The sequence below is a fragment of the Fundulus heteroclitus genome, chromosome 3 (assembly GCF_011125445.2).
Source record: "Fundulus heteroclitus isolate FHET01 chromosome 3, MU-UCD_Fhet_4.1, whole genome shotgun sequence".
Taxonomy (NCBI): Eukaryota; Metazoa; Chordata; class Actinopteri; order Cyprinodontiformes; family Fundulidae; genus Fundulus; species Fundulus heteroclitus.
The window spans coordinates 5,053,218-5,125,306 of NC_046363.1; the positions used below are offsets into that span (position 1 = coordinate 5,053,218).

Sequence of the window (72,089 nt, forward strand, 5' to 3'; positions counted from 1 at the left end):
GGCGTCGTGGCCCTCGCCCAGACGACAAGCGGCGTCGCGGCCCTCATCCAAACGACAAGCGGCGCCGTGGCCCTCGCCCAGACGACAAGCGGCGCCGTGGCCCTCGCCCAGACGACAAGCGGCGCCGTGGCCCTCGCCCAGACGACAAGCGGCGTCGTGGCCCTCGCCCAGACGACAAGAGGCGTCGCGGCCCTCATCCAAACGACAAGCTCCGTCGGGGGTCTCGCCGAGAAGACAAGCACCCAGAGCCCCATGGAGACTTAGAGGTCCCTGGACCTCTTCTGAAGCTCTTACCCCCTCACCTTTGGCTTGACAGCCAATTTCCCAAGTGGCTGACCAGGCTCTCGTCGGATGTTCTGGAGGGGTTACTGCTGAGGTTCTGGGTGTTAAAGGGTCTGGGAGCATCTGAAGTCTGTAGCCCGGGGCCTCCTGAACCTGAAGTCTGTAGTTCGGGGCCTCCTGAACCGGAAGCCTGTAGCCAGGCCCCGTCTGAACCTGAACTCTATAGCCAGGCTCCTCCTGAACTCTGTAGCCAGGCTCCTCCTGAACTCTGTAGCCAGGCGCCTCCTGAACTCTGTAGCCAGGCGCCTCCTGAACTCTGTAGCCAGACGCCTCCTGAACTCTTTAGCCAGGCCTCTCTTCTAGCTCTTAGTCCGGCGCTGTCTCCAGCCTTTAGTCCGGCGGCAGGTTCTGTTCTCTCTCTCTCCAGACGTCGGTTCCTGAGGGTCCTGTTCTACCGACGGTCCCCGAGGTTGCTGCTCTGCCGCTGGTCTCCGAGAGACCTGCTCCGCCGCCGGCCTATGAGAGACCTGCTCCGCCGCCGGCCTATGAGAGACCTGCTCCGCCACCGGCCGCCGGACATCTTTGCTAACCGGGGCCGTCCTACAGGACACCCGCCGGATTACCTGTCTCACAGGGGTCGTCCGCCGGGACGTCCGCCGGAGAACCTGACACGCCTAGGACGTCCGCCGGAGAACCTGACACGCCGAGGACGTCCGCCGGAGAACCTGACACGCCGAGGACGTCCGCCGGAGAACCTGACACGCCGAGGACGTCCGCCGGAGAACCTGACAAGCCGGGGTCGTCCTCCTGGACACCCGCCTGAGAACCTGACACGCCGGGGTCGTCCTACTGGACGCCCGCCTGAGAACCTGACACGCCGGGGTCGTCCTACTGGACGCCCGCCTGAGAACCTGACACGCCGGGGTCGTCCTACTGGACGCCCGCCTGAGAACCTGACTCGCCGGGGTCGTCCTCCTGGACGCCCGCCTGAGAACCTGACTCGCCGGGGTCGTCCTCCTGGACGCCCGCCTGAGAACCTGACTCGTCGGGGACGTCCTCCTGGACGCCCGCCTGAGAACTTGACTCATCTTGCTTTGTTTTAGTTTGTATTTGGACATTTATTTGATTCTAGCCCTCCGTCCTGCACCTCCCTCCACCCGCCCGGTCTAGTCTGTTTTTGTTTATCATTTGTCTTGTTTAAGGACGTCTGGTATCCGTCCTTAAGGGAGGGGCTCTGTCAGGATTTGGGTTTTGTTTCAGCTGTTTGTTAATTTTGATGTATTAGTTAACTCTCCGGTCTTTAAAATCAGTTTTGGTTTTGGGCTCTTTCTTGTTTGGTTTCTATTATAGCTTGTGTGTGTTGTGCTTAGTCTTAGGTTTAGGTTCTGCATTAGTTTTGGTTTATGGAATAGGTTAGATTTTACTGTAGTTTGATTTTATTTATGTTTCCAGTTCAGTTCTGTCTCTTCCCAGCAATCTGCCAGCTCACTCTATCTGTTTATCTGTCACTCCCCAAACACCAGTTACCAGCCAATCAGATCTGTTCACCTGTCAACCTCCAATCAGTTCAGTTCAGTTTCCACCTGTCACTTGTAATTAGTTTTCACTCCATTTCACCTGTGTACTCCACTATATAGTTCTGCCTCAGTCTTCAGTTCTCTGCCAGATCATTAACGAGCCACGGTGAGTTTTGTTCCAGCGTTCCTTTATTGATTGACCTGTTGATGCTAACCCGAGAGCCTTTTTGATTCTGAGCCAGCCTGTTCCCTGATCTGTTTTTCCTGCCCTGTCTGACTGATTTACCGGTTTACCGACTAGTTTCTGTCCCATGGTTATCCGAGCTTGCTTTGCCCTGTTTGTACCTCTGCCTATTTTGGACTGCCTTTTGTGTACCGGATTTTGGACTGCCATTTTGACCATTGAGCCTTGCCTGTCCCAGTTTTATTATTAAATACTGTTTTTTGCCTTCACCTCACTTGTTTGGCTTGAATACTGGGTTGCCTGATTCACGTTCGTAACACTGTCATGATTTTGGTACTGTTACCTGGTCTGTTCACCCATTTAACACCTGTTGTTACTCCGCCCTGTTCTCATTAATGCTCACCTGTTCCACCTGTGTTCTACAGTATATATTCACCCTTCAGACAAGACAGCAGTGCCAGTTTATTTTGTCCTAGTGATTGATCTATTCCAGCGTTTTCTAATCTGATTACCTGTTGCTGACCTGTTCTGTTCCTTGACCTCAGAGTTTGCCTGTTCCTTCCTGATCCGTTTGCCTGTTTCTAGACGCCCGCCCGACTTGATATCCTGCTTGATCTCTGTTTACCCGTGTACCGATCTCTGGACTGTGACCCGACTTCGCTCTGGATTATCCCTTGGTACCTCATCGGCTTTCTGACCTCCTGTTACCGACCATTGACCACATTCTGGACATCGGCTCCTGCTCGACCCCTTTGGATTTTCCTGCCCTCGATTGTCTACGCGGTTTTGACCTTAGCCCGTCCCCGGACCACCGCTTCACCAGAACTAAACATAAGACCAGAGGTTCCCGCTGAGCTCACCGGCGCCATCCGCTCAGTTATATTCACAATAAACTGTTTGTTCGTCTTGAATACTGGGTCCTTCTGTTCTGAGTTCTGACACAAGCATTTATAAGCAAGTTGATCAGATTATCTATCAGTATAAACCACCTTTCTCATTCAGATTACAAGTTCATTCCTGTTGAGCTGAATCCAATCATCATATTCCGATTGGTTTATTTACATGACACCTTTTTATTCTGATCGGCCCTATTATTCCAATTATTTTGTCCAAGTAAAAGTAGCTAATTATGACAACACAGGTTCAATTAAAAAGATTAAAATCCAGCAGGAAGGTAGACGAACTGTTGGCACTGTTTCTAGTTCCAACATCAGGGTCTATTCTTCTCACTCTCCTGAGTCCTCCTACTGCTCTCCAATTTGCATTGCTCGTTGTTATTTTATCTTTTACGTTTTTGTTCATCCACTATTACCATATAACATAAAAATGATTCCTGGATCAATGCTTGCTTCTGTGCTTTTTGAGTCTCTGCTCTGTCTTCTCTAACCCCAGTGGGTCGAGGCAGATGAGCGTTCACACTGAGCCTGGTTCTGGTGGAGGTTTTCCTCCCTGTTAAAGGGGAGTTTTTCTTTCCACTGTCACTTGATGCATGCTCAGTATGTGGGATTGCTGCAAAGCCATGGACAATGCAGACGACTCTCCCTGTGGCTCTACACTCTTTCAGAAGGAGTGAATGCTGCTTGTCAAGACTTGATGCAATCTGCTGGGTTTCCTTAGATTGGCCTTTTTTTTTTTTTACCAATCTGTATAATGTGATTGAATTTGACTTTGTAAAGTGCCTTGACATGCATCATGAATTGGCGCTATATAAATCAAATTGAATTGAATTTATTAGTGACTGTGTGCTGTTCTATTTTGCACAAACAACCCCATTAGGAGTTAGTTTGCTACTTAAATCACCCTTGTGATATCTGATATTGTGTCTGAAAACACAGCTTCACTCATGTCATCAACATGTCTGGAGCAATGCTGTAAAACCTTTTATGGTCAGAAATATTCAAAGAAGGCTAATAACTAAATTAAAATGAGTCAGATGTGCAGTGCACTAACCAACTAATCAAACTCTAATCTTGGACACAGTAGAACGGACTTTTTTTCTCATTTAGGTAAAGGTTAATTATGCATTAACAAACAAGCCACCTCACCATACAAACAAATGCTCACACCGAGATGGTCTTTTGTGGCTGGATTTACAGTGGCGATAAAGGCTGTGTTAGAGCCCAGTGAAAGCAGCAAATCTAAGCTTAAAGCATAATGCTAAATAATAATGCTCATTAAAGTGCTTTTAATAAAGTGCAAAGGCGCCATAAAAGTTACCACAGTAAAGAAGGCATAAAAAACATCTCTTGTTCTGTTCCTGCTGTACTCCTGCTCTGCTGATAAGGTCTAAAAAAAAATCTGAGAAGCCCAGGTTCTGAAAGGACATAAATATGCACCAAGGAATGCAGACAGACAAAGACAGAAGGTGATGTACAGTGTCAACTATAGTGCCTGAGGCAGTAGGCAGGCATCTATTGTGGAAAACAAGATCAGTCAGAGAGTAAGCCTTGATGAGTTACCACCATCCTCATTCATGAGATGCACCCTAAGTGACCTAAGCCCCATATCTCCCTCAGCTTCACTGCCTGCATGGCCAGAGTTCTACAGCCTTCTTAATGACCCACGAATTTCAGCATACACACTAGTGCACACATTACCACGGATAGACGCTGCAAACCAACTGCTTTCTGGGGCGACAGCGTACTGCCTGTTTAAACAGATTCAGTGGGAGACCTTAACGAGAAGTTGGTTGGAGTAGAACAAAAGCTAGGTTCCGTAATAGGAGTCCCCCATGGCTCATTTCAGGCTAGGTAAAATTTCCTCAGCTCTGGGTGCGCTTTATTTACATAAATTGGTTAAAGTGACAATCAGATGAGTTTTCATTTCTTACAGCTAGGGTATCCCTCCTTCATACAGACTTGTTTTGCAGTCTTTAAAAGTCTGGAAGTGTATTGAATTTGATGTAATTTTCCAGGTCTGGATAAGCGTAAGATAAGTATAAGCATACAAAAGTATAATAATAATAATAATAATAATAATAATAATAATAATAATAATAATAATAATAATAATAATAAAATAGAGTTTAGAGAATGTTTTAACATTGTCAAATTTGTTCCTTATTCCATTATTTCAATGTTTAAGTCTGAAATTATAAAAAATAAAGGGAGGGGCATTGCAATGATTTCAACATTTTCAGATCACATTTCTTCCCACTGATTCTATAGATCAGGGGTTCTCAAAATTTTGGGGGACAAGGGACCCCTTACAATGAGTAAAGGTTTTCCTAGGACCTCTTTATTATAATCCTCATGCTTACAATATTTTTTTAAACTGTATTTTGTACCTGTGAATTTCGTAGGAATTATTTATATTTTATTTAAAAACTCTCAATCTGTTCCATAGAAATATAAACTATATAGAGTTACATTTATTCAAGTTAGACTTAACCTAGCAGTATTTTTGTTTTTAAAGTATCAAATGTTAGAGCTTCTAAAAATGTAACAGTGAAAAGAGAGGAACAATTCCAGTAAAACCACTTGTTTTACTTAGCAGCTGAATGATTATTTATTATACTCATGTGAGAGGGAGGGCCAAAGTTTGCATGACCTGTCTGTTGGAATCTGGCCTTGAAGGGTAACTCACCACCAAAACAACCTTTTTTGATAATAAACTGTTTACATGGTTTTCTTATAGTGCTGTTGACACAGCCTGATGACAATTTACTGCATATTTGTTTAAAATCCTGTTTTTGTGTCTAAAACTGTCAGTGTGGCACCCTCCTAGGCAGTGGTGTCTCTGGCATAATGAGTTAAGTGGGGGAGAAAAACTCAACACCTATCAGCAGCAACAACTTTTTTTTTTTATGATGCAAACAACCTGACATTGATCAATTTTAAATCAAACATAAATTAGCATAAACCAACATACTAGAAAAATTGTATGTAAGTTAAATGTGATTTAATTTTTAGACATAAAATTATAAATAAAGGCTCACTCATATTGGTTATTTATTGAACAGAAAAGATTCACATCAACTTTTCAACGAGCTAGCAAGGACAACCAACACTAGATTAATATTTGCTTTTAAGTTTCCATTTTCCTGTTCTGTTTAAATGTCCTCACACTTTAGTCCAACTGTTTTTTACTTGTTTCTATTCTGTTTTTATTTTCCAATGTTTTAATCATGTAAAGCATTTGCATTGACTTGTACTGAAATGTGCTATACAAATAAATTCGCCTTGCCGCACACTATCCAGCAGAACGTAAATGTAACATATGCAATTAAGTATTTTGATTGGTCGATCCGAGCTTGGGGCCAGAGGATTTGTGCCCCACTGCTGTCTACTGAGAGCGTGTTGAGCATGCACACTGCAATTTCAGATGACCATTATTTAAACAAACCTTGGTGGGCCGGCCCCAATATTAAGGCACCTCAAGAGGATTTACCTTAGTGAGCTTGTCAGTTTTCTGGCAGACCTGGATATATAGACACAAATGTTTATAACAGAATTTTATTGGTAAGGGAATCTGTCTTTTTTTACAATATTGCTCTATAAAGAACGATAATGTCCAACTGATTATTGTGAAGACAGAACTCCACAGTGACATCTGGCAGGGTCAACCCCCACTGGCCCCAGATGCTGAGATGTCACAGCTCCTAGGGTTAAACAGTGGTCTTGCATTGAATTTCGGATCAATATTGTTATTGGTTTAAAGGTTTTTGTGACGTCATTTCGAGAAACAAATGTGTCAACAGCTCTGCCACTGTGGAGTATAAAAGCAGCTCTATCTTGTGCATCCATAGCGAGTTTTCATAGTCGATCTTCAGTTAGTTTATTTAGCACTTATTTAACTTTTACTAGTAGCCCAGATCTCTAATAGGAGAAATGGATTACACACCCAGTCCTCAGTTTTCAGGAAAGTATGAGCTGAAGTGGTCACACAGTGACGAGAGGTGGGAAGTTACAACGTTCCTCGCAATAGCAACTGACAAGTTCTCTTTGCTGATAAACTTGTTCAGTTTGGGGAATATGTCTGTTACTTCATCTTGTACCCTTCTTCTCCATAGTTCAAAAATCAGTTTCAAATAATTCCTTTGAGACATCCACAAAATCTCCAAGTTTTAAAGCAGTGTGTCATATACAGCATCCAGATCACGGCCAATTTGACCAAACAAACATGATTGCAAAGCTCTCGATTTTACAGTTACCTGCAGTAATATCCATCCATTTTCACATCTATCTCTTGTGGGGTCGCAGGGCTGCTGGACTGTGGGAGGAAGCCGAAGTACCCGGAGAGAACCCACGTATGCACAGGGAGAACATGCAAACTCCATGCAGAAAGACCCAGGGCAAGGGTAGGACTTGAACTCAGGACCTTCTTACTGCATGGCAACAGCACTACCCACTGTGCCACTGTGCAACCCTACCTGAAAGTAATAACTGTGTTCAAAACAGCCACCGATGGTTTCAATAAAACCGCTGATAGGTTGAGGCCAACACTACGAGCCGGGTGAGCTTCTTGTGGAGGTTGTCTCAGCTGATGGTGCTGAAGGCACTGGTGTACGTTCCTGGTCAGGGTTAATCTACAAACAATTTACTTCAGGGAAGATTTTTTCCGATGAGAAATGAAAATTCAAATATCTAAAATGATTAAAATTTAGAATTTATCAGGAGTTGTCAGTCTCTCAGAACCTGAAGGAATCATAGGTATCATAGGGTTGTATGTTGTAAGATCTACCTTTAACCTAAGAGAAAGGAAAACAGGGAGATGAATCAAAGACTCAGAACCATACTTGATCATCACCTCTGTTTGTATGGGGGTGGAGTAAATTTTGCAAGATGTTAGACATATAATGAAGCACAGTAGTGGGGACTGAGTAACTCCTGTACATGGATAAAAACAAAAACAACGTTTTTTAATGTGTTTAATGTGTGTCGACTGATCTGATGTAGAATGCTAATGTGTTTCTCAGAGATTTCAGAAAAATTGGCCTCAGTCAAATCCCTTGCGGTTTTTATTTGTCCAAAACATGGAGTATGGTCATTAGAATTACTTTCAAAGTTTTCTAACTGCCTAAGGGACATTTTTCATATGCTTCCCCAAAGGAGTACACCCACGCAGACACCAAGGATGCTGCATAAAACTGCTCTAACAAACATCAGCCACAGCTGGATTTATAGAAATGAGCAAAGCAATATTCTCCACATATGCTGTATTCATTAGAAAATTGCTCCTATTTGATTGAATCCTTAATAGTTGACCATGTTTGCTCATTTTCTCTATATTTCTTTATCGCAAAAGGACAGATTTGTGTACTTAGTTCAAAATCTAAAATTCTACCAATTGGAACTTAATTGTCTTACACTGAAGGAAGACTTTTTAAACACACAATTTTACATCTGTAAAACCTTTACTCTATGCCTGAAAGAAAGCATTTGAAAGCATATTGAAGACCAGCCTGGAATCTCTATGTAGGGACCTGTTAAACTATGAATAAATTGATTATATTGTCATTTTGCATACCTAATATATGATCTTAAACATTGTGATCGTCTACCCAGGGGTCAGTATAGGGGGCTGAGACAATCAAGCAGATTGTTCTCAAGCTACTGGTATCTGGTGGGAAATAGATAATGATTGTTGACTGAACTCTTCAATTACAATTATCGCTGTTTCACTGAGAGTGGATGTCATCTAGTGTCAGATACTGCAGCAACACCTCTCCTGTCATGGTTTTCTTCTTTAAAATTGGATAGACTCTGATCTACAGCATACTGGGTTATTTGTACATACTCACAAGACCAAATGCATACTAGGTAAACATCCCGAAAAGATTTATTTTCTCCCTTTTGGATAAACACTTGTCTTGCGACGGGAGACTCTGCAACATCACCTTATTATGTACAGGTTTTTATCATCTGCTGCATGCTGAGAATATGCAGTCTACTAGGGCAGTAGATGAAGTCATTACAAATCATAAAATGGTCATGCATTGAACTTATGTAGCTGAACTATTACAACACGCCAGGGTAGTGCTAACTGATTCCATCAAATTGTCTTTTTTCATCACAATAAGAAAGTTGATTTCTTTGTGAACATCACGCCTTTTTCACAGAGACCTTTGTTTGCTGGTAAAGGTAAAGAATATTTGTCAACTAACAGTTCTGGAAGAATTTTTAGGTATACTTACATAATGTACAACACTTGTAAATAGATAAAAGACATACTAAACATAATTTTCAAGTCAAGTCTTGTATTCTGAGAGCAAAAAGCCACTTTTCACATCTGGGAATTCAGAACCATCCTCAAAACAAATCTTAATATTTCATATTATGTCCTCAGGGCATGCTCAGCCTCAGATCATCGTCTGATTTATTGCTTTCATTCTTTTCCAGTATCTTTCACTTTTGTTGGCTGCCAGTTTTAGAGAATGTCAGTTCATGAAATACTTTTCCTTAACAATTTCTTTCCATTCAGTAATAGTTGGGGATTTGTTATATATATATATATATATATATATATATATATATATATATATATATATATATATATATATATATATATATATATATATATATATATATATATATGTATATGTATATATCCTATATTTTGGAACATTCCCAAAATATATCAAAATGACCTAACAGTATGAAAGTGAAAGGGGAAACAGTTCTGAGTGAATATTGACTAGATAATGGGGCTGAGGACACACCCATGTGGTGTCCCTGTATTGAGAATGCAGATTGATGGTTTCTGTTTACCCATCCAGTCGGTCTGTGGTCTGTTCCTGAGGAAATCCAGATTCCACCTGCACAGTGAACTGCCCAGGCCTACGTTGCTCAGTTTATTAGCCGGTTTAGGGGAAATAACATTGTTAAAAGGGAACTGAAGTCCACAAACAGCATCCTGACATAGGCGTTGTCCTTCTCCAGATGGGTCAGAGCTGTGTGGAGAGTTGTTATTACTGCATCATCTGTTACCTCTTTGTGTTGTATGTAAATTGATGCTTGTCATAGTCAGCAGTAACAGCAGTTTCAGTATTTTCAAAACATTTGGTGGTGGTTGGGGTGAGATTCAAAAGGTTAACTGTGATCTTTTTCGATACTGGAATTATTGTGCCAGACTTCAGCAACTGTACTTCCTGCGGAGGATGAGGAGAGCCGGTAACATCATCAGTGACCCCTAACACCCCCACCATGGACTGTTCTCCCTGCTGCCCTCCGGGAAGAGGTTCCGCAGCATCCGCTGCAGGTCCACCAGGTTCTGGAACAGCTTTTTCCCTGTTGCCATCAGACTGTTGAACTGTTGAACTCTAAACTGGACTCTGTACAACATTCGCATATTTACACATTTGCATCATTGCATCCTTAGAATGCATTCTTGCACAAATCATTTCTGCACATACAAATGGTTTTTAAAAATACTCACCTGTACACTGTGATCGCACACTGTCTCTTTCTCCTGCATTGTTTACATTTGAATTGTTTACTATTAAATCACTGCTGCACTTTATCCTGTCATTTACTGTAATTTTCAAGCTGTATTCAAATGAAATTTCGTTCTGTACCCACTCTGTGCATACAAAATGACAAAGAAAGTTGTCTAAGTCTAAGTCTAAGTCTGCTTCAGTGAGTGATTATCCACCTGTAGTGGGGGTCCAGCAGCTGGAGAGGTGCCACTGCAAGGTGGTAGCTGCCAACAATTCGTCAGCAGAGGCAAAGCGGGTGAGGAATCGTCTTAAAGGATTCTTCATGGTAGAGGCAGCAGTTCCATGGCAGCCCATGGCAGCATGATTAATCAGTCATTTTCAGGACTAAATTAAAACGTTTTTTTTAAAAAGCCACTCACAAACCTCTTACGTAAGAACAAAGCTGCCTCTATCCTATATGAACATTAATGTTTCTGTATTTTGTAGATATGTTGAGGTAAGGTCATTGCAGTTATTTTCCCTTCTGTGTTTTCAGGGGCAGCACTGGTACTCAATGTACATTCCTAGAAGTAGAGGTCCTCTGATTTGTCCTCTTGGGGCTACTCTGTGCTATGGGACTTGCACATTGTAGACGCTCCCTCCAGAACAAGGGTCCCAAACTGAAGTCCTTCAGGGCTACCACCCAGAAACTACAGCATGCATCCTCTTTCCAGCAGACCTTAATGGCTCATTAGCAGGCCTCTGCAGAACTGAATACTATAGCCCCATTTACACTACCCTTTTTTAATCATGCAGAGAACGGTCCGAGCTCGGTAACTGAGATAACTATCGAGTGTAAGTGGAACGCAACTGAACTGCACCGTGGCAGACACAACCAAACCGCACTAAATCTAGTAGCAGTTCGATAGTAGTGGCTCAGTTCTCTGATAACAAAGAGAGCATCAGTAGACCACGTCAACTTCCTTACAGTCAGAAATTTCAGACATTCATAAAAATACTAGCTTTCCTACCGTGCCACATGATTTCCAGTGATGATTCTGCTTAGCAGTGTAATGGACCTCAGTGTCTGTCATTGTTTCCTGCGTCTGTAAATCCTTATTAGACTATCGTTTGTCTTATCCACTTACCAAAAGCCGACTCTGTCAAGTAAATTTACCAAAGGTTGCCTTCTTCGCCTGATTTTCCGCAAACAACGAAATATCACAATTACAACGAAACATAACTTTCTAAATGTTACGGGCGCCGCCGTTTTTATTTGCTTGATTCCCTCCTCCAATCCTAGAGAGCAGTAGTACCGTAGATCGTCATTAGGAGGCGAGGAACCGTGTAAATGGTTGTAACAACCAAGCTCGGCACGGTAAACTGATCCAAGCTCGGTCTGAACTCGGCATGGATCAGTTGAAAAAGGGTAGTGTAAATGGGGCTTATGTATCTGTGCAGTTAAATTGTAGATGCATCCCTTTATCTACAACTCAGCTGAATCAAATGATCATTTCCAGAAGAACAGGCGTTAATGTGGAGAGGTAAATCAAAGTCAGATGCATTGCTGACAGAGGTTTTAAGTAACTGAGTAAAAATACTTAGTTACTGTCCTTCAGTATGTTTTTTTGTTGAAACCAGGACTTTACTTAGTGATGTATTTTTCTGTGAGCTTTTAGCTTTTAAACAGGATTTGAACACAAATATCTGTGCTTTCTGCTCCTTGCTTTCTCTAAAGTTACTCCGTTACTTCGCTATATATTGATAATGAAAACACACAAGAGAAAACCAGGGAAAACCAGGAGCGTGAGGAATCCAGTTGGAGCCCAGTTTAATTGAAACAGGTGAGATTCTCTATGTTCTCCTTACCAATACAGTAAATTCTGACTTAAAAAAAAGTCATAATTCAGAATTCTGAGAAAAAAGTCAGAATTCTGACTTTAATCTCAGAATTCTGAGAAAAATGTCAGAATTGAATAGACTTTTTTTAATGGCCCTAATCCTCTTCCATAAGAGTGAGCTAAAGAGGAAAATGAACCTATTTTCTGTGAATAGAACTGGCTGTTAAGTTATTTTGGATCATGTGAAGTAAAAACTTCAATTTACTTTTGAGTGGAACATGTATTTTTTTCTTACTTTTGCTAAAGTAAAGCAGTTCATCAGTACTTTTCTCCGTGTATTTTTATTTATTTATTTTTACACAGCTATTTGTCATTTCTCTTAAGTAAAGAATGAGTATTTTGACGCCTCCCATCCCTGTATCTGAAATTTAGGTACATTTTACATATAACACTGTGTTGAGTACAAGGTTTTTCTAGCACAATGAATAGTGTTAAAAATAAGACTGCCACCATCCGTCAGATAAAGCCCACTTTACTGGAGTGCTGGTCAATCTGGCAAGTTAATCAGTTAAAACTGAGAGCTTTGAAAGTTATCACTTGCACTGAACTTTTTTGTCTATTGTCCTTTCCTTATTTGATATTCCAGTGTCTTTTTGTCTAGCTGACTCACTTTTCCTGTCGATTCACTTCAGTGCTTGCTGTCTTACTATTTAATTTCCCCTTGTTTGACTAAATGAAGTCACATTGAACAGACTTCTTTCGTGTATAAGAACAAGACAAAAATACAACAATCAGTTTGGATAACTTCCAGGAATCAGATAACAGAGACTAAACTACTAATGTATTATAATAGTATTGGTTCTCTGATAAACAGAATGAACACTGGGATAATTGAGTTTGACCGTCTAAAGCAGATCCTTTAAGAACTTCACTTTGGGAACTTCAGGAAAAGTACAAAGAGTCACATAGCTGTGTTGTAAATGATTGACTCACCAGATACCAGCAGCACCACTGGTCAGAGGAGAGCTGGATAAACATTGGCCCAGACTACTGCTTCTTTGCAGCTTGTTCACATCATCAGACTAGATGAGGAGGAATATTTCTCTAAAATGACCTCATCAGTGTGGGTATAATATGCAAACATATTGAGTTTGCTGTGAATATCCCAAACATATACAGCTGTGTTTCCTCTTCAACCTACAAGTGTTGTTTTCCTCTGAGAGCAGAGACTGTCTGGGAATGTTAATAAGCCTTTACCTTTGATCAGACCAGCTCCCCAGAACCCAGCAGTGCAATACAATGTTCATTAAAAGTTTCCATCCCCTTTGGATTTTCACCCTTTAATCTGCTTCATTATAGATAAAATCCTGTTCAATAAAATTTGGCTAGTTGAATAATAATTTGCATAAAGCCTCTTTAATATGAAAGTTAGAACATATTTTTACAAAATGTAAAATTATTAAATTATAAAGGGTAATTTAACTAACTGCAAATGTATTGTAATTAACAATCAATTTGTACATTTCCTTACAGTATCTGGCCTTGCTGCCAGGTGTAAATAATCCATTTAGCTGGATTACTTACACCTGGCTTGACATAGTCGTGTTTCCTGGGCCTGGATTGGGCTTTGTGAAATGGATAAAGCCAGAATGCGCTGATCACGTTATGTCAAGTCTGGCTTTAGTGCTTATCCTGAATTTCCAAATTTGGCTCAGGTCTGATTTGTGGTTTATCTGTGTGTTGCACTGATGGAGTCCGTCTTATGTCTTCTGTTTGGCAACTTTATTCTCCCCCACACTGCATTTATATATTTTTTGGGAAAATTGTTCTCTCTGAAACAGCTGGGCTTGAATGCACAGACACAGCCGCGTTGCTACATTTCACCATACAACTCTCCTTCTTAAGCTGGGCATACACTGTACGAGTTTTTGCACTTTTTGGGCCGAGTCTTCAGTCGTGCGAGAATTTTTTGGATCGGCCCGAGTTTCAGCTTGATAATGGGTCCTGTGTCGTGTAGTATACAGGGGGTAACGAGGGGCAATTCGCCTCTCACGACCACCTCCCAATCAGGAATCGGACGGTCGAATGAAGATCAAATGTTTGAATTCAGTCAGCCCTCCTGAGTGATCGTGAGCGCCTCCTGCTGTTGAAGCAGCGCTACGAGCATCTATGAGCCGATTTCCCCCAACCTCGCGCATTGCGCATGTGTGAGCAAGGGAATTCTTCTTGTTCTCAGACGAAAGCATATGAGAGAAGCATGACAGCGGTACGTGTGACATGGAGTCAAACTACAGAGAAGCAACTCATAGAACTGCCAAGTGAGCCTCATATTTAACAATGAGCATCAACACTTCCCTCTTTTTACATTTGGCTTCCGGATAGACGAGTCTGACAAGCGCCATCTCTCTACGAAGCTGAGTCCAACGTGTTGTTTTTGGATGTACAGTGTGAGCAGTCAGATCACATCAGAGCATCGGGCCGTACAGTGTAACAACAGATATGGTAAGCAGTGAACTTTTAAACCCTGCGGTTTTGTTGTACAGTTTAAGCTGTATCTGAGTACAATGATTGAAAATATTGTACAGTGTATGCCCGACTGTACGTTCTACAGATGATGTAACGTTTAACTTTAGTCTCCAGGTGTAACTGGTATTTCCAGTGTGTAACACTCTCTCCCATAAAAACATGTTGTTTAACATTTACTTCAAAGGGCTGATGACAACGTTAAACTTCATGCACTTCTGCAACACAATAACACAACAGGTCAAAATATGGGATTCTGTGCAGTTATAAGTCAAAATGGCTCATTGTCAGGCAAATATCCAATTAACGCAGCCCCCACCGCCACAACACCACCTGCCATGTTGTGATGTCATGGACAGAAGAATGAGCAGGAGATCAACGGTGGAAAGGCAAGCATGGCCGCCGCAGCAGCAGTGAAACACACAGCAGGTCAACAGATATTAGTATGCTTTACACATATTACAACAAATCTAATTTAACTCCATTTTCCAATAAACCTATAGCACTGTATTTATACCACAATTATAGTAGCTCCCCAGTAGATCTTGTAGCACTCCTTGACTGCCAACAAGAGTGCACATTTGATTAACATTTAGGTTGTTAATGAGAATAATAATAAAAAAATAATACAATTTTATGGATGCTTTAAGCATGTCTATTTTACTAATAGATTGATATAGCTGATATGAGGGTGCTAAAAAAAATTCCACTCACTCTCTAAGGACGAGAGAATCACGGACAAGTTCACATCACTGATAACCTCACCTGGTCTGTGAACACCACGTCACTGGTCAAGAGGGCACAGAAGCACGTGTACTTCCTGCAGAGGATGAGGAGAGCCCGCCTACCCCCGCCCATCCTCACGACCTTCTACAGAAGCACCATAGAGAGCATTCTGACCATCTCTGTGTGTGTGGTGTGGAGGCTGCAGCGCCTCCGACTGGAAGAACGTGAGGAGAGTGGTGAGAGAGGATCATCGGGAGGATCATCGGGGCTCCTCTTCCCTCCATTAAGGACATTTCATTCCAGCGCTGCATGTCCCGAGCCCGTAACATCATCAGTGACCCCTCACACCCCCACCATGGACTGTTCTCCCTGCTGCCCTCTGGAAAGAGGTTCCGCAGCATCCGCTGCAGGTCCACCAGGTTCTGCAAAAGCTTTTTCCCTGTTGCCATCAGACTGTTGAACTGTTGAACTCTAACGTATAAAGCCCTTAATAATCAAGCTCCATCATATATCAGAGCTCTGATTACCCCGTATGTTCCTAACAGAGCACTTCGCTCTCAGACTGCAGGTCTGCTGGTGGTTCCTAGAGTCTCTAAAAGTAGAATGGGAGGCAGATCCTTTAGCTATCAGGCTCCTCTCCTGTGGAACCAACGCCCAGTTTTGGTCTGTGAGGCAGACACCTTGTCTACTTTTAAGACTAATCTTAAAACTTTCCTTTTTGACAAAGCTTATAGTTAGAGTAGCTCATGTTACCCTGAGCTATGCTGCTATAGGCCTAGGCTACTGGAGGACATCGGGGCCTTTTTTTCTCACTCTACTGATTTCTACTGTTCTTCAGTCTTCTGTTCTCCAGATTTGCATTGCATTACATTGAAATGACTGTTGTCATTTCAGCTTTTAACTTTTTGCTCTCTCTCTTTTTTTTCATAGTAGGTACACCTGGTCTGGCGTTCTGTTAACTGGGACATCATCCAGGGAAGACAGATCACCCGCTATTACCATCTAATGTAGAACAGATTACTAGATCAATGTGTGCTTCTGTGCTTTTTTGTCTCTCTTGTTGTGTCTCTGTTCTGTCTTCTGTAACCCCAGTCGGTCGAGGCAGATGACCGTTCATACTGAGCCCGGTTCTTCTGGAGATTTTTCCTTCCCGTTAATGGGGAGTTTTTCTTCCCACTGTCGCTTCATGCTTGCTCAGTATGAGGGATTGCTGAAAAGCCATGGACAATGCAGACGACTCTCCCTGTAGCTCTACGGTTCTCCAGGAGTGAATGCTGCTTGTCGGGACTTTGAAGCAATCTACTGGTTCCCTTATATAGGACATTTTTGACCAATCTGTAAAATATGATTGAATTTGACTTTGTAAAGTGCCTTGAGATGACATGTTTCATGAATTGGCACTATATAAATAAAATTTAATTTAATTGAATTATACTTGAGTGATATTCATTCTTGTTATTGCTGTTGTTGTTATTATGGTCATCATTTCTATATTAAAATTAAACAAATCAATATCCTGTATGCAGGAACACAAGTTAGAACAAATTCTGATAGAGGCTACGGTGCTAATGGTAATATCTAAAAAATAATGATAAATACATGGAAAAGAAAAGAATATATACAGACTACATCTGTTTTGTTCCCCCACATATCACATCATAACCAGACCAGGGCTGGCAAGTGGAGCCTAATTGGTTAATTTCTTTCCTTTTATTACTAGGAGTGGAATTGTGTGTCTTTTTCTTGTTGTACCATCAACCAATAACAGCTCTTAAAAGACAGCATCACACCTCCTCACTAAGGTAAAGATTTCTGTCATTTCCTTCCTCAGAGTCACTCTCAGAAATTATCTGAATCGCTCTGAAGCTATCACTCCTAGGTAGGAATGTTTAGGCTAAGATAGGAGCTCTCTGAGAGGACTCTGAGAATCTTGGTGAATATGTGCACTGGAGTTTATCATTTCATTTGACAAAGATGCACAAATGAAACACTTCCAGAATTTCACACATGCTTCCAATATTAGTGGATCGATTGTTTGCAAAGAAAATTCAGCTCTGCCCCGAATAACTGCGGCCGTATTTACAAAGATTTCTAAAACTAAAAGTAGCACTTAGTGACATCATTATAGGAAAAAACTTAGATTCTTCTTAGAATTTTACACCGTTAAGATACAGCTATTCACAAAGCATCTTTGGCCTTCAGAGAGCTCCTAAAGTGACAAAATGTTAGTAGTAGTGAGTTAAATGCTGACAGGTGAGTGTGCATTAACATCAAACAGATGAAATTGTAAAATGACTGGTGAATAAACAACAATAAGCAAATCAAAATACTGATGAGGATGTGACTAAGGTGTGTTCAAACATTGTTATGTGTGACAATCAATTAATTTAGCTAATGTTCGTTTTAATTTAGTCTAATTGGTTGATTTCTATCCTTTAACAGGAGTGCATTTGTTTGTTTTTTCGTGTACTTGTTATGATTTGAGGGTGAACCCAAACACAACCACAATTATTGGATGATGATGAATTGTGGAAGCAGGAGACCAGAGAGGCAGAACCGGACTGGAGCCAGAGGATGTAGATGACAGGACCAGCAGCACGGCAGAGTGAATACTTGCAGGCGGGCAGGCAGGCGGAGACGAAGGGAACTCGAGCTGGACAAGGAAAAGGTGAGGTGAGCAGTAATGAGCAGACGAACCGACAGGGAAGAGCTGAGTGAAGGGAGCTTAAATAGGAAGAATGACAGGTGTGCTGAGTTCTGGCTTGATTAAGGCTGACAGGTGTTTGTGATTACTGCGGTCTGGAACCGGAGCTAGTATAGAAGGTGGAGACTGCCAAGAATGTCCATCAGTGACGTGCGGTAGAGTTCATAGCTGGTGAGGCACTGATGTCATCAGAGTCAGATTTACAAATATATACACTCTACAGAGTAGACTCATTGCAAATCAATTCACCAAGAGATATGTAAAAAGTATTGATTCTTTAATGAAAAAAATAAAACTAAATTATTTGTCATTTGATTGGTGACAGTTTATGAGTTATGATGGATTTCTGCATTTGTAACACATTCTAAAAATATAACACACATTACGCACATTTCATTACAAAAACAAAACATGAGTAATTATCGCTGTCTTACCTCTACTTATAAATGAAGTTCATGCGGCGCTCTTTCTGAATAAAAATATCATAATTTTCCGGTAAAAGTTCTCTTTATCTTCTTCAGTTTTAAAAGTCTCTCAGTCTCAGTGGAGCTCACAGCCAGGGAGGAAAGCCTTCCTTGATCAGTCCTGTTCCAGCTGTATGTTAAGAGTCTTTTTAGTGCTGTACTTGTTCAGCATAACTCGCTAATAACATATCCATAACTTGCTGTGTCTCTACAGCAGTGATCATCAACTCGCGGCCCGCAGGCTGAATGCGGCCCGCCAAGCCGTTAGATCCGGCCCGCGACTGGATTCCAAAATTGTGAGGATCAAAGAGAAAATATGTAGGCCTAGCGTGAAGACTTCCTTCAACTTGGTTTTTTGTTACAGTCAGCCAATAGACTTTCCGTCAGCTTTGTTTTGTTCCAGTCTCAGCTTAGATCCAGCTCAGCTCTGTTCCCACTCCTGTTCTCATCTCCTGGTGAGCTGTTCCGGTCTCCAGTCCTTGGCTCAGAAGTTCTGGTCTCAAGTCCATGGCTTAGATGTTCTGCTCTCAAGTCCACGGCTCAGATGTTCTGCTCTCAAGTCCACGGCTCAGATGTTCTGGTCTCCAAGTTTTCGGCTTGGACGCCCCGAGCGGGTCGTTGGTCTTCGGCTCCAGAGTTCCTCCCGGTCAGTCTCTCCACACGCCGCCTGCCGGCCAGCTTCTGCACCCTACACCTCCGTCTGTTAAAAGATCATCCATCTTCCACACCACTCAATAAAACTCACTCCTAAGAACTAGCTCTGTGTGTGCGTGCTGTGTCCGGGTTCATCCTAGACAAATATCATAACAATTCTACACTATTAAAGCAGCAACAACTGAGTCTCTTCTCAGTAATCACCACCATTTATGACTCTATTTAGGCTACACCCCAAAATAAGGACAGACTCATTACAATGTTTTGTATTTATTGTTTCACACAGTTTTTTTTTAAAACATAACTTTTCCTCATGCCCTTACTTAACATTTGTTTTTTATTTCAAAGTCTCAACAACATGCTCGGAACTAGCAAACTCCTCAGGACTAAAAAAGGAGGAAAAAACGATCTGGCACAATTTAAAATAGCATGGTAAATAAATAGCCTGGAACCAGAACAAAACAGGTCACAAATATTGTTCGCACAGCAAATAAAACGTTAAGTGGGCTATAGCGAAATCAAATCACAAGGCTGAAATGGACTACTATAACACTAATTAATCAATGGCTGAAGTTACATTTCCCCTCTGACACTGACATTTTCACATCAGGCTTGGCCGCTGTCAGACTTATGCGCAAACAGTCCTCCAAAGACTGGGTTGATAGACGGTTTCTCTCGTGCGTTTTAATCGAGTTCATCTTGGAGAACGCAGCCTCACAGGTGTAGGTTGAACCGAACATAGTGAGCACATACATAGCCAGCGTCTTCAATGTGACATAGACCTCGGGACAAAATATCCAAAACGCTCTCAGGCTTTCAGCACCACTGAGAGCAGTCTTCATGTCGCCTGCAGCCTGAATTTCAGCCAGCTCGCTCTGAATGGCTGCCTCGTCCAGCTGCAGCATTTTCACTGCGTTTGAAGAGAATTCTGCGCTTGGGGTGATGGTGAATGGGTCACGCACAAATCCAATGACATCCCTGGAAATAAAAAAAGTCATCAAATCTAGCAGAGAAGTTGTCTTTTAATTGTGTGATAAATATCTTCATCTTGTCTGTTACGGTGCCTTCTCCCACCGTCTTCAGTGTGTTGAAGTGCAGCAGCCTCCCTGACAACAAATCTGCGTGGAACAGATCAAGTTTGTTCCCAAAGGCTTCAAGTTTTTCCACCAAATCCACCACTGATTTTTCTTTTCCTCGCAGCTGTAGATTAAGTGTGTTTAAATGGGAGAAAATGTCTGTTAAAAATGCAACGTTGCACATGTATCCCATGTCTTGCAAGATGCGGAGATGGTCAGCTGCCGCTTTGAACTTACATTGTTTTAAAAAATCCACTACTTGGGCAGGGAGTTCAGCGAAGCACTCCAGTGCTTTGCCCTTATTCAGCCAGCGCACGTCATTGTGGAGTAACAGGTCATTATGAGAAGCCTGGGATTCCAGCACGAATTTACGGATCAGCCGGTGCTGCGTGCTTGAAGTTCCTCTGATGTGGTTAATAATTGTCATTGTTTTTTCCATCACCTCTTTGAGCTCCCCTCTTAGCTTTGCGCACAGCACACTTTGATGGATGATACAATAGAGTGCGTTAGTTTTAGGAGCGACAATCTTTATTCTGCTCACCAGACCCTTATTTTTTTCCAATCATGGCAGGTGCACCATCTGTCACTGTCAGGTTGATTTTATCCAGGGACAATCCATGGCTTTTAAAAAAAATCTTCCAGTTTTCCAAAGATGATGTCAGCAGTGGTGTTGTCCTCGAGTGGAAGCAATGCCAGCAGCTCTTCTCGGAAATCTTTGCCATCATAGTATCTGACAAAAACGCACAACTGTGAGATATCCGTGTTGTCAGTGGACTCATCAATAGCGAAACATATTTGGCTTCCTTGACCCCGTCAATGACAGCTCGCTGAACAAAACGTGTACAAGACGTGCATTAGTTGAGGCAGATAGAGGTACTTGTTTGACAGATGCAATAACTCTGTCCATTGATTTGTCGGGGGCAAGTTCCTCCAGAACGGTGATCATGCACTCCTTTAAAACCTGACTTTCAGTGAAAGGCTGGTTATGTCTGCAAAGCACCCAAGCAGCCTGCAGGGATGCACACGTTATTCTCTCTTGATCAGTTAAAGTTCATTAATAATGCCACTTGCGTGGGAGTAGGCAGATATCAGTGCGGCGATTTTTCTCTGACGCGCCTCTGACTGCTCAGGATATGAAATCTTAAAATTTGAATCCTTAGTGGGGTGGTGACGGCGCAGATTGTATTCTTTTGCAACAGCAACAGTTTTGTTGCAAATTAGGCATACTGGTGAGGCATTCCGGAAGGTTGGCATGATAAATGCGTACTTTTCAGTCCAGTCATCATTGAAGGACCTGTTTTCAATATCAACTTTGCATTTCATAGCCTTGAGAGTGTCATTTTACCTCTGTTGAGAGACCCTTTCCAGTCATTTCCTCTGTGTTTGTTTTTCAAGTGCTCTATAAATAAAATTGACTTAATTGAGTTGAGGCAAAATATCTATCACCCCTGGTGGTTGTCTGTGGCATAGGTGATAGGAACCTGACTCATAAAGGCCTTCAGTTTTGTAATGAAATGGAAAAAGTGTAATGAACTGGGGTGGAGATGAACCTGGTATTTAACCAAACACAGCAATGCTTTTAACTGAGGAGTGGGAGTCAGGCAGGCAAACAGAACAGATTCCAACAAATGGTAAGGCGGACATCCAGGCAAACTTGACAGGTAACAGACGAACAAACTGGGCAGAACAGAGAGAAACAGGTGATCAAAAACTGAATCAAGGTGCTGGGAGCTCTTACCAAAACAAGGAATGCACGCGTGGATGAAGGGGAGATAAGATGTGACGAACCGACAGGTAGCTGAGGACTGAGTGAGGTTTAAATAAACGGACAAACAGGTGAGCGGAGAGAAACTAATTAGTCTTAGGCAGGTGGAAGCAATTACAGAGCTGACATGAACTGGAAAATAAACCTAAGACCGAGGATAATAATGAAACTAAACAAAGCACAGAACTAAAAACAGAACAAATACAGAGACCAGATAAACAATAAACAGGACTCCAGAACCAAAAACAAAAACACAAATAAACCCTGAGGCAGGGAAGAGCTAACTTAACCAAATAATAAACAAAAGCCAGAACATTACAAAAAGTATTAACAATAAACATCAATCATAATGTTATACCAAAATTTGATTTTTTTAATTGAATTTTTATTTAAGGGTTCGGCCCCCAAGGAGACTGTCTGGTAAGATTCTGGCCCTCTGACAAATATAGTTGATGACCCCTGATCCAGAGACAGGAAGATGCATTCACAGAATGGAAGTCAGCGCAGTTAACATGGGATTGTGCAATCTCAGGAGAGGCCAAGATCGCTACGGCCTCACCGGCGTCGCCATCAAGCGCCACCAAGGATTTACATGAAAAAATAGCAAAAAGTCTGCGATTTTAAAGAGAATATGATCAAAAATGAGGAAATTAGATTAAAAAGAAGTTTTATGAATCTCAATATATATTATGTTATTATCATTATATATTTTCTTTCTTTCCATGATGGAAAGTGAGGCCTGGCCTCACGTCACTGATGTCCATGGTACACCATGACCAAAGCTGCACCATGACAGTACTATCAACCAAACACAGCTATTAAAAGATAGCATTACACCTAGCAACAGGGTCAACCCCACCTCCTCTTTAAGATAAAAAAGTTTGCCATTTCCTTGCTCAGAGTTGCCCTCAGCAGCATGGTAATCCCTCTGAAGCTAAGACTATAGGTAAGATTGTTTAGGCCAAGATAGGAGCTCTCTGAGAATCTTTGTCAATACGGGTACTGGACCTCTTAAAAATATAGTAAGCAAATAACATTAAGGGCCCTGTAACTTTACAAAATATAAAAACCTGAAAAGTCCCTAAAGACATACAACAGAAATAGATAGAAGTACTTTATTAATCCCAAATTGGGAAATATATTTTGCAACACCAAGAAACAATCTTATAAGAATGCGATACATTATCTGTTCAGAGTTATGCCTAAAAGATATTGTAAGTGCAGCTGTACCTCGGCTGTTTGAAGAAAATGCTCAATACAAGAAATATGTCTGTACGTGTAAGTGCACATGTCTTCTCACTTTTCATTGTCAAATAAAGTCAACTCTTAAATTTATTAAACCTGCATGAATCTTGGGGCTTCTGTCAGTCTTTGGCACCAAGTTAATTGACACTGTTTGAGTAAGAATCTTGTACTCGTTCAGGCGCCTTTATTGTCCATTCAACTTGAATGAAGGCTTGAGCAATGCAGCGGGTGTGAATTACCTCCTCACAGGTCAGAGGGCATTCTTTTCATTTAAATGCTGCAATGATCTGATTTAAACAGTCTTCCAGCAAGTCACTTACTGTGAAACTATGGTTAGCCATCACCTCTTCTACAGCATGCACTCTGTGCCGTGTTCCTGTCACTGCATTTTCCGCCGTACACATCAGAAATAAACATCATAAGCCCAGAGGGAGGAACTGCCACTAAAAATGTGGCAGTGTTGTTGGCATGGTGACTGTATGATTCTCATCCAGAGTCCAAGTTTTTAGCTTTCTGCAAAACTGTCTCTGTGAAGTCAGACAACAGAAGTGCTTGATAACCTGTGCAGTCACATTAGAGCTATGGGCTTTATCTAATAAAGGACCAGAAGGAGGTGAGCTCTATCACTACTGAGCTTTTTCATTTTGCTTCTCAACTGCCACACCCATTACATCCACACGGGGTTGTAGTGTGTCTCCCGTCACAGAACACTGATACCACACAAACCGGTTCAGTTTGAAAAAAGTTTGGCAATAAGTGCTTTTCCATGCCATCTGAAAAGCCCAAGGCTCGTTTCGCTACAGATTTACACAGGGAATTTCAGATTTCCGGGGCTTTAGTTTCACAGATAAAAGGTTCTGGTCTGAGGTAGGATTGTTCACCTTTCACTGGGATTGTTGAAGGGATGGGGCTGTGTGCAGCAAAGCAAGTCATTAGGAGCTGTAACCAGGTGAGTTTAGCAATTTATCAATTTTATACCCCTAATTCATCACAAAAAGTAGTTTTAAGATGTTTCAGTGGGAAAGTACACCTCCAAACTTTATCTGTGCAGTTCATCAAGAATATGAGGTTATTTTGGATCTGCTTTCGGAGTTTTTGAAGCAGCAGAGCTCCGTTTAAAGGCCACTCTGCTTGCTGATCTTGCAGCTGGAGCAGCAAACCACCGTTACTGAAGCATTTAGTCGCCCAGGAACTCTGGATGTCCCCCTAGCTGCTAGCTGAAAGTTGATGTGACGTGTTTATTAGGTTTGCGGTGAATAACTGCAAGTACCAGAATATAAAATAAGTTATAACACCTAACAGAGTTACAAGAAAGGCTGGATAGTATATATAGGAAGACAGAAGGGACACTTGTGATGTCTAGAAAACGATGGTTAGAAAAAGAATCACATTTTTAAGCATCATGCAAAATTAAGTACAAACTCATTTAAGAATAGAAGTGGGAACGGATGTCCTAAAAATATTCCATAGACCCTATCCACCTAAATACTACCTGCAGAGATATTTCTAATGTTTGAATAAAAATACTACAATTATTATCACAATCTGCTGGTCTGAAGGTGATGGACAGTTTTCTCCACAACTTGGTCATCAAGCTGATTTAAATAAATGGCCCACTGCAAACTGAAACACACCTACTTAAAAGCCTCAAGCTTTCATTTACTTGCAATGGAAATTATTATTATTGTGGTTTTCACAAGGAAACCACAACATCAGGTCATCGGTGTGTTCAGACATGTTGTTTATCTGCATTCCTACAGACTGATCTGATCCTATGATGTTTTAAACCGCCGTGCTGAATCAGCCATGAAAATGTTTTGTCTTAGCTTAATTAAAGTCCGTAGACTTTGGTCCATAACATAATTGCCTGTTGCAGGAAGGTGCACATGTGTGAAACTCATTGAGTAGGATCTCTATATTAAAGCGTTTGCAAAATACTATCTGCAACAGAGTTTGGCAATGCTGGGGATGGTGCACTCATAGCATCACGGACCATTTTGAATAGGTGTGACAGGATGAAGACAGCAGATCAGCAGGTCAGATCAAAATATGTTTTGATCAAGCAACAACTGCCATCAATCATTTGTGATAATTGGCTAGAGTGCTTAAACCCTTGTGTGGGAAATTCAGGCCCCTTTTCTTTCCCATAGCCCAAATGTACTTGAGCTTCGCTGCTGGGTGGACAGAGAGAGCAGAATTCATGGTTTTGATTCACTTCTTAGTTCATTTGTATATGGACTAGAGCTCAGTTTCAATAGACACTTAGCATGTGTACTCAAAGCTCATTTGCAACGCTTGTCCCCAGGTGGCCTTTTGATTACATAAAGCAATAAGGCTAACACTATTATACGATATTTAAAATGCAAAAGCCAAACAGAGTAAAACATAACACCCATTAAGGCCCAACAGTTCAGAAAAACAAAATATCTCTTTTGAATTAATTTAAAAAAAGGTGACAATCATTCATGTCAAAGTAACTGGTACTTCGGGGAAAACCGTTTCAGTTTTGCCAGTAGATTCATCATTTTAATCCAACAAATAAGGAGTTCCACATGTTGAACCTTTGTACAACAAAGGCTGTTTGCCCAATAAAAAGATTTAATGCGAACCTACCTTACAATTCAAACTGGATGCTCTATCAGTTACTGAACCAGTAAAGTAAAAGTTTACTCAGCACCTTACCATGGAAAAAATTGTTCGATATTTGAGAGTTTCATCAAGCCTAATCATGTAACATCCCCAGTTACTTGAGTTTTACAAGTGCTGCTTGTGATTAAGAGGTTTTGCAATAATTTAAATAAGAAAAATTTATGAAAGGGTTGAAATATTTGCAAAATTAAATGGCACACAGTCTCTGCTAAGTCTTAGAAAAATGCAAGTTTGCTTTTTGAACCGAGTTTGTGAAAAAAATTGAAAACAATTGCCAGTGCAGATGATTCTGTCGAAGGATGCTCTCAGACTCACCCACCACCTGAGCAAGGAAAGGGCGAGATGCGGCCAGCACAGGTGGATGCTAGGCTAGCTGGAGGGCAGGGGAGCAGACACGGTTGGAAGAGGAGGAAGAAATCCAAGTGAAGCAGTGGAAAGATCAGGCAAGAGGAGATGTTAAAGTTTATGTCCCGGTCTTGTGTTGTGTGAAAATCGGTTCTTATGAAGTGATCTGCCCTGCAGCCTGAGAGCCTTCAATTTCCACATTTATCATGTCAAGGTTATTTCCTCGTTTTTGACACACTTTTGTGTTTTTGGTCTTTTTTTTCTGCCGAATGAGCCTCAGCCTTCTCTAACTTGAGTCATTTTCACCTGACTGTTAGTTCAACCTAACATGCAGCCGCAGTCATTCTTCCAAAGATTTTTTTTATTATTGATGACCGGACATGCAAATTATAGCTTATGGATAAATTCCTTTTCACAACATTCTACACTATATTATAAATTAGCTGGGTGTTATGTATTCTTAGGACAGAATATTACCACAGAAATTAAAAAAGATATTCATGAGTGATGTATAAAAGTGAATGTGTATAAATGTTTAAAGTAGAAATGATTAAAGAAAAGATTCACATAGAACCTGATCTGTTTCCTTTTTAACATGAATGATGAAAGAACTTTCTTTGAAAGAGTTCTAAAAAGACAAGGAGATTTATAACGGCTTTTGATGTTGTTCTGTGTGCACTTTAGGTTACTAATGCAACATTCCAGGATGTGCACAGTTTCAAAAGAATGTTAACAAAAGAAAACCAAATCCATCTAGAAATTAGAAAGCAAAAATCCAAAGTTGCACAACAAAGTGCTGCAGTGAAGAAAAGAGGAAATGGGCTTAGGAGTAAAAGAAACTGAAGGATCTGAAGAAGAACAAAGGAAGTATTTATGCATTGAGGAAAGTCATGAATACCAACAGAAAGGCTCAGCAATTTGTTAGCAGAATCTTTGTGCTGGAAGAAACAGGCCAGACAGAATAAGAAAAACAGGCGTTGGGGATCAAAAAATGATATAGAGCACAAAAAAAATAAAGAATGATAAAACCATGGTGAACTGAAACATTGATTACAAACTCCAAACAAGAAACTTCAAAAATAAAACCAATCCCCTATTTTAACCATCTTTCATCATCTTATTCTCTTCTTGCACTGTGGTCTCCTTAGTATTGCATGGGAACCATGTGTATATGAAGAATTATTCCTGTGCAGAACTGTAGGATTTCTTCAGCTCATTTTTATTTTTTTTCTATGGCTACATAGAAACCAGAGTTTTGTTTCACAACTGTAGGGCTGGGGATCACTCATTTACTACCCCCTGTGGGAACATGGGCTACATGATATACATAACCAAAAAGGAGAGACTTGAGGGAATACAATTTGGGGCGACGCTAACACTTTTACTTGTTACATTTAGGCTGGATGCTGTTTTTAACACACACACACACACACACACAGACACACACACACACACACACACATACATACATATACCCATCCATCCATCCATTTTCCAACACTCTTATCCCTGCTGGGGTCACGAGGGTTGCTTGTGCCTATATATATATATATATATATATATATATATATATATATATGTAACAATTGTCTTTGCCAGAGTGTTCATTTTATTTCTGTTAAATTCTTGAACATTCATTCCATATGTGTGCAGAGTTTGCTGTTAAAAAAGTGTCAGTGCTCAAATCGTCCCTTTCAACTATTGTACCAATATCAGCTGATTGGGCCGATATTCATCGGACAATACCCAACAGACCGAGTTATTTATTAAACATTAAATAACTTAAAACAGTGTGTAATAGCACAAAAATAAAAGGTTTTTAAAACAAAATGTTTAAATTAAGCTAGACTGCTCTGACAGTGACATTATATGGGGGGGGGGGGGGGGGGGGGGGGGGCTAAGCCCTGAGTGGCAGTTGTTCCCAAAGACGTATGTGCACGCTTGGCTTTGTAAACAAGAGGCTGGATAATAGCACAGAGATGGGGTGTGTGATGTCATACCATATTCCATCTAAAAAGATACTCTTCTTTACATCACTATATTTTAGTTCTATCTAAAATAATGAAATTGTGCTTAATGCTCCTTTAAGTATCTATTTTTGCTTGTAGAGCCATCTCCAGAGGCACCGATCTCTGGTGCAGCCTGGTGTACACCCACCTGCACACAACTCTATATATATATATATATAGTATAGAGATATCTAGATATAGATAAGATAGATAGAGAGTAATATATATATGCTAGATATCGTCTAAATTGAGGCAGACTGAGTGGAGATATATATATACTATATATATATATATATATATCTCTATAATTCTATATATATATATAAATTTTCTATCTCTCTATCATCCTCATCTATATATCTACTATCTATCCTCTTCTCTCTCCTCAGCTCGCTAGATCGCTAGATCGATAGCTCATTAGATAGATAGATAGATAGATAGATAGATATAAAATTTACTCTATATTCGTCTATGTATAGTTTTGAACCTTTGTGGAAAAAAATTCAAAGCTGTGCACCCAGTTCATGTTTTTTAGATGTCAATACAGATGTATATTGCATAGTCATGAATCATTAAGAGCCTGTAATTAATATGTAATTAAAGGCCATGATGAAAACAAATGTCTAGCTGCAAATATGTCCCCTAGCAGAGTCTTTAATGTGCTGCTATCATCTATGATCTGGAATCGAGTGCCAGGTCTACTGAAGATCACCAAAAATGTATGAAAGCGATTAAGACAACTTTAGCTCCCGAGTGTCAGCTGCTATGTCAGCAGCCTTTCATCAGAACGATCTAAAAAAAATAGTCAACTATCGAAAGCGTTTGTTGGCTTGTTTGCAAAGTAGCAGATGCAGTCAGAAAAAACCTGCCTGGTGGCAAATTGGTGCCTGAGGAGATAAAGAAAAGTGAACAGAACAAAACAAAACGCTTACCATTGTATTCTTATGCACCACCACTCAGCATCTGTTAAGAGCAAGCTGCAATTCTAAAGTCATGCATCTGCAAACAATCTATCTCAGTTTGTGAATAGAGGCAAATCAGAGGAAACGGTGAACGTAAGAGGCAAAGGGAAGCTGGCTTCAGGGTGTTTTAGAGGAGGTGACAGGTGCCTCTAAGATTTATGAGAATCCTATTGTGTGTGCACAGTGTTTGAGCCCAGCTGTGTCTATCATCTATTGACTGAACAACATTGACTTACAATATCTCCTCAAACAAAATACAGCTTTAGACACTGAAGCTGTCTGAAATAGTTTTGCTGCCTTATTGCATGCCCATTTTCATTGGTTGATGTTGTTAATTGCTGCATGAGTCACCCTGACTTCTTCCACTTCACTAGTTGTGTTTCCATCAACCTTTTTCCATGTGCATTTTGGAATATCGCATTAGTAAAGGTAGATGGAAACAGCAACATTCAAATTACTCACTAATTTTCGCAAAAAAGCTTTCACGCTCTCTTGAGGTGGTTTTTGACTTTTTTTCAAAAACAGTAAATGCGCTAAAGAGGAGATGGAAACACATTTGTCGAATCAGTTCTGGCAAAAAGTGGACCATTACCTCACATGACTGATCGGCTATTTCTGCTGTCGGATATTCCAATAACGCTCGAAAACATGTCTGGAAGTAACAACCGGTACGTTTGGACCGACGAGGAGACGCAAGCATTTCTCATCTGTGAAAAATCAGCACATTCATTAAAGCCCCGCTCCATTACTGATCTGTGGTCCGTGCTAGTTAGCAACCGCTACTTCCTGTTTATTACAGCCAACATCAGAGTATGACGACCTCACGCTGTGCGTCGCCTGGTTAATTCGCTATAAACCAGTAGATGGAAGCGTGACTGATGCACATTTTCTTTTTTTGCAATATTTTAAAGGTTCGCTCAAAATGCGCATGAGAATTGAGGGGAACACAGCGACTGATGTCTCTAGGAACATGCCACTGGTTCTCATGCCACTCTCAAGTGCTGCTTGGTAGAAACTTTCTGCGTCTTGGTAACTCCTGGCTAAATTCAGGAAAAGGAGCACACTGAAACTAAGCAAGGTGGAGGAAAATTATTTTTTATATTTTAAACAAGGAGCAATGACCTAGTAAGTTTCCTTTCTATGGGAATTATCTAGCAGTTCAAAGGGGCAATCCTTTATTTCTCTTCAGCCCTGCAGCTAAGTAGTAGCGATGCAACAATAGCGCATATGCCTGTCATTCTATGTGGGACACTGAATTATAAAGAGATGGTCACTGCATATTGTCCTCACTTTTCAGTTCATATTAGTTTCAGACGATAATTAGCATTTTACCCTTAAAGATTTGTTTTCATTTCCAAGAAGGTCGGGGTATTGATCTGGAGTGAACAAATAACATTAATGTGATGTTTGTACAAAGTGTAGACTTAAAGAAGTGAGTTTGGAGTGTTAGAATGTAATAATTAGGCTGATGGCATCGGAAAACTTTGTACTGTTGGTGGTAATGCAGTGGTGGTGCAGAAGAGAGTGGCACATACATTGATCCTCCCAAACAAGGGTACTTTATAAATCAGTAGCTCCTCATCAGAAAGGAAACCAATGTATTTAATGTGGTTGGGGTGATCAAAGTAATGAGCCACTAGCTGCCATCCCATTATGGTTCAAATTGTTTTTGATACAGTGAAATGGCAGTTACTTCCTGGTCCATGCCACCCAGTGATTTCTTTATGTTTCCCCTTTCATCTCTGTACAAACCCACCTAAAAGAAATGTGTAAAGAGACAAATACTTTTCCAAGCAAGAAGGTGCTTGGTTCAAATCCCAGCTAAGTCCTTTGTGTGTGGGGTTGCATGTTCTTCCCAAGAATGTTTCTCAATATTCTCTGGGTTTTCTGGCTTCATTGCCCTATTCAAAAGTATGCATATTAGGGTTAGTAGAGATTCAAAATTGCCCTTCAGAATGAACGTGTGCCTCAGCCAATGAAATTAAATTAGAAGAACACTTTTTATACAGACCAATTACTGCAAAGTTATTTGTAAAGATTAAAAACAGACCCCCAAAAAAAACCCCACCAGATTGCACATGATCAAACTAAGAAAACACACACAGACACACATTTTCCACTCCTGTATTAGACTGAAATAGAAAAAGTAACCACAAACGCTGTTAAGTCCTGCCCCACATTGCTCTACTCCACAGAAAGCACCAAATCCCTAATACAGTTTGCATCACGCTGGTAGGCTTTCCAGCAGCTAAAAAGCTGTATGCAGATAACAGATGTTCTAAATTTAAAAGCATGAATATTTTATGCAGCGTAGGATAAAGCATACACTAACAGGTGTAACATTACACACTTTGCAGTGTGCTTCATCACTAATGGACCTTTTTAACAGCAGACATCCTGACGTGTGCAGATATTTTAACACATTCCATTTAGGGCTATTTTACACAATGCTTCATTTTAGTTTACTGAAGGCACATGTAAGACTTAGCTATGTAAAATGCCACTCAAAGTACCTAGGTCATTTGTCATTCTAACAAAATATTCTTAATGTATGTTTATGTTGTGTGTTGTCATGAAGTGCTCTGTAAAATCTAATTGAACTGTTTGTTTTTTTACCAATTTTCCTGTTTTTCTGCTGATGATATTTCTCATGGATTGGGGCTACCTGATCTGAAACTGACCTAAATTCAATATCTCGTGATTAAATGTCTAACAACATAAAAAACTTGCTGTGTGATCCATGCATATTAATAGACCAACACAATACAGAGCATAATTATTGATTGGAAGATAAACAACATTTAGTTTCCAAGGAGAACACTTGGTGTGTCTCCTGAAAGGAAATGTGGCAGCTTGGGGTGGGTTTTCTTTAATAATATGACAGTTATAATGGAGGATGTTAAAGTCTATGAGGAATTTGAAATGAGCAAAGGAAACCAACAACAGCGCCTGGAATTATACTCCAGGACATACGGTATAAATAGTAAAAGACACAGGTTTGTTCTACTGGAAGAAAGAGACAAGATTCAACTAAATTCTACAAAATTTATGGGAGAGCAAAATGGTGTAAAGGATATTTAAAAGTATTTCATATGTTTTAATTTGCAATATCCTAAAACAGAAAAATAGTTAAGACAGAATTTATCATTTTTTTGTGACAAACCTTTTATTGAACAATTTGACCATCATCTACCAAAGTCTGTCTCTCTCTCTCTGTCGTCATCGGACACGTATCAAATTAAACTTGATGTTCCTATTCTGCACCATAAATTGTGAGTCAGACTCAGATTTAGAGGCTGGTACATGAAATAAATAAAATGAGAACGCACACAGGTAGATCATCAAAGTTTACTCTGTGAATCCACCTGGAGGGTCTCCACTTCAGAGACGTTTCAGGTTGTCATTGGAGGTTTGACCAATCTAAGGTCTCTTTCTTTCTCTCGCTCCAGGCTGAGTCGCCGATGCACCTGAAAATCCTTAGGATCCTGTTGTGTTATTATGTGTGTAACTTTATTGCAATTTAATTGAAATTATATTCTAATTTTATTTCCATAACCTTTTTTTATGATGGTTGTGTTGTAACTGCAACTGCAATTTTTTTTTTTTATTTTGAAGATTGGGGGTGCATCAACCCGGTTGGGACAGAGAAGGGGGGGCCCGGCTAACAAAGTTTGGGAACCGCTGCCCTAGACACTGCAGAAACAAAGCAGACAAAAGAAAAAGGTTACTCCAACAAAATAAACACACAGAACAAGACACCAGGGGCCTGTTTCAGTAAGGAGGTTCAACCAACTCTGAGTTAAAACTTGAACTCTGAGTTGACTTAGCCTGAGATGGGAAACTCTGAGTTTTGGGTTTCAGAACACCTGAAATTAGTTAGTTCAATCAACTCTGAGTTGGCTGACTCTGAGTTAAGCGCATGCACCACAACTATAAAAAGCCATTATCAATGGAGTGCAGATATTACGAGTCACCATGGCAACAGCATCAGACAAAAAAAGGTGTGCATATTTCTCACCAGCAGAACTGGATGTGCTTATGCAAGCATATGCAGAATTTGAACATGTATTTTTGAAAAAAAAAAAATAAGCAACACGGCTGCAGTGGCGAAGGAGAGAGAGTTAGCTTGGGTGAAAATAGCTGCTTGAGTCAATGTGTAAGTTTACATTTTACTTACTTTTATACAGTGTTGGGTGTAATGAATTAAGTTACTAAGTCATCTAAATACTGTAATTAAATTAAAGACTATAAAACAATAGTGGATTTAATATCAAATTTTAAAAGGTATATTTTTAATTTAACTTTCTCCCTCTAGTAATACACTTTGGTCAATTTAAGATTAATTCATGCAATTGAATATTGTTTTAATTTGAAAGCATTAGAAGTGCAGTTTCTTGTCTCTCCTTGTATTGTTCAAGTGGTTGCGGTTGATTTGGGATTTAGAATCAATAAATATATTAATAAGGAAATAAAACAAATTAGTAAGTAGACCAATACTTTCTTGAGACAGTAATTATTACATTAATCTAATTAGACTTGTTGAAGATAAAATTTGTAGTTAGTAATTAAGAACTATTTTAGAGTAACTTACCCAACTGTTATAATATCAGAGGTGAAACTAGAAGAACAGTATTTTATTAAACCTAATTTAATTTTCATGGATAGGTGCAATCCTGCAGGCATCAAAAGAACATGGCAGCAGCTAAAAATGAAATATAAAAACATACTTCAAGCAGGCAAGCCTTGAGCACATCATAGGAGTAGAGTAGCTACCTGGCTTTACAAACATTTGACATATTAAATGACTAAATGGCATTCAGTGTAGCATTTTTGACATATGTCTAAATGTTCATTCTCATTTGACTTCTACTCAGCAACAGAAAGAAGGCAGAGGCTCGTAAAACAGGGGGAGGACCTGCACCACCACCCCTGACAAATGCAGAAGAGATGGCCCTGAGCCTAAATGCTGGAAGGCCAATGGCTGAGGGAATTCCTGGAGGGACTTCATCAGAGCCAGTCACTCCAGAAGATTTAGGTGCCTTCATAAAATGTAAGAGGTCTACCTACAGTGTTGTATTTTTTATATAGACTAAATGTGATATTTCCATTTATATTACTTTGGATTGGGATTTTTGTTAGTCCCAACATATTTGGATGGTAATATCTGCCTCTTGGAGACTCCTGTCCCAACAGTACCCCATACAGTTGTCAGCAGCCTACTCCATACACCATCAATTATGACAAATAGTATTATAAAGTGTACTCTATGAAATGCTCATCTTCACAGGATGATGGGGATGAAGAAACCGTTTCTGCTGCCACAGACAGGCCTACAGAGGTAATTTTAATATTATATGTCTACACATCAAACAATCTACACATTCACATTTATATGTGAAGTAGCTTATAAAATCCAAGTTTTATCTATAAATGGTCATTCTTATCTCTACCCCCCAGAGTTATGGAAGAACAGCAGGAGGAAGGTCCATCAACTTCTGGTGCACAGATGGACACAGTTCAGTGATTTACAGTAAATGCCACAGTTTCATTCTGAATTTTAGACTACATTCATGATGTAACTCTAATCTAATGTATTTTCAGTTGCCAGTTAAGGAGTTATATAGACTTCTTCTTATTAAAAAGATAGAAAAAAACAGCAAAGAACTTGCATACTTGGACCGCCAGATCCAAAAGGCAGATCTGGAAATCGACATTCTGAAACTAAAGCTAGAGGTGAGTGTATGGTCACAGGTGAATTCTAGGAAGTATTGAAACTATTTTAAAATCTTTTTTTTTTTCTTTTTTTTTTTTTTTTAGCAAATGAAGAACACCATATACATTGCTGTGATAGGATAGGGATATGACAAAAAATCCACTCTGGGCCTCAAAATCCTTTCCCGACGTAAATGTAACTCCCTACAAAGTAATACAGCCTCTTCGTCAACAGGATCATCCATAAAAGGACATGCCATTTCATTCCCTTTGATGCGCTCTGCTGAAATGTGCGCAGTGAATATGTCCCCAAAGAATCAATGAAGTGTTTAAACACCACTTCCTCTTTAAAAAAGGGGAGGAGACCAAAATAAACTCTGGGTTTTCTGAAGAAAACCTGCTCCTGACCAGGTTAGGTTCACCGAGTAAATTGCCATGGTAACTGACTCTGAGTATAAGTTACCTCTCTTTCAGAAACGGGCTTGACTTACTCTGCTTTCTCAGGTTTAACTTACCTCCCTTTCTGAAACAGAAAACCCAGAGTTTCCCTCATTTCAGAGTTAACATACTCAGAGTTTTCACTTAACCTCCTTATTGAAACAGGCCCCAGTACATCCTGGCTTCACACAGTTCACAAAACCCAATCCAGGCTCAGGAAATGTATGGAGGAAAAACAGTCTCATTGGAATCTGCCGAATTTTAAATACTTAATATTTTTAGACATTGAATTCCTTACACTGAATTTTTATCTGGTAAAAATTCGCCAGCAAAAAATTCAGCTGCAAAAAATTCGGCAGCAAAAAATGTACCTGCAAATGTGTTGACATTTTGGTGAACTCAAGCCAAAGCAATCTAGACTCTGATAGAGTCGAGCAGCTTCTAGCCAATGAAATTAGCTCATTTGGTCACGTGACACAACAGTTGGGCATAGCTTTGTTCCCGGCTGAATGGAGCTGAATGAGGAGTTTTTCTTGTTAAATAGATATGATTACAAAATGTCAGGTAGCTACTAACAGACATGCAAGTACTTTGAGTCGTCTTGTTATGGAAAATTGTTATATAAATAAACTTGCCTTCCCTTGCTTTGCCTGAAACTGACAAAAAATTTCATACTGGAACGAAAGCTAGGTACAGTCTGTTCCTGCAAAATCAGTCACAGAAGCACACACCCGAATCAGAAACAAGCTAAGATTGTTCTCTGAGTTTTTCCAAAAAGAAGATTAACCAGAGACCTGGGGTCCGTTCTTCGTACGGGGCTAACTCAGTTAGCTGGATTTGCTTGTTGACGATTTGATCCTGGATCGTTTGGTTCTTCGTAACTCATCCTGGACTTGCTGTCATAGCAACATGTGCTCAATCTTAAACCTGCTCGCGAGCAGGCTTATTTCATGTAAACAGGATTAGATCACTGCTGTATAAGCGGAGGAGATAGGGAAGTCTGTACAGCCAGCGCATTTGGACCACCTAGTGGCAGAGGAAGGGACAGAATTATGGAACACCATTTTTTAATGCTTAATAAAGACGAAACAAATAATGCTTTGTTCCTGTCGTTTTATTTAAACAATTATTTATAAAGAAAAGACAGCAAGTCATCTTTTGTCTGCAATAAGGGATAGTTATGTAAAGTCAGCAATACTACTGTCACATGGTGTATTAGAACTTACTCTAAACGTCCTTTTGAAGCAACTTGATCTCTAGTGCAATGTTTCTCTTTTTCACGTTGTGGAGTTCAATTTCTCCTCTTAATTTGTGTTTTTTCAGGTCAAAATACTATATTTTTTGTTGAAGATGCCATTTATATAGGGAACGAATGGCACCTTGTGTCATTTCGTGAAAGAAAAAGAAAGGGTGAAATATGCCTCATGCAACAAAAGTAAAAATAACCTGTTTTTTTTAGCCTTTTTCTTGGTGGCTGTTATAAACAGACAAACACATCATTTAACAGTGGCTTTTAAAAAAGAGGAAGAAACTGCTTTTTAAAATACAGTATAATAATTAAAAGCCACAATTTTGTAGATTATTCTTGTACTTCACTTTTTTCCACATGTTCTGGTGGCTCCCGTGGAGTCTCTGACATAAAAGAAGAAAATAAATATGCAATTATTAAAATGCAAAAATTCATACTGTAGAAAGTGATAGAAACATCTACCATGGACAGTATTTATGCATTAATTTGTCTGCTACTTTTTGCCAGCCCTCTCTCCTGGCTTTAGCAGACTTTGAGGTGTTCCCTGTCGTTTTAATTAATGACTCAGTTTCAGCATAACCTTCCATTAAAAGCTCGTGTTCTGCTTGGGAGAAAAACTGTGGGCGTTCTTTGGCCATGCTGAACAGCCAATAGCAGCGCTGCTGATCATTGTTTCTACTATCGATACATTTCCCCTTTTAAACAAACGCATGAACGTGCAGTTATCTCAGATAACTCAATCCAGCCATACTAATCATAAACAACAGGTGTGTTGGAAGAACCCAATTAGCGGGATCATGATTAGCCGGATGAAATCATCTTGGATGTCTCATTTGATCTCAGATGTTTTAAGCAACGTACAAAGAACGGACCCCTGGCCTTTGAGACATCTTTAAGCAGGCATAGCTGTTCCCATGCACCTGCCCCAGCTGGAAGGTAGCCTTCATAGGCTGATACGAGGACAGCACCAAGCATAGACCCAGCAGGACTTCCCCAGTGCCTCTGGATCCCAAAAGGAATGCCTTTCCCCAGCTTTCATCTCACTAACTTCCCCCGAGACAACTTACATCAAGCAACATCAAAAGCCAGACAACCTACTGTAACCAGAACATGGTACATTAAAGGATAAGGTTTGACACAGAAAACAGGGAAAGTTAGCTTGGCTGAAACCATTTGGGTATCATTTATTTTATGATGTTTTTTAATGTGTTCAACCTAAAACCTGAAGATAACACTAACAGGCTAAGCTACCTGCTAGCTCTCTTTTGAGCCTGATGCGAATGTACTTTGGGTTGTGTTATGAAAACAAATTTTATTTTCATGAGGGTTTTAAACACTGATGGTACGTTAATGTTTGTGTTTTCCGGTCTGCTCATAAATAGGACTAAAAGGTAAGTTTAGACAAAGTCCCTAATCTCTGTCAGCTGCTAATACTAATAGCTTGCTACAAGCCAAGTTAAACATACAGTCGTTTGTTTAAATATAACGTTTGTTTTTGTTCTCTTCACAATCGTCCGATAATATCACGAGCGTTCATATAACATTAATAAGGAACATTAGTGTTGATTAATAGCATTTGGTGGAACATAAGAGAAAACTGTTAAGCTCATTTCCTTGTAGTCGCTGGTCACCCTGCTTCCAACATAACTTTTGGTAGTCTGTCACTTTAAAGCTTCCCCTCACCCTCTTAAGTTACCAATTTAAATCTAATTATTTTTAGTGGAATAATTACATTAAAAATCAAGTCTAAAAGGGTTATAGACTTTTCTATATTGGCAAATCATAGTGTTTTATTTAAATCTTTGAGTTGCTTTGGGAATGGGTTGAACACATGCCAATTCTTCTAAATTGGTTAAGCTAATTTGACATCATTTCAAATTCTTTAAAATGCATTTGATTATCTAAATAAAGGAAAACAAATCATATAATTTTATCTGAATATGCTGTTTCAATATTCAGATAACATTATCAATAATTGTGCAATACTTTTTTAAATGTATCCCTTTCTGATAATTACATTCTGTTGCTTTAGAACTCAACGATAGATTACCTTGTTTTTCTTTACTAATCTAGTGTATAACTGTAGGACAAAAAAGGAATGTATTATCTCTTAATTTACTGTCTTATTTTAAGTCACAAGCTTCAGTGTATTGTTGCCTGCAAGTAAACGTCTCAAACAATAGGAACTGATTAATATTCTGAAAGAAAAAAAAAGTTTCTTTCTTAATGGACAGTTTGACAGTTAGGACTTGCCGCCATCTGCTGGACATTTTTGTATATGACATCAGTATCACACACCTTCACACAGAATATAATGCCCTTTATTGTGGTTATATAGTGCATTACGAGATTTGAGAGATTCAGTGCAGACACAAAGTATCCTGAAGCTAATAAAAAATAGTGGATATTGGCACCCACGTGGTTAGAAAAATTAATGGGCACCATAGACATTATATACGTAAACAATGTCTATGCTGGGCATGTCATGTCTATAAGTATTATAATTGAAAATACTAGGTTTTTGTATCTGTAGGTGCTTTCGGAGACAGGTAGATTTTATCATACGTACCATTTAGAACAGAACTGTGAAGTCTGCATATTAACTTCGTGGCCCACACTAGGCGCATTCCTTAGTGGTCTACCGGCGCACATTCGGGGAGAAGTGATGGTGAGGTGGTGTGGGAGGTGCTTTCCAGGCTGGTTGAATGAGTCATTCCATGACCCGAGAGAGCAGGCGGGGGGTGTCTAACGACGTAAATGGGCAAAAACAAAATATAAACTAGAGGACATTACCTGCACTCTGGCACACAATAAAGCTTTTTTTTTATACCTGCACTGACAACCCAGACGCCCATCTCGCCGGTGAGTCTCAACCTTTCCCGGCAGGTAAGAAATGGGGCGGACCCACTATTACAGTCGGCGGTAAACAAGCTGTCAAAAATGACCATCTAATGCAGAGGATGCTGGGAGTGGTAGTTTTTAATCTCATCTGAGCCTCTGGCGTTCAGCGCGATGTAAACTACATTTCCCTTGCCTCCCTGCGCGGTTGGGGGGTGGGGACACTCGAGGACACGCTGCTCTCCTTGGAGTCCATAATCAATGTGGTTCTGGAACATTTGACAGCCTGTCGCATGGCCCTGAAGATCCTGTCGTGTTTCACCTGGACTCCAACAACGTGTAGGTTCCGTATTGTCTTTCACGAGCTGCAGTCAGTCTCTGGCTCAGCCAATCACAGCTTAGTTTACTGACAGCTAGCCTTAGCAGCGCCGCTAGCTGAAAGCTAGCCAGCTAACCTCAGTAGCCGAGTTGGCAGCAGCTCCCACTGTGGCCTTTGATAACCTCCGTGTCTGGGGGATTGTAGCAGGGCTTTTCAGTCTTGCTTTAATGATTAAAAGCTCCGCGCCCTTTAACCTGCTGGGAAGCTGCTGTTAACTGGGGGAACTCAAAGCTCAGTGGTTGTCCTCCACCTGCCCAATGTCAGCTAGCTTAGCATGACTCTGAGCAACAAGCTTCACTGTGGCTTCTAACTTCCGGTCATATCTTAGAAAAGAAAATCCAGCAGATGTAATCGCGTTTCCAATGACTTTATTTCAAAGGACGCGTTAATGACTACCGGCCTTCCTGTTGTTTGTCTGCCAGGTTAGCTGCTAAAAGTTGTCGCTAATTAGTAAACTTGCTTTTTAAATGCTTGGATGAGCCAATCCGGACGAAGCTCCAGCTGGCAGACAGACAGGTGGTCTGAGCACTGTGTCACACTGGGGAGCTGACGCTCCACACGACGCGTGCATGGCTTCTGCGGCTGATTAAGCAGCCACGTGGCCATTCTTTTCTACTTTCAATTCAATTCAATTTTATTTATATAGCGCCAAATCATGAAACATGTCATCTCAAGGCACTTTACAAAGTCAAGTTCAATCATATTATACAGATTGGGTCAGATTATACAGATTGGTCAAAAATGTCCTATATAAGGAAACCAGTTGATTGCATCAAAGTCCCGACAAGCAGCATTCACTCCTGGGGAACCGTAGAGCCACAGGAAGAGTCATCTGCATTGTACATGGCTTTGCTGCAATCCCTCATACTGAGCAAGCATGAAGCGACAGTGGGAAGAAAAACCACCCATTAACGGGAAGGAAAACCTCCGGCAGAACCGGGCTCAGTATGAACGGTCATCTGCCTCGACCGACTGGGGTTACAGAAGACAGAACAGAGACACAACAAGAGAGACAAAAAAGCACAGAAGCACACATTGATCTAGTAATCTGTTCTACATTAGATGGTAGTAGCGGGTGAGCCGTCTTCTCTGGATGATGTCACAGTTAACAGAACGCCAGACCAGGTGTACCTACTATGAAGAAAAAGAGAGAGAGCAAAAAGTTAAAAGCTGAAATGACGACAGTCATTTCAATGTAATACAATGCAAAACTTTAGACTGTAGTCCTCTCATTTAACTTTAACTCTAGGCTATTTTTGCAATGATCCTGACCATTGCAGGTCCTCACCTTAGGGTGAGACGCTGGGGCACCCTTGGTTGTGAATATTTTCTCTCACTGTAGAATGTTGTGTTTTTAGATGTTTGATGGACAGCAACAATTGCTCCTCTAAGGTCATGGTGGATGTCTTTCCCTACAACCACAAGCACCAAACCAACAAGCTGCTGGCATCTCTGCTTTGATAGCTGTTGTCTCACTTTCAGATGATCCAATAATCAACTGCCTTGGATTAGAAGCACCTGGCTGCTACTTTCCCTCTTAAGCTTGCTTTATGCTTGACACAAAAGGATAAAGGGATTTGGTCAACATTGCATCTAGTTAATGAGTTTGACCAACTTTGACCATACATGTTTTTTTTTTTTGTTTTTTTTGCTCCAAATACAACTTACAAACTCCCTTGGGAACTTTTAAACCCATTTTAATGCTATTCCTAAAGCCATGTTATTCTGGGCTGCAGGTCTGATGGCTCATTCAGCCATATTTTCCTTTTGTTTTGTTTTTTACCACAATGCTTGATTTGAAACTGCTCTTCAAGGACTCTAAACTAATAAGATCATTAGACACACACTGGATAATATCTAATATCCCACGACTCCATGTAGAAATCCCATAAATCGATTCTACCAACTACAGTCAATTCATAAACTGTGCATCAGGTACCTTAAGTATCCAATGGCGCCGAAGACCAAAGAGATTCACTTTAAAATGGAATTTATCCATCCAGTAACTTTGTTCAAAAAGTGTTTTTTGTGACGCAGTTGAAACAACTGATCGTTTATTTTTCCATTGTATATCTGTTGAGGCACTCTGGACAGATATTTTTCACTGGTTATTTCCTAAAATTCCATTTCTAAATGTTTTCTGACAAAGACGTCATTGATGGTCTGATTTTGGACAGCCATAAAAATGACTGCCTTGTAAACAACATCATCATTCTGGTGAAGTTCTTCATCCACAAAGCTAAATACCTTGAAGTCCAACCTAAGTTATGTGTTTCACAATACTCTGTTATACTTCTAGGCCCTTAGCAGAATGCATAATAAAAAGGCCCTACATCTCCTTTCTTTAATAGACAAATATGACTTACAGTCTAAACCCTAACCCTTTTATTTTACCCTTTTTTTTCTTCTACCTTTTTGTTAGTATCGTTTTTTTGTTAAAGCTTACCTGTTTATCGATTATCGATTCAGCCCATAAAGATCAGCATGATCAACAAATGAACAATTCCTGTGCAGAAATCACTGTCACTCTAGGACGAAGGTAAGAGGCTTAAATGTTAGAGACAACTGTTTTCTTCTTCTGCAGGTCTGCAATTATTGGCTACATAACAATTAAAGGATCAGACGCATCCTTTAGGTGTCAGTAATGTGTTTAAAGTGGCTTTGTATCCACATGAAAGGACGAGAGCTGCAGCAGTGAGATAATCAAATTTTATAACTTGTCTTAGAATTTATAGAATCGTACATTTTTACCAGAAACTTTCAGGAATGCATTAAGTACTGGTCAAACCATTTAATACATAGACTTGTTTGTTTGTTACACTTCATGTTCAACAAGGACTGATGTCCAGCTCAACAGGCCCTTTACTTGAATAAGAATATTCAATTAATAAAGAGTTACATTTTGTTTAAACTAGTCGAAAAATCGTACAGCCCTAATTATTTTTATTATTATTATTATTATTATTATTATTTATTATTATTATTATTATCCCGATGGCTTCTTTAGGGCCCTTTGCTCTGAGAGGAAGCACTTCTGCTGATGTGCTCCCATTTCCTGAAAGGTGCTGTCCAGGGTGCTGCACCCTTCACTCTGCCGTGCCTTGCTCACTGGCTCTGCTGCAGCCCTCTGGCACTGCACCACCGGCGGCCCCCTTCCCCACCTCCTGGATGAGGGGATCAGGGTGGCCGGCTTTAGAAAAAGCTAAAAATAGATAAATGTATTAACACACCATTGAAAGCATCAACATGAGCGACGCGGCATAGCGCAGCTCCTCTGTTAGGTCACCGCCTCACTCCATTTATAAACAATTACAAATTTAACCAAAGAACCAGTCAAAATAAAAAGCAAATAATGTAACCATGAAAACGTGAAGATAGCGCTGCGGGAAACCCTGAGCTACACATCCACACACAGCAGCAGTTAGCGCTCCATTAAAGACCGTTAATAGCTCTGCTGCTTTCTTCTTACCGTACTTTGTCCTGCTATGATGGTAATAATACTGTCGGCTCCCGTTGCTCAACAGCCTTCTAATAATAATCAGACTCTACGGCAGGATGATAATTCACTACCTTATATATCGATTGATAGTCGTGTGGTTTTATAGAAAAAAAGACCAATAACAAGTTTAATAGAACAGTCATTACATCCTCCCAGCCAATCACAAACGCAGACTCAGGAACGCTGTCACCAAGCTCCGCCCCCTTCAGAGCTCAGAGAGCGCATGCTTTTCTTTTTTTTTTAAAACTTAGTTTTCATAAAAAGTTGGTAGAATAAAGGGTTGTTTGAATTCAGTATTCTTTATTTAAAAATAGGTTGCTAAGCAACAGCATAAAATGGCCAGGCCTTAAAATATGTTTAGAATGTTTTGATAATAATCAGTTTGATTTCTATTTGATCAATCTGCTTTTTTCTGTATTATCCAGCCCTAAGAGATGCCGGCTGGGATCCGCGTTTTTTTTCTTCTCTAGCTTTTGTTTATATTTTGTACGAAGCTTTATTGAACACGTCTAGAAACAATTACATAGACCATTACTTCCTCAAACTGCGCGCTGCTGTGTGCCGTCTCCTTCTGTTGTCTGCACACGTGGATCGCTTTGTGGTCTTGAACCGCTCAGACGTCTGATGGCATCCACATTTTATGGTGGTGTGAACGGCCACCTCAGAATAATCCCATTTCAGCAGAAAATCAGAATTGAGCATGAAGACCTGAATTGTGATTTATCCAGGGGGGCAATGACTCCTGCAGCTGTATGTATAGATGACGGTTTTGCTTTGCCTTCCCTGCAGACTGTGGTTGAGCAGCGGGACGGAGGAGGAGAGGAGATAGAGGATGATGATGCAGAGCGCCCTTACTCGCGGGACTCTCTGGCGGGTGGTGGCCGTGCGCTCGCTCGCAGCGGGTGCTGCCGTCCCCGAGCACCCGGCGGCGTCCAGGTTCTGCGTGCTCCGCTTGTCGCTGCCGCAGCCCGGCAGCCAGAGATGGGTCTCAGCGACGGCGTCCGGCAGAGCCGCACATCAGCCGAAGCACCAGCCCCCGGAGGAGGAAGGAGCACAACCCGCGCCTCCGTCACAGGACGCCTGGAAGGGGCAGGCTGAGGCGGAGGCTGCAGAGGTAGACCCGCTGCAGGACAAGTCCATCAGCCTTTTCACCAGGTTTAAGAGGACCTTTAAACAGTACGGGAAGGTGATGATCCCCGTTCACCTGGCAACGTCCACCGTCTGGTTTGGCTCCTTCTATTATGCTGCTATGAAGTGAGTACCGGTTCCTCTTAGAGGCTCTAAGTTTATCTGCCTACTGTTAAACAGCTGCTGTTAGAAACCAGACACTTCTTTTCACTGAATAGAACGCCTTATATTTAGCCATTTTCTACACGTTTTTAAGTCTTTTGCTTGAATTGTGTCTCCCACAGTGGAGTGAATGTGGTGCCGTTCCTGGAGATGATCGGTTTGCCAGAAATCCTAGTTGGGCCTTTGAGAAATTCCTCGAGTGGCTATGCTCTGACCGCCTACGCCATGTACAAGGTAGTGTAAACCCGCCGGGCAGGGGGCTGAGGGCCACACTAGACCTCAGACCGTCCCAGCACTCAAATGGCTGTGGACTAACTCTGAAGCTTTACTGCAGGGTAAATAATAAAGCTGCTGCAGACTGGTCCTCATTTCTGCACAGGAGGCTGGAAGTAGCTTCACCCACCGGCTCAATAATCCCTGTTTAGTCAAAGCGAGCCAAAAACAGATGCTGGTGACATTTTCCAGCTGATCTCAGGGCTTAGCAGTCAGCAGCAGGACCGTAACCGTAGAACTGTAAATGGCCTTTCTTAGATTGATTGGTCCACCTCTCCCAACAGGCTGCTGACATCCCTGAATATGTCTCCTCTAACGCCAGGCTTTCATTACACTATGTTTAAACATTAAGTAATCTACTGAATCTAAGAAATGTATGGTAACATATTAAAAACATTTAGTGGGATTGTGGTAAATGTGCTATTTAAAGCATTGTTTTGGCTGACAGCTTAATCTTTTTAAGTAAAGTCAGTCAAAATGTGATGCAGCATGACACAGCCGTGCTGTCTGGACCGGTGGCCTCAGGCTGAGATCCAGTTAAAGACTGGTGTCGGTTCTGGTACCAGATGAGCCCAGCCCACCTGCCTCTGAGCCCTCCTTTGTCTCCCCCACAGATTACGATGCCAGCTAGATACGCCGTGACTCTGGGTGGAACCTCGCTGTCCGTCCAGTACCTCCGCAAACACGGCTACATGTCCACGCCGCCGCCGGTCAAGGACTACTTCCAGGACAGAATGGAAGAGACGAAGGAGCGATTCTCAGAGAAGATGGAGGAAACGAAAGGACTAATCTCCGGGAAAATGGGAGAGACTAAAGACAAGCTGTCCGAGAAGCTGCAGGAAACCAAAGACCGGGTGTCGGAGGGGAAAGCGTTTTTTCGAAAGAAAGGCGATTAGCAGCCTCCACGTGCGCGTGGTGCCTGCTGGGAACTGTCCTCTTTGGATTCCATTTGGTCCAGGAGACGAGTGGGGGCGGCCACCACTTCCTCCTTCGCCTGCCTGGAGGTGTGAGACATTGCACTATCCCTGTCTTGACACGCGTCAGTTATCACCTGGTGTCTATTTGTGTGTCAAATCGCTCCCTAATTGTCTGAACCCTCCCACAATGCACTGCAAATGTAGAGCAGACGGCAGCTTAGCCGCCCGCTGGCAGCGCTACTTCCCGGCTCTGCCGTCTCAGGCAGGATTTGCACAGCCTGAACCAGGGCTGAGCCGCCGCTGGGCCGCACAGCAGCCGTCAGTCGTAGCTGAGCGCCCAGGAACCTGGGCTTTAGACGGCACCAGGTGAGCACGCTCTACGAGGCGGGGCGGGGCGGGGCGGGGCGGGGCTGATCCTTCTGGCTGAACAGGAGAATAAACTTGAAGCTCATCGTTAACCTTTTCTTAGTTTGGTAAAGGCTGGAGATTTCACCTTGTGTCTTTTAAATTAGCCAGAAATTGTGTTTTCTAATGAATTTTTCTCTGCTAGCCAAATCTAATATATCACATTGTTTGTGGTTTCTGCACTAGGTGAGGTGTTGACTGAAAGCTGAGTCAGAAAGGATTAAATCAGGCCATGACCTAAAAGCTCGTCCCACCTGGACAGTCCTGGTCAGACTTACAGGCTGCCATTAAATCACAGAACCCATCTGCAGATCAAAGGCTTTAGGTTCTTACGTAATTACAGACTACAAATTGGAGGAAAATGTATAAGGAATAGTTATTTGCACTTTTGTACAATCACAAAACCTAAGAACTTCAAGCTGGTTGCAGTGAAGTGGTGCAAGAATGAGACATCGTTGAAAGCAGAATGCTACAGCGGGGGGGGCACTTCCAATACGGTCCGAATTTGGCCAAGCACACAGCTGACCCAGAAATAAAAATGTAAAAAAATGGCGACAAATTAAAATCAGCACATTAACCACATCTTTGACTTCAAGGTACAAAGGATCACATCATCCTACATGTTTGAGAAAGATTGACTCATATTTTGTTCTTTATGTCGAAAACAGAGTAAAAGCCTAAAAACTAGAAAAGCCTCGACCCAAAAACTCTGGAAAATTCTTTCTTTTGATAATGCAAATCTATTTACATTTACAGGTCCCATTTCTACAAAGATATGACTGTTTTATTAACTTATCGCGTGTAATTTACCAATAATGATTATGCAAATTATTTTTGTAAAATAAAATGTGATTGTAAATTTCAATGAACTTCCTGATTTCAGCCCATGTGGCAACAATATCTAGCTGCTGCTGCTGCTGTGCCAAGTGTCTGACCAGGACTGGGAACATGCAGTGGGGGTGGGGGGGCGGGGCTTTCACAAGGCCACACAGGGCTGTTTCACTTAGCAAACACACTAGTGTCCTTGACAGAAATTCAAACTGATGTTTGGTTGAAATCTCACTGAATAAAAGTGATATGAAATCATCCCGTCTGTGTGTTACTTTAAGAAACGGAGTCAACGTGGCAAAGAAAAGGGAAAACTTTGACTGTACTTTGCATTTTACTAGCATTACAACCCAGAACTATTTACAAGCAAATGTTCTTTCTTCAGCCTTCTCATGACGACATCTAGAGCCAGAAGTTGCTGCTGTGAGGAACACCTGATCATCATCCTGGTCCAGACGTATGGTCAGACCAGGAAGGGGTGATGAGGGAATTAGTCACAGCGTTTCCTCCTAAGGCTAAGCCTTATTTGTGAGGGACGATCAAAGTTTTAGCTCAGCCGGCATCTTGGGACCAGAGACTGAGCGGTGAGTGGCGCAGAGGCCTGCTGCTCTGACACTGACCATGACATGCCATGTCACTGACCATGTTAGCAAGTAAAAGCGCTGGACGCCTGCTTAGAGGCGTTAGCAACAAGATAACCAGAGAGCTTGTTGATTGTCAAGCTGAGAGCAGATGGCTAATGGAAAGCAGAAAGGCCAGACTGGAACCTGCCTCAGCAGCTGAGGCTGTGCTAACGTGATGCCAAGCTGAAACCTAAGGGAACCGCAGGATGCTGTCTACATCATGGCCACCAGCCTCATGCATGAAGGAGTTGCAGGTATTTTGTGGTTAAACATGATTTATTTTTTCTGTCCTAACCGAGGTCTGCGCTGTAGATAAAGCAGCGGATTGTGCAATGTGTTTTATGAAGTTAGCGTTTAAAATCCCTGATAACAGGCCTTCTAGTCTACCGGTGCTCAGAAGGGACAAAGGTGCCAACCTCCCATCCTTCCACAGGTAATCTGCTCCAGCCCGCCTTCCCTCTGAGTAAAGCGGTGCATTGCTGGGTGTTTGGAGTTACAATGACCTCTGCTGTCTGAGCGATGAACAGGTGTTTATGGCGCTGTGGGCCCTAACACAGACACCTGAGCGTTGTCCCACAGGGAGCACGGCACCGAGGACACAGCACCGCTCTGAGTCCTCAGAGGTTTGCCGGCTAAAGCCAAGCTGTGTTCCTCAGGTGTGAATCTGTGGCTAAACATCACTCAAGCCCCACGGAGCCTGGGTGAACCCTGAGGTGAGACACAGGTCAGGAGGGAGAGAGGAAACTGTAGAAAGTCAGGCAGTTTCTCTTCTTTCTGTTTTTATTTTTTCCTCCTCAGTATGTGGAAGGTTGTTGCTTTATGGAGCGGTTTCATTGGAGATCAGATATATTTAAATGAAGAAAAAAATAATGTATTTCAAATTAGCACGTCTTTCGTTTGCTTAGCTTTAAGCCCTAACATTTTAATATTGGAAGAATATATGAAGTTTTAAATGATGTCAGTTATTAAGGGAATAAGAATTATCCACATAAACCTGCATGTCTGAAATGATGGAGCCTCCAAAGCAGGTCAGCCACCGGCAGCTCCAGAGCCACACGTGGCTCTTTGGACCTTCAGCAATGACTCTGATGAAGAAACAACTAATGTTTTAATACATAGGCACACCTAAAAAAAATAGTATTGCATAGAAGTGCAATATTTTTTTTTCCAGTGATCTCAGAAAGTAAAACTCATAGAGAATCATTACACATGGAGTGATATATCTGCGATGTTTCACCTTAATTTTATAATAGTTACATACATAATGACAATAACACTCCTGATTCTCTTCATTTGGTTGGATATTATGTGATTTTCTTACATCGTGTTCCACAAATAACATCCCATCTCCATCCTCATTTTGCTGCAATTTAGTTTAAAGAAGAAAAAAAAAAGTTAACTTTCATTTTTTAAATGACATGACAACGACAGTGGTTCTTTAAAATTACAACTAGTGTTGGACAATAATTCAATAACATCAATCAACAACATCAATAACTTTAAACAACATTTACTAAGAGGTACCATGAACTAAACAACAGATTTTCTGGCCGTCGCCATATTGGAATCCTAACCTTTTGTTTTCTTGTTTTTATTTTGGAATCCCAACTTCTCTGAATATTAACTGGAACGCTTTTTACTTGGCTTTACCCCATTCCCATTTCCTAATTTTTGTTTTCCGAGGCAAATGGAAAGCAGCATAACACTACTCTTAAGTTTTGGGTACTCTGCCCACCTCTGGTTATTTGCCAACAATAAATATGAGCAGAGAAAGACCACATTTGGGGATTTCTTCAATATTTCACATTTTCAGATTGTTAGCTCAGTTTTTTTAAATATTACAATATTTTCTAAACCTAAGTACGTTGTGTACACACAGTTTTAGATTTCTGTTTCACCCCATGTCCCCAGTCTGTGCCGTCACAGGGTGAGAGTGTCAGCGGATGGGTCAGACTTTCCTCCAAAGACAGAAGTGGTAGGTTGTGGTCCCAAAATGTCAAGGCTAGAAATCAGTTCTTAGCTAGAAATCAGTTCTTAGCTAGAAATCAGTTCTTAGCTTGACACGATAAGGCCAGAGACCACAGAGAATGCTGGAAACCTGGCTGTAGGTCGGGGCTCAGATTAAACATTAACACACACACACACAGTCTGCTACTAAATCACTTAAAAAACATGGCAGAATAAATGTTTGTTAAAACAGAACAGGGAAACAAACTGGTGCATGCATGAGCTTCAGTGGGTTAAATAGATCTAATGCCCTCTGTCCTGCTCTCTGGAAATAAATCACTCAGGCAGCTTTCTGCAGAGCCTCTTTATCTGGGCTTTAAGTCAACATCAGAGGTGGTTGGCTGGCGTGAACCATGCAGACCCTTCATGTCCTCTAAGGCGTGATCGCTCAGCGCTTCCAGGACCAGAACTCAACCGAGCGAGGCAGCCTTCAGTGTCTCTGCTTCTCAGCTCTGAAACAAACTGCCTGAAAACCTTAGAGGCAGAAACCGCTCACTCCTTTAAATCAGAACTGAAAATAGTTTTGTTTCCCACGATTGTCTTGTAAAGCGAAGCTCTCAAAGATTTACTACAAATTAGCATTTTGGTGATTTCTTTCATTATATGCAACAACTAGCTATGATTCCTGTTTTTAAAACCTTATTACTTCTTACATCTCTTTGAAACTATATGTATGCACCTTTTGCTTTCTGGACATCTTTGTGGCAAAAATGTACATTTACAACAACTGAAATTAACTCATCATTCATACTTTTTTTTTTCATGACCCTCCTTACCTTCAAAGCGATCCAAAACCTTCAGTCATTGATCGTTTTGATTAGGGCTGAGGCTGATTTAAGGATTTAAGGAAATGTCAACAGAAAAAACACAAAGGTGTGAGGAGGGAGTGACTGACATAAACATGCTGGTAAAATCAGATCAATTCTGTTAGTATTCATTGACTATCTAAGGCTCTAATCCTCCCCAAAGCCCCAAAGCCCCCTGCTTTTTATTAGAGAGAATAGAATTTATTTTGGTGTTTTTCTTTTGATAAGTGATGAAATGTTTAATTGTAATAATTATTCTTCGCCGGGGGTGGAGAAGTGATCGAATGCTTGGTACTTCTGAATAAGCTTAAAGTTGATGAAGCAAAATAGAAAAATATTTTCTATATTATATTTTCTATAATATTTTATTAGCGTTTTTTTGCTGTGTGTGCATTTTAGCCAGAAAAGTGTTGAGAGTAATAAAACTGAAGAGGGCGCAGAGGCCAATACAACCCAGATTTGGCATCCCATATTTTTCATTACTTTTTAAAATCTTCCCCCATATGACAAACATCCCAAAAGATATTAATATCTTTGCTTTCTTTTTCAGCTGAGAGACTAAATCTTTAAGCGGAAAGTTGGTCACCCTGGGGAAAACCTTCAGGGTTTGACCTTCGTTTTGAGGCGAAGCTTCAGGCCTGAAGGGGTGAAAGTTCAACTTTCCCCGTCTGCAGGAAGCTGCTTTTGTTCCAACAGGGCAGAGCATTTAGAGGCAGCTTCATGGTGAAACACGGAGGCCTGGAGAGCAGGTTCCCCAATTTCTCCTCCACTTCCTCTTCCTTGTGTGTCGCTGAAAGCCTGGAAGACGTTGCGACCCGGAGGCTGTCTGCTCTGTGAAAAGCCGATGTATGCAGGATTTCTCTGCGTGTCCCGCGTCTGTCTGAGAGGTTCCTCTGAGGAAGTCTGAGGAAAGCGAGTCAAAAGGAGACGTGAAGAGTGTTGCGTTGCCAGCAGCATTTTGCAGCTCCAGGTTCACACAGAGGACAAGACCTGTGAGTGAGCTGAAGGGCTTTGAACACCAGGTTTGTTTCACTCCTGAGGATGTTACAACAAGTCACCAGATGGAGCCTGCCTATGAATAAAGCATCCTGGCTTAAATATACTGAAACTTATGTTTTATGCATATCCTTGCTTTACATGGCTGAGCGAGTCATTTCCTGCCTGCTCAGAGAGACTGCTGCTGATGACGATTCAGAAACCTAAAAGCTAAAAGAAGAGGGACGTTTTCCTGTGGCCCAGCTGAATCAGGTGTGGACCGTGCTTTGGGTTGAAGAATCAGCACTGACCGCCTGGTCTTGGCTCAGATAGGGCGGCCAAAGGTTCTTTTGCTTTCCAACCGCAGATTAATCAAACTCCTCACCACTAAAGAAGGAGATGAGAAAGTTTGACATCTTTGGTTAATTATTTCAGTTCTCTCTGAAAGTGACTATGTGGATCACAGAGACCAACACACGGAAAGTCAAGGAAGAGATTTTGATACATCCTAACCAGTCTGACAAAAATGGACAGAGTGGAGGCAGGTTTGGTGTCAGACTTAAGGAAAAGCTTAAAGGGGCAATCCCCCAAGGCCCACAAGGCTTTGGGGCAAAAAATTGTATATATATATATATATATATATATATTCAGGCTGGGGCTTTAAAGCATTAATTTTGATCAATTATGTACAGAAAGAATAACGTGTGAAAGAAATACAGCATTTAATTGCACTGTGTAAATGTTGATAAATGATGGAATATCAGATGTCTGAGGAAAAGTGAACAGAAAACAGTGATGTCATAACTAACCTCTGATCAAGCAATAAGTCGAAGGGTGTTGGATGTAGCAGTGGGTCAGTTTGCTGGCTCACCATTTGACCGAACCTTTGCTTGGCATGTTATTTTTTTAATCAAGTATTTTCATCAGTCAGCGAGATAAATGGTCATAAAAAGGTTTAAATCTCATGTATTATTTAACTGAATTGTAAATAAGTTTGTTAAAACTTTATATTACACCTGATCAACATTTATTGTGGTTCTGATCATCTTTTTGGCCCAGTTGATTTAGGCAGAATACAGATTACGACCCCTGACTGAAGCAAAATCCCTCTCAGCAACAAGCTGGAAGATGTTGGGGTCACATGACCACGTTTCCTCAGCCAACAAGTGAAAGGTAGACAACCGTCAGACGGTAAAGTGGGTGTGAAACTTCACATCGACTGGTATAAATTTGTACATAGCAGGAACTAGATGTGTGAACAGCTCCTTTTCACACTAAAAACAGTCGTTTACAAAATAATCTGAACTGCAGTGATACGATAAAGCAAAGAATGGAAACAACCAGCCTCTTATTGGTGTATTTCAGTGTTACAAAAGATTTTAGGTCTTTTTTGTTGTAAGGATGAAGACTTTTTTCCCTCTAGTACTCTATATTTTTAGATGGAAACTAAAGAAATTTGAATTTGACGTCTGCTTAACTATTATTCTACTGTGACTTCCATCCTTTGTGGAAACCTGTGTGGGCAGGACACCACATCGCCTGGCTCACGAGCTCACTTTCTAAATGTATTCAGTTCCCTCCATTCGTCATCACTTCAGGTCTTTGAGGTTTGTGGGCATCCATCTCCTAATGAAGGGAACCTTTTATGGTTTATGTTTGGGGTTATTCTTGTTTTTGCTGCTGCTGGGGTCATTGCTCTGTTCATTCCACATTTCAGGCTGAAGTTGAGTCAATCAGACCCAACTGTGTCAGGCCGCCGTGTTCTTGCGACCCTTCCTAACAAGCTTGTGTTCGTTTTCCAAGAGTCCTGTCATGATCTTGAACATTTAATCTGCTAGCGGAGGTCTGCAGAGTCCGAGCTGGAGCGCACCGGGAGGGTTTTTGGCAGTTTAGCGCTTTATTTGCATGCTCTGACACGACTGGATGTCCCCTCCTGGGAAGATTGGCAGCTCTTTTAAATGTTAAATGATTCTTTCTCTCTTTAGAAACTTCAGGCCCTCATAAAGGTTCCCAGACTGATGAGCAGCAGCAGCTGCTTCTATGCTGTCGTCTTGATGGCTCCGTCCCTTGGCACTGTTAACATCCAGCTGATCAATCACACGTCCATCCACCTAATTCTGCTCTTCAGACGCCTTCTGACTGGTGGCAGAGCAAGCAGCAGCTTACTGCCCCCTCTGTCTAGAATTATTTAGTTTAAAGGTTTCAGATCTGGCTATGAAGTGGAAATGATCCGTACTTGGAAAATACATAAATCTATTTCCATATTTTTTTATCCATCTAGAAGCCCTGAGCAGATATATGTTACACAACGGGATTGAAAGCAGGTACCTTTTCTAATCTTAACTTTTCAAAAATTAGAATAGAATTAATTTATATTCTGCTCCAAAAAAACACCAAGAAGTTATGCAAAGTTTAAACTCACAAGGCTTCAGCCTGGGAAGCAGCTGAGCCCTCTGAGAAAGTGCTGAGTTGGCAGAATGCTACTCCAGGCTGCTGTGGCTGCAGCAGAGGACACAGACACAGAGAGCAGAGCAGAGACCACATCCCTGAGCCTCGCTCATCTCTTCACCAACAAACAGGACAAACCGCACACGGGTCACTTTTAAAGTTTTATTTGTTACGCTGCAGTCTGACTACAGCATAAGTACAAGCATAAAATCTTTGACTACAACAGCACTTAGAGCGACATTTTTTCACTTTTTTTTTTTCTTCTTTTCTGTAAAAGTATTGCAATAACAGACCTTAGGCCTAAAACCTATTACATCACAATTGCTTAAATAAAAAGGCAAAAATACACAACAATTTAACCTCCGTGTATATATATATATATATATATATATATATATATATATATATATATATATATATATAAAACCACAGAGGAAGTGGGGCGTACAAGAAGGATTTATTTTGTAAATAAAGCAAACCAATGTTACAAAACCCATAATGGAAGCAGTCCTATGATAAATGTCAGGACAAACTGTTGAGACGTTATTACTGGTGGTGGAACGACACAAGCAGCTACTTGTCAGCACTTGCGTACAGACTTCTGAGGAAAGAGGGAGTGCGCTCCAGGAGATCAGTCTTTCCTCTTCCAGGAAACAAACTAAACGTCCATACAGGAGGAGAGCGGAGGCAACGATTTCCAAATCAAAAACAACACAAGTGCCACTTGTTTGGTGCTGTGAAGAAAATAAAAATAAAATATGGCGCGTAGCTATATGTACATTGTCTATAGATAAGAATGAACATGCTCTGCAGGGGTTTTTTTTGTACAGTGGAGTTCTTTTTTTTAGTACATATTAGAAATAAATGGCCGCAGGTTAACCATGACGCTTGTTATAGATTGTGCCACATATACCATTGTTATGTAGAAAATAAGCAACTAAAATAGTACAATAAAAGTAAATGATAGTTTGAGCTGTAGTTTCTTTTTTACCCTAAACTTGTTTCCTGTTGCAACTTTGCAACTTCTCTTCCTCTCGCCCCAGGTCAAAACTTCCCGCTGACAGGAGCTAAAACTCAGACTAATGCAGGAGCACAGATTCTCCCGCTTCGTCGAGACGTTTCTGCAGCTGCCAAACTGCCATGTTCCCAGCCGCTGACGTCTCAGACTGATGAGAGGATGATCTACAGCGCCTGCCACGCTCATTGGCACGCCTGGTAAGGATGTCATCAGAGAAGCACAACATCCAGCTGTCACTGCAGCAGTAGCCTATAATAATCCCGTGCAGAGAAATCCAAACTTGAGTACATTTGTTCAGAGGAAAATGCTTTTTTTTTTTTTTTAAAAAAACCCACTGGTGGACTTAGTTTTCTATAACGTTTGACAGTGTTGGCTCATACATGCTTATGCTCGCCTCTCTGCAGCTCCCCCTGCAGAGTTTCTATGATTCTATGATGATTCTATGATGATTTGGGTCATTTTGGGTCAGGGGGACCTTGTTTTCCTACTTTGGCCTTATGTTTTCCATACTTGGTGCTGAAACACCTACTGAGGCCCAGTTTTTATGTCACAGTCCATCAGATTTTTAATCACAATCTCCTGGCATCTCAACAAACTTATGAGGCTGTGCATGCAGACAAAATTCCCAGGGTTTTAAAAACGAAGAACAAGCCCAAAGCATCCCTGATCCTCTGCCAAGCTTAACAGGAAATATTGGGTGCTTTTCCTGTATTTTTCCACCCCAGGCCCTCCAGCAGTTGTTACTACCAAAGGGCTCAATGTCTCATCTGACAACAGCACACAAACCAAGATTATAGCGAGCTCTGTGTTTAAGTTTCTGAGTTTTTACCTCATTTCTCATCCTCGTCACTGTGTTGGATGTAAAGATAAATTTGGAAGTAGCTAAAAGAACTGGACCTCTGTCCCTTCATGTTTATTCCCCAGGGAAAAGGAGCATTGTGGATTACTACAAATTAAGTACAAATAAATAAGAAATGCTTCCATTTGTTTTAAAGGGATGGTTAGGGATGTCACTAACAGTGCTGTGGTGAATTTCCCACTGAAGAAATGTACTAAAAATCAAAGGTTGGATTTCTCGACATTTTTCTGTAGGTGGTGATGCTGCTGCAAATTAATCTGAGTGGATTTTAAGCATTTTTCTATATATTTTTTTTTTTTTTTACCAGCGATGCCAACAGATCTGTACGCGTCTGTACATGTTCCTAAAAGATCTGGTTAATAGAACTTTCCATCTGTTGATCAGTCAGGATGAAACGGACACCTTGTGTCCAGTTTCTGAGTGAAGGCTGGCGCTGTGACAGAGGAATCTCATTAACAGGCTATCTAAGCTCAGCTCCTCCATATGAGAACAGACCATTATTTATAAGAAAATATCAGAAGTTGTAATTTGTGTCGCAACCATATTCTGAGCATACTTTGAAAAACATGTTTTCATATGAAAAAAAGACAAAGCCTGTTTTTTTAACTGTAGGCATTTACAAATCTGATGTTGCCCTCTTAAAATTTTTATATCGTCTATACATTATATTACATTATTCACAACATCTTTTTTGTGGTTTCTACCCATTGGGTAGGATATGTGCATAATATATTCAAGTTATATACAGCACCTTACAAACAAACATAAAGAAAGACAGACTACTGAAAAAAGCACCGTTGGAAGTGAGGCACAACGAAGGTGGGAGCTTTTTGAGTGCAAGTGGGTTCCTATTTATGCTCCACGCTCCCGTTACATTACTGCTCGGAATACTTCTGGGTGCCTCCAGGTGAGGGGAGCCAAGAGCTCGTAACATCTTGAACGAGGAGCAGCAAAATGGGAGCTGCTGCTCCTGTGGTCTCCAAATGTAGTTTTTGACGAAGAGCTAGGATGAAATTTGGGATCAGATTCAGCCAGACGCGAGCTTGTGGACGCCTACGGTTAGCCGAGAATAGAGGACTCTGGCAGGCCTCGCACACTTCCGCTGTGTTCTGCCACACAGCAGACGGCTGCTGCTGCTGACACTAAAGCACCTGAAAGGATTCCGAGGAGCAGTGTGACAGAGGGGTGATCTGCTCAAACATGAACATTAGGCACCATATTTACTCATATATTAGTAACATGCAAACCTCCTTGTAGAAAACATAAAATTGATCTTATTTATCCTCCATTTACAGGCTTATGACTGTGCAGTACGAACAAGCTAAAAAATAAGGGAGGGGGAGGGGGGGGGAGAAGAAGAAGAAAACCATGGAAGAGATTTGAGTCTGATGCAGCTCCGTGCAGCCAAAGGCCAAACGTACCGGGAGTCCAAGAACCCGTGGCTTTGACTGCAGAAGGATTTCTCTCCTAAGCTCAGGAAGAGCAGAGCAGGGTAGGGTGGATGAGGGACAGATGTGAGAAGCAGCAGTAGCAAAGAGTGGTGGTAGCAGCAGCAAAAGCAATAGCAGCAGCGATGTAGTAACACACACACACACACACACACACACACACACACACACACACACACACACACACACACACACACACACGACCAGAAAGACACAAGCATACATCCATACACACTGATGTGAGAGGGATCTAGGAGCTTTGGCTCAAAGTGAGCAAAAGCATCCGTCTTTGTGATGTGTGCAGAACGTAAAATCTGGCTTTAGCTTTAAAACACGCAAGGTGGAGGAACATGTGGACTTCCAGGCACATTTTCTGGTTTTATTACTTTGCCATTTCTGATTCACTCTCACTGCATCTGTACTGCTCGGATCATCTTAAACCAAAATACCAACGCTGCATGAGGAGGCAGCAGAGGACGACTGAATTCCAGGGAAGGTGCAGAGCTCCTGCACCAGGACATGGGTTTGTACCCGGCCAGCTTAGCTGGATCGTGGCATGCCTTTTAAATGGCGGGGCGAAAAAGTGCTAAAATTAATTTAGCCTTATTATTTTATATGCTCCCATCTGTCTACTGTACTGTTAAAACACACAAATTGGTGTATTCTTTCTAAAGCGGAAACTGTCTACAAACCAAAAAGACAGCGGTGGTTTAAATTTTGATGAAGAACGCGCATCAACTTATGTGTGCAGAAAACGGCTCAAACTGGAGCGTGACTTTGGGAAAGAAACGTCCGTTGTAAAAGTCCAGATCTAGAGAGAACCACTGTCAGTCACACTATAGTGAACCTGCCTTGCTGTTCATGCGTGGAAGTAGAAACCAACGCTCCTCACAGCGTCCTGCCTTACAAGGCGTCTGATGCTGAACAACACGCCGCTTGATCTCCTGTCAAAGCAAGCTGCTGTGGATTTTATTGAAATGACCAATTTCTTTGTCATAGCCTAACTATCATAAACCAGAGGAAGTTCTACTTGCAGGATTTGATAACATTACGTATTCTGATGCTACACCAAGCACCTATGATCAAGTCCTCTCTGCGTACTGAATACTCGGCGTAGTTCAAACTGACAGCAGCTTTCTGATTAATTCAGCTGATTGTTTGACCACTTGGGGGCACTCAGCCAGTCCACAGACACAGGCTTAAATGATTTCTAAAGTGATTTATACTCAAAAGAAATATTTGAATTCAAGCAACATGTTTCTTCTAACTGGGAGTAATAATAATGCTTAGAAGAGGGCCGGCCAGAGTTCAGGATTTAGACTTCAAACCCGTTGCAAAAGATGAAAATACCAGCGGAGAAACGTTAAACTCTCGTCAGCAACTCAAAGAGGCTTTGAAAATGTCAAAATGAAGGCTTCCCCCTGATTTCTAAGGAAGGGTGTAAGTACTTTTCAATGTTAATAAGAACAGAAAAAATAAACTTCTGTACTAAAGTACAACTAACTTTTGGGAGTTGCTCTTGTCATTTCCAGTTAGAGCTGGGGTAGAAAAGCTGCTCATCGATGCATTGAGAAGTGGACACGGACGGTTCTGAATCAACTAAAACGTCAAAACTGTTCTTTTCATTTTGGTTTACGTCACAACAGAGATTTTGAGGAATGCAAAATGCAGAGCTGGGAAGCGTGTAAGTGCAGCATCCAGGCCAGTTTATGGGGAACACATGACACGGTCAATGCACTGCAACCTGCACCCACTGCACCAAAGGCAAGACGTGTTGGACAACCATCACACTTTCAAACTAAAATGAGATGTTTTTGGAACATATTGGACCGTTCACGCTCTGGAGTGCTCTTTGGATTTAGAGTCATACAGGTTTAATGCCCGGTATACACTGTGCCATTCTGGGCCGTCACAGACGAAAGGCGATGACGTATGAAAATCTCAGAGAGATCTTTGGTCATGGTTCCAAGTCTGCAGTCTTACGCCGCACTGTGGGACGGGTTCAAGGACGGCCGTTCTTAGCGACTTGTGACCAAAGATAACCTGCGATTAATATAAGACAGCCACAGATTTTCAGGAATGAATATCTCAGTGTAACAGCTACTACTAATCAGAGGCGTGACGATAAGAGAGGCTCCACAGGTTCTGAACAGCGCTGCCCCGCTAATGAAAACCAAGGAATACGTTTTGGATTTCTGAATCAATTCCTATCAGGGACGGAGTGGCCCGTTTGCTCCGATCACAGCAAACGCCCTGCCACATGGAGCATCGACGGCTGTGAACAGGTGCAACTTCATCAGCTGTGTGCATGCCAGATTGCACCCAGGCACAGAAGGGGGGGGGGCAACTTTCAATACTGTCCTCTTAGACCATGATTGATAAATAATTTAGGACCTATTGCGATCTTGCTTCCTGTTGAATTTTTTTTCCACCTGCAGTGGACTGATGCGCCATACTGGGACATTTTGCTGGAGTAATTTTTATTATTTTTGAAAGAACATTCACGTTTGATTAAACAGATTGATACAAATAGAACTCTTTAATTCATCCACAGGGCTATTTTTTATTAAAGTTATTTGACTGTGCTTTTGTTGTGAATGGATTTGGAATTGAGCAGTAGAGCACGTGGCAGAACAGCTGGTTTTGTGTGTTTATATTAAATCCAGCCGGTGCAATAGATGGCTGGCAGATGCTGACACGCTGATAAGGTTGCTTATTGTCGTACGTTGTAGCCGATTTAGTAGTAGACGGTGATGGTACAATGTGCACACATCACAAACTGACATCATACCAGAGTTTATTAGATCCACATTGCACAGCGTGTCAGGGAGTAGTCTTAGAAGATTGCTAAATTCTCAGTGTATTCCAACCACAAGCATGAATGAGCCCAATAAAAACCTTAAGAAAATGCCAGATTGCTGAGACCAAATTAGTTTCGGTCACAGATGAAGTGCCAGATGTTGTAGTCTGTATTTACCTGTGAATGTAGCCTGCTATTAGTTAGGAATATGTAGAGGGCCACAAGCATTTTTTAGGGACTGGGGGTACAGAAATTTTAAAAATGTATCCAGATTTACTTTTCTGAATGGTTTGGTTGCTTTGGTGCAGGGGAGCGGGGGATACTGTTGTCTGTCGGTTTGTTCGTTGTGTCTCGTGTTACTTGAACGAGTTGATAATCGTGTTGCAGCCTTCTGAGTCACAATTGAATCATAAAGTGTCAAAAGCTTCACATCCCAAATTCTTGGTTGAATAAAAGCAAGTTTAAATTAACAAGCAGCAAGAATCAGTAAGAGTCTACCTTCTGATGTATGGAAAACAACAAAATAAGACGATGTCAAGATAAAAGTAGCCTACTCTGTCCTGACATAACAGAACACTGATCCGCACACGCTAAACACAACAGGGAGGTCTCAAAACTTCATAGATGTGACAGTGATGGTCCACATTGTGCCTTGGTTCCTTACATGTAGATACACTTAAGACAAGTCTTTAAATCTGAAAAGATTTAATGCTAAGAGAAGAAACTGACAGTAGCTTGAGCAAAGTAGAGGAACATGCAGTGATCTAAGCCCTGAGCTTTGATCCCGTGAGTCACTACTTCTGTAGAATTGCAGATTTCAATCTTTAACAGGTCTGAGGAGGCTGGAATGGTCAGAAAGTAGATTTGTTGACACATCCGAATCAACTGAATGTCTAACTGAAGCCATCTTTGTGCAGGTCACTGGAACCTGTTGCACGCGGCGCGCTCTCTTTGGCTATTGACCCTCGTCTGGTTCGGGCTTTATAGAGGGATTGCTCTGCTGAATTCCAACAAACAACAAAAAGTCATGTCCTTAACTGCTAAAAACTCAAAGCAGTCAGCTAATAAAAACACTCAGCGGTACGCACATGCACACGTACAACACCCATGCAGGTGCTTTAAGTGCTTTTCAGTGTTGCCAAGGGTCTGAGCAACAAACACGCCAACACACTCATACAGCAAGGAGAAGACTGCATCAGCATGCTGCCAAACGGCAACTTCACTCCAGTCTCAGCTTTAAAGGGCTTGGCTGACTCTGCATCATTTTTGCACACGAATGGCAGGATGGACGATGAGCAGTTTATCTTTGCAAGGTGGGGGGGGGGGGGGGGGGGGGGGGGGGGGGTAGGCGAAGGTGCACTGAAATGTGCTGAAGTGAGATAGAGCAAGCGCAACAGCAGAGATTGAAGGCAACAATGAGGTGAAAAAAGGCTAGATTTTGTAGTTTCTTTATCAAAAAGGACCCTCTGGTAGCCCTTTGACTTCAACCACAGTCAGTTTTTGTGGAATCCTCATCTAAGCAATCTTTGCTCCGTCTTATTGTGTGAGTACGTGTGTGGCATCGCTGATGTGAGGCGGAGAGTTGAGCCTTCTTCTTCTTGTCGCCGTCAGTGCGGCGGGGTTCGGAGTTCCGTGTGGTAGGATGCACTGTGCATGTCGACAAATAAAAAAAAAAGGGTCAGGTGCTCAGAGAACAGGACAGATTTGGAAAGAAAAATCTCCTGTGACCAAGTCGCTAAAAGAAAATCTAATACATGTTGATGTCGCCCATGGGGTCTGAACACAGTTTTAAACTATTAAACCAGCATTGGCTCAAAATATTAGTATTTTTTTATGTTGGGAGACGTCAATGCTTGGTCACAAGGCAGATTTCTGTCCCCAACCAGGAAACAGATGTAAAGCAGTACATGGTTATTCTCTTACTAAGTTTCAGTATGCCTGTGGTGTAAGCAAACATGTTTCAGGCTGGGTTCAAGGATGTCTTGCGCTTTTCAGAAAAGGAAGGACATAAGCTTATATTTGTTAGTTTTTGTTCCATTTTTTTTTCTCGTTTAGTCTTTCAGTTTTTTGCTACCAACGGTTCAACAACTTTGGAGCCAGACTTCATTCGATCATTCAGTCCATCCATGAAAAGAAAGGAGAAGAAAAAAAAAACGCAGGAAAGAAAACAGCGACCAAAACTAAATAAAAAAAAAAAAAAAAAAAAGAGGAAAACACAAACACCAGCTTCACATGACATGACATCATGTCCCTCTTCTCCAACAACAAAGAGATAGTGCAACTTTTAGGGAACTTTTCTTCAGCTGTGTTGTGAATGTTAGAATATGTTATTTGCCCTCTTTGCTTTGCTTCCTCATGAACCTTGGCACTAAGATTTGGGTTTGTGAGTCTTTGTTTTGTTTTGTCGTCTTCTCTGGATGTCCTGGGTTCTCTGTTCTCGCGTTGTGCACAGATCCCGGTCCGAAAAGCAAAAACAAGAGACAAAAAAAGGAAACTTCTCTTGTCCCCACCACAACACCTTCCCCAAACTAAACAGTCTGTGCTAGCAGAGTTTGTCCCTCTCCAAGAGAAGGGTCAAATAAAAACAAAAAAAATCCCCCAGCGGTGCCAGCTGGATAGAAAGTGAAATGAAATCAACTCTTGGTTTCTCTTTCCTTGTTTTGTTGTAGCTCAGGTGGAGATTCTTTTGTGCGTGGGAGTGTGGAGAGAGGACATGAGAGCAACAGAGTGATACAGAGACCAATGCTTACATGTCAGGGGTAAACAGTGCCAGTGTTCACTTCAGGGTGGTTGGGCCCACCTGCCCCCTCCCCCTTTCCTCACACCAGGTCCTCTGGTTGGCCGTCCTTGGCCTTGGCAGGTACTATTGTGCTTTCTGATTGGCTCTGCTGCTGGATCGTCCTGCTCCCCAGTCCTCCTGGTCTCCCTATTCTCTGGTTATTGCTGTGCTGGTGTAGAAAGAACGCGGAGCCGGGAAAATGGCCCATCACCTCGCTGTATGCAGGCGGGGGGCCCTCCATGCGCCCGTGGCTGCATGAGTTAGCCACACTGATGCCAGAGTTACTGCTGGGCGGCCTCGGGCCACCTCCTCCTAACCCTCCCCCACCTCCCCCTACCCCTCCCAGGCCACCACCATTCCCTATGTCAATCAAGTCACTATCATAGATGGTCCGGTTGGGCGGCGCCCTCACCGACTCCCGGTTCAGCTCCATCTGCTGCTCGGGATCACGGAGCTGAAGCGTGCAAGGCCCCTGGTACGGCGGGGGCTCCTCGCCGTCTGACAACGATATGGTGGGCGGCAAGTCGATCTGGTGCTGCATGTAAGGGTAGGTGGGCTGGAAACGGCTGAAGCGGTCACGTTGCATGAAGGAGGGAGCAGTGAAGCGATCCCTGGCCTGGGGAGCGTATAATACCTGCATCAGAGAGAAACAACAGGGAGAACCCCATGGTTAAGAAAAGGTGGCACAGGGATACGTTTGAAATCAGGATACACAAACCGTAAAAAGGAAAATATTTACCCAAATCTGAAGCATACAGAGCAGAGATTTTACTCATTCAGAACCACCAAAACAAAGGTCTAAACATAGGTTAAGGAACTTTTATTTGTAAAGCACCACTCAATCTTCACAAACAAAACATAGAAAAACAACTGCCTTACAATTCAGGAAAACATGTAAAGTAAAGGCTATTTTAAAACTAGTTCTTAACTATTTCTATTGAGGGACCTGTTTGGTGTTCCATGACCTGATTGTGATGTTTGACCTTCTGTGGTTCATTCTGAGTTCATTGGAGGATTATAAATCACAGAGTAAATTTATTACCAGATCATATTATTGATATAAGTATCAATGCAAACAGATGACCCAATATTGCCAGCTTAGTCTATTAACATAGTTTTACCACTAGAGGTGCTTGAAAACGCCACACAATACCGCTCAGTGATTCTTACCAGCAGAGCTGAGTTTGATTTTTTAAACACTACGTGGTAACTAGCTGCGAGGGCAGAACCCAGTAGGGCAAGGCACCACATTAACTCTATGGTGGTTTACATCAAAATAAAGTGCAGAAGGTTCAGTGATATCATATTAATCTAACAATTGGTTGATGTCCAAGTGCAGTGTTTTTACTTTTTGCTTTAAATATGAAAGAAGCAGTATATTGGGCCCAGAGCCAGAGCTTGTGACAGTGGAAACACAACCCTAAAAGATCTAGAGCTGAGCTAATAATAGTGATAATAATTTATTTAATTAGTAATGCACCTTCAATTTTTCCGTCTCAAAGTGCTACAGCTACAAAGTACAGAATAAAATAAGAACTAAAAACAGCAAATTTAAGTTTTCTTCTTTTTTACATTTTCCCATCTAAACTATAAGCATAATACAGCTCAAACTGTGTTTAAAAGCTCTGTTCAGTGCAGAATAATCAAGTTAAGATTAGATCAAAGTATGTTACATTTTGAATTATAAAAGATTAAATACGGTCCAAAGGCAAAGGAAATTGTGAAACAGCCCTTTAGTATTACCTCACCTAAATCAGCACAAAGAAGACCCTGACATAAACATCATGTTGGTCAGCCCAGCGGGCAGATTGCTTTTGTTTCTGACATTCCCTGTAGTTTTTAGCCTAATTAATTCCAGCTAATTGCCAAACTCTAGCCTAGCATGTTTGGGACAAAAAGCAAAGTCTTCTGTCCAACCAAGGTATCCAACCTGAGCCTATGTGAAAAATAAATAAATCATGAATTAACTGATAAATGAGATCTTTTTGATCCAGTTTTACTAACACCACCAAGGTCTGGTTGTTCTGTGAAATAGAACCTCTCTTACAACATGAAGTAGGCTTACTGACCTAAAAAAGAGCCGCATCACGTCCTCAGGTATTCAAGAACAGAAGAGAAAGAAAGCCAGTAACATCGCTCAGTTTGGAAAAGGTTAAAGCACCATTTTATAAAGCATTGAGACTGAAGCAAACCAAAGTGAGATCCAATATTAACAAACAGAGAAAACATCAAACGGTGATAAAACTTTCCAGGACTGAAGCCGGCCTTCTAAATGACCCCATGAGTGCTTTAATAACTCGACCAGGAGGCTACAGATGAACCCAGAGTCATCTTCAGCTCTGAAGGTCTAACTGACCTTAGTTACGGTCAGTGTTCATGACTCAGCAATGAGAATAACTCGGGGTAAAAATGGCACAGATGGAAGAATACAAAAACCACTGCTGACCAAAAACACAAGAGTCTGTCTCACAATTGAATGCCTGGGAAAAGACAAATCTCTCTCTGTGCTCCTATCCTTTCCATCTCTTTAAACTCTTTCTCACAGGGCATGAAACCCAAAACTTGTGCTGCACCTTTCAGGTTCAGGCTCAGTTTCGATTCATGGCTGTGAATCCTGTAAAGAAGGCTGCATGATGGTAGGAAAACATGCAGTAATGTTGCCGTATGTCACAGTGCAGCTAGGACATCTGATTATTAGACAAATACCTGAATAAAAACAGTAAGTACTCTTTGCCTTGGATTCATTGCAAACAGAGTCTAGATAGTGGGTAGTCTATTAAGCCTAACAATTTATATTATGAAATACTATTAGACAATAAATTCCTTATTTCTGTCCCAACTACATAGTTTTATTGAAAACAGTTTCATTTGGTGTTTTGGCAAAGATACAACTTGAAGTTTTTTGACCCAAAACAGTTTGAGCTGTAGAACAACAACCGTTACTAAATATACAAGTGGCAAAGACAGCCTGAGAGTACGGTACTATTATGCAGCTGAACCCCTCACTAGATGCTTCTTTGGGTTTTTTTTTTATTTTAAACTGCTCAGCTAATGATGGAGAATCAATGGGTTTGATGCAAACAATGGCTGATCATCATGATATACTTCTGAACAGACCAACGAGCCACCAATTAGTGGTGGCAAACGTTTTAGCTTAATTACAGGAGAGGAAGAAAAGAAATCCCTCGCTAAAACAGGACAACCATCAACACACTGGTTCATCTGCCAGCTTTTGTTTTGAGCTTTTTGTTCTTCACCTCAATTAAATCCTCAGACTGGAACGCCATGATCCATGCGTTCATTTCTATCGTTTCTATCCAGGTCCACTCACTTCTGCTGCAGCAACTCATTATCAGAGGGAACTTATTTCAATTAGGGACTGTGTCCCAATCATCAACCCCTACTGACAAAGCGGTCTGGGTGAAGAGAAAAGAACCTGGGGAAGAGGGGGAGACGATCTGGGCAACTGAAATGGAGAGACTGAGTGAGGCAGAGAAAGAGTCAATCCGAAAGGATTCAACAGAAAGGCTACTGAGATAAGGACAGAAAGAAAGGAGAAGGGAAAAACGAGCTGCGGAGAAAACGAGAGCAGGGTGAGACAGAAAGAACAGCAGAGAAGGAAAGTGGAGACGGAAAGATAGAAAGACAGAGGTGGGTGGGTGGGTGGGGGGTGTACAGCTGATAGAGGGAGCAAAGCGCAGCAGAGCAGGGCAGCTCTCAGACGGCTGTCTAGACAGTGTCAGGGGAGGTGTTGCTGATTAATGACGCACCACAATCCACCCCCCACACACGCACACACACACACACATTCAGACAGCATCCCGCATCTATCAGCCACCCACACTTACTGGCTGTGTCTCCCTCTGTAGTCGTCTCTGTATGGTCTTTTCCTCTTTCTGCCATTCTCCCCAGCTGCTTCAGCACTGACACCATTTCTCCCTACCGTCCGTCACACGCTTTCCCGTTGACGTCCCTCATGCCCACAGTCTTCTCTCCATCTGGATTGTTATCTCCTATTCTCATCTGTTGTGTTTTACTTCAAGGGATTTTAGAGCATTGCAACTGAAAGATGATTGCATGTGTCTGCTCCTGTGGAACTAGACATACATTATGTTCGTGTTAACCCGCCAATCTCCGTATGATTTGATGCATTTCACCTACTACCTTAACTAGATTCTCACCTTAACTTAGCTTTTTTATCTGTTAAACAGGCATTAAGCTGAGCTTGCTCCCCGTCATGGCAGGTAGACCTGCATTCGTTTGAGTATCTTTACGCATGATTCTTTGAGGACATGCCAGCTTTGATTAAGTTTGAAGTACAGTGCCAGACTTGCCCCGTGCGGCATATGAGCTCCATTCCTAAATGATCAAATATTTACAAGCAACCAGAGTGAAAATGTCAGTCTCCTTGTACCCTCCCTGCCTGGATTTCTGTTAGCATGGGACATTTACAGGAGGCCACGTGCCAAGAAAGAAGACGGCATAGAAATAAAATAAAGAGATAAGAGTAGATACTGTACAGAGCTTTGTTGAACAGAAGCATTCTGAATGGATGAGATATTGCTCGAACAGTTTCAGTTTCGTTTTTAACCATTTTAAATCCCATCATTGTAAACTGAGTTCTATCTATGATGTATCTGAAGTTCAAACAGGTACAGTCTATTCATAGTCAAACTTCCATTTTTCAACAATTTGAAAAAAAACCCTAACAAAACTCAAGTCTTGACCACTGTCATAGCCGTTCAGTTGTGTGATTTTATATCAAGCAGTGTTGCAAATTGTTAAAATCTTACTTTAATTAATACTTGCTTTCTCAGATATTCCAGCATATCTTGCCATGGTTAGGCTTGCTTGTAGTTTAAGATAGCAAATGTCCTGGAAAATCCCCAATAATAACATGTCTTTAAATCACACTGTGACAGTAATAGATATAACACTTTAATGGCAATGTAATATTGTTGCCATTTTGGTTTAAATACAATTAACTTGATCACTGTGCTTAGATTCTCCTATTGGTTATAGGCAAGGTTTTTCAATTATGTAGACCGCTTAACCAAGCAGTTGGGAGAGAACAGAAGACCCAGCCATCATAACTACCAAGATTTTTAAAGCATAACTCACCCCGATGTAAAGGGATAACCCCGCCCTAAAGCACATTTTGAAAAATGAAACCAAGCTAGAAAGCTACAAATCCAGAGAGGCTCTGGGAAAACATCAAACTGACCCTCAGTGCTGCCCCCACTGTTCCAGGCACAAGTAGTAGAGTCTATCAATCCAAGTCCATTTAGCTTGGTACAAACTCAGTTCAAAAATACTTTATTATGGTGATGGAATGTATCAGATTACTTTTTGCTTTTTTAAAGATTTGTTTCCACATCGATGATGAGAAGTTGACTGTCATGCAGGTAAAAACGTTAAGCTTAAGCCTCCCAATGTTATATTTCTGCCTTTCTGTCTCAGTCATTCTTTATGTAATTGTCTGTAGCTCTTTAAATCACTTACAGTCGCACCACAGGAATAGTTGTTATTGTTTGTAAACGCAGCGTTCAGACAGAGTCATTCATCTGCTGCTAATCAGCTGGGAGACACCGCTCTGTAAGGTGTGGCGGCTGATAGAGCAACAGAATTTATGGGGAGGCAGCGCTCAGACAACGTTAAGTGTGAATATCAGCATGTAAACATTCATCTTTGAATTCCTTTTCAACAAATTATGTTCAAGGCATAAAGAAAAACAACCTTGTTGTACACAATATTTACAGATTCAGTAGGAGTAAATGTAAAGCACATTTCCTCATTCATCTGCTCTGTGTGTCTACCTTGAAGCTGCTAACAGATCCGATAGTGAGATTAAAGCATTTAGCAAGTGGCATTTGATTACTTTAGTTTTAGTCTCAAGCACAACCAACTAGTGGTAGAAAATCTATCTCTGTTTTTTTTACTCGAGATGCTCAGCTGGAGGACACTGACTTGATATACAAACATCAAAACTCACCTGTCCTAAAGTGAATTCATAACCAAATTTTGAGCAATGCCAAAGGCGGAACTTGGAGGTGTGTAAGTCTGGCACCTGGCCACCCAGTGCACTGAAGAAAACCACACCATATGTTGTTTTTTCAAAACAAAGCTCAAGTGTGGTGAAACAGCACCAACATGAAGAACTATGGATCCACGAGAAACCAGGCGGAAGTAATCAGCTAAGCAGAGAACCATAGAGCAAGCCATCAAACCTTCCCCTTAAATCAGAAGCAGTACGAATTTACTGTGAAGAGTCCATTAACATGGAAACCATAACTGTGCATTTTCTGATGCATGATGTCTCTTAACAGTCCCACAGGTAAAAAAAGAAATAAATGAATCTCCTGTGACAGAAAGTCACAGTCATGTCAGATTGCCTAGAAAGATTTAGTGTCGCTGATGAGGTGTGACCTATTAAGGCTGGGTCACACGGCAGAATAATTAGCCCCATGTTTGCCCTGATGTTCCCCTTCCAACATGCCCCGACTATTGGGATGGCTCTATAGATAATCTTAAGAGATATTTCTGCCATGTGTGGCGTGTTAAGAGTGATCTGGTCCGCTCGGAAGCCCGTTGGGATGGCTCTGATATACCACACGTTATTGTCCTGGCCCGATATCCTAGTGAATGTAGTATCTCCTGAGGACAAACGAGCCGGCAGCCTGCTGAATGTGACGTTTATTCAATCAGAAAGCAAGGCCCAGCCAACCTGGAGCCCCCGGTTTGCGCTGTCTCTACTCCTTTAATCAACACCTTTTCTTTTTGGAATGTTTCTCTGTTATTAATCCACAAATTATGCCCATTATTCTTCCTCATCGTTCAGGTTTTGTGAGATTTCCCATCTGATGTCTGAATGATCCTGAGTGAAATCTGTTGCATGTGTGTTGTGCTCACCGTCTGACCAGGTATCACAAACTGTATGAACAAACCTGGTATATCTACACTTTTTTATTACCGTGTGTGTGTTCTGTATATGTGTACCACAACAATAACGAATGTATTGCATCTCAATCTTTTGATTTTTAGTCATTATGGAACCATGAAGTACCTGAAGTTTCTCACCCTTAACACCAACCACAACCTTGAAGGGACATGTTACATTAGCTATGTTTACACGAACACAAGTAATCAGAATAAAAGGGACGATCTGAATAAAAATGCATCATGTAAACATACCAGTAGGAATACTCTAATCGGACATAGCTTAACTGGAATGACAGCGTATTCCGAAGAGACGGGTGGTTTATGCTGATCCCTATTCTGAACGACGTCCATCTAAACACTTGTTCTGGTCATGTGATTAGGACTGGGACAAACTGCCCTGGCTGTGCCTGTGTGCCCTATGTCAACGTCACATAGACGCTTTGTCGGGGAAGCAAACGCTAATTTGCTCCTGCACTCATCCTGTAGCACAGGAAGACTGGCAGCATGTGTTGCTGAGCCTGTAACTTCACTGGGCAGTGCAGTAACATCTCACCCGTTCATAGAAACCCGTGTGGGTCCATTCTGGGCACACGGAAGACCCAGAACGAACACTTATATTCTGCTTATATTCTGACATCACAATAAAGTCTGGTGCGTATAAACGCACGTCATGATTGGATTGATTGATTTTGTGCCCATGTAAATGACGTATTTTTTATTTTTTCAATCCAATGAAGGAATTCTGTGCATGTAAACATAGCTATTGACAGATTGAGCAGCTCCAGCTGCTCTCTTCATGGTCTGAGTGATCACTGTAGGCTTCCGAACAGAGGATGGAGGAGTGACGTTCACATAGGGGGCAGTTCCCTAGCTCAGACATCCAGGGGTACAAATCTCTTTCTTGTATATAAAAAAAAAAAGTTTGTTTTGTGTGCTGTGGCAAAAACATACCTGCCAAACCACTTCAATGAAATGGCTTTTAATCACAAAAGCATTGGAAATCAATCAGTGACAAACCCAAAATCTGGATTCAAATAATTAATTTTCCTACTAACTAGTCAGGGATGTCTTCAATGTTTGTCTTCATTTGGAAATTTACTACATCTTTAGTTATCTCTGGACATTTTAAACAGGATTTTCAAAGCCTTGCAAACTTTGCTTTCCATGACAGGCATTTTCTGAGGCGAAAGGGGTTTACAAGAAACCTTTGGTACATTGATATGATGACATATTCAGAAAGTCTTGTTTTGCTCTAGTCATCTTTAAAATATATTTTTAATCAAAAATTTGAGTCTGGGGTCCATTTCCTTCAGTTCATGCTCATAATGTGCAGACCTGAACAGTGGGTCTAACAAGGACTAGACTTAAGGTCTTACCTCCGAGGCACCTTGTCGAGAGCCACTGTCGGTGGGCCACAGACAGCCATCCTAAAAAGACAAACATAAAAGAGGGTAAGATGGCTGTTCAAAGATGAGATACTTTAGTGATGGGGGTTTTGAGGTTGGTTTGAGCATTTTACATGTGACTTAAGATTAAACATGCATGTGAATTCCTGCCAAATGGCATGAAAAAGAAACCAACACTATGTCTGCAGCACTACACATAACTTGGCATAGGATTCAATTATGGATAATAAGATGTATAATAAAATGAACAATGCATGATCAGATAAGGATTTTTAGAGTCAACAGTTTTAACACACCCCAGAAAAAAAATACCTGTACAGAAAACACTGAGGCTTTGGCAATAACACTTCTGTTAATTGACCTAAGCAACTACTTCCTCTAGAGCAGGTCTGTCCAGCTCAGTCCTCGTAGGCCAGTCTCCTGCCAGTTTCTTGCCTGTCCCTGCTCCATCACATGTGATTCAGATGAAGGATTTACCTTCTCAGTCTGTCATCAAGGTCTGCAGAGGCTGGTAATTAAGCAATGATTAGGTTCAGCTGTGTTGAACCAGGACAACACAGAGAACACGCAGGACACCCATCTTTGAAGACCGACTTTGGAAACCGCTGCTCGAGCTTAAAATAGTTTCAACTTGTCAAAAAGGATTCTGAACGACGGCACCAACACGCTGTGTTTATATATATTGCCTCAGATTTTTTTACATTTTGTCACAATATAACTACAGTGTATCTCATTACGATAATTGGTAATTTGGTATCCCAAATAAACCAGAGAAAAGTGTTTGTTCATATATATATATATATATATATACATACATACATACATACATACATACACACACATTTTTTTGT

At 41.3% G+C, this 72,089-nt stretch overlaps 2 protein-coding genes across 4 annotated transcripts in view; one reads left to right on the forward strand and one right to left on the reverse strand.

The window, feature by feature from the left end:
* Positions 1 to 39,739: 39,739 nt before the first annotated feature.
* fam210aa (family with sequence similarity 210 member Aa) lies at positions 39,740 to 47,269 on the forward strand. The gene is made up of 4 exons (XM_036129038.1): positions 39,740 to 39,878; positions 44,207 to 44,671; positions 44,830 to 44,941; positions 45,595 to 47,269. Exons 2-4 carry the CDS (start codon positions 44,250 to 44,252, stop codon positions 45,874 to 45,876), a joined length of 816 nt encoding a protein of 271 aa, XP_035984931.1. The 5' UTR covers positions 39,740 to 39,878; positions 44,207 to 44,249; the 3' UTR covers positions 45,877 to 47,269.
* A 12,474-nt stretch (positions 47,270 to 59,743) lies between these two features.
* LOC105933136 (low-density lipoprotein receptor class A domain-containing protein 4) overlaps positions 59,744 to 72,089 on the reverse strand; it is a 259,066-nt gene continuing 246,720 nt past the window's right edge. For 2 of the 3 annotated variants that reach the window (XM_036129039.1, XM_012872536.3), the window contains 2 exons: positions 71,209 to 71,259; positions 59,744 to 63,527 (listed from right to left, as the gene is read on the reverse strand). In XM_036129039.1, the coding sequence (XP_035984932.1) occupies positions 62,934 to 63,527; positions 71,209 to 71,259 (645 nt within the window). In that variant the 3' untranslated portion in view covers positions 59,744 to 62,933. The remainder of the gene's footprint in view (positions 63,528 to 71,208; positions 71,260 to 72,089) is intronic. The other variant, XM_036129040.1, reaches the window with a different exon arrangement.

Bases quoted from the DNA above. Each gene is read 5' to 3' on its own strand.
- fam210aa (XM_036129038.1), top strand. From the start codon at position 44,250: ATGATGATGCAGAGCGCCCTTACTCGCGGGACTCTCTGGCGGGTGGTG. The intron at 44,672-44,829 runs GTGAGTACCGGT...TGTCTCCCACAG, and splicing joins TTCTATTATGCTGCTATGAA to TGGAGTGAATGTGGTGCCGT. The intron at 44,942-45,594 runs GTAGTGTAAACC...TCTCCCCCACAG, and splicing joins CCGCCTACGCCATGTACAAG to ATTACGATGCCAGCTAGATA.